The following is a 71,336-nucleotide window of genomic DNA, read 5'->3' on the forward strand; positions in this document are numbered from 1 at the left end:
GTTTTAAAACATCTTATTGTCAAGGAATGGGAATGTGACATAAAGACAAGGAATACAAAATTTTCATAAATTTACTTGCCTAATTCTGCCTTGTATTCAGAGTCGGAAGCAATAAAACTTAAGACCTTTTTTAGAATAAGTGTAGAGTAGGAAGTGTTTCAACTGTAAAGAGCTCAAAGCTAGTGATGATCAGGCTGAGTGCATATTGGTAAAAATTAGGGGTAAGGCAGACATCTTGATGGAAGTCTGTCACAGACTACCCAACCAGGATGAAGAGGCAGATGAAGTATTCTGTAGAAAGCTTGCTGATGTTTCATGATCCCTAGACCTTGTTCTTGACGAACTTGCCAAATATCTGTTGGAAACTCAGCACAGAGAAGGCTGTTGCAGGCCACCCGGCAATCCCTGAGGTGTCACAGCATTTCTCAGACAGAGGTGTCTTTATAAAGACAATTTGATCTGTCTGGGGTACAGGCACACCCTGGGTGGTGGTGATTACAGCTCTTTTAGAATGCTGCCTAAGCAGCACAGTGCCACATTGATGAAGAGACCCCAAGGTCTCTGGAGAGGGTAATTTTATAGGGGCAGAAATGGATCAATGGGAAAAGGGATTGAGGAAAGGGCCAATCATGGGAAGGATCCAAAACTAACCAATCAGGAGGGGGAAGCTGTGAACTGGGCATACAGTCAGGGGGAGAACAGAGATTAACATACAACACTGGGTACAGAGGCTAAATGGCAGTTTACTTACTGCTGGCTCTCCAAGGGAGGGTGAGGTCATCTGGGGGTGGCCTAGGGGCCACCACAGAAGGCTTTCTAGGAGTCCCCTGGAGTGTGTGGACAAGAACTTTATGACACAGCTGGTAAGCAAGCCTGTCAGGGCCAGTGCCCTTCTTGACCTGCTGTTTACAAACAGAGAAGGGCTCATGGGAAATGTGGGGGTTGTAGGATGTCTTGGGCACAGTGACCACAAAATGAGATGAGTTTTCAATTCTTGTTGAAGTAATGAAGGGGTTAAGCAAAACCTGTACCTTGGAATTCCACAGGGCAGACATTAGCCTGGTAGGACACTGGTTCAGAGCCACCTAGGAAACAATCAAAGGGGTCCAGGGAGGCTGGTTACATTTTAAGAAGGAAATCTTAAAGGAGCAGGAGCAGGCTATCCCTTTATGCTAAAAGATGAGCTGGCGGGGAAAAAAATTGCCTGGCTGAACAGAGTTTTCACAGAACTCAGGAAAAAAAAGCTTATGACCTTTGGAAGAAAGGGCAGGCAACTCAGGAAGAGTGCAAGGATGTCATTAGATGTAGAGAGAAAACTAGAAAGGTGAAATCTCAGCTAGAAGTCTATTTGGCCACTGCTGTGAAAGATAATAAAAAGTGGTTTTTACAAATACATCAAAAACAAAAGGAAGGCCAAGGAAGATCTCCATCCTTTATTGAACATGAGGGCAAACATTGTAACCAAGAATGAGATAAAGGCTGAAGTACTTAAAGCATTCTTTGCTTCAATCTTCAACAATAAGACGAGTTATCCTCAAGGCAACCAGCCCCCTGAGCTGGTAGACAGAATAGCCCCACTGTAATCCAGAAGGAAGCAATTAGTGACTAGCCAAGCCACTTACACACTCATAAGTCTACGAGTTACAGCAGACTTCATGAGAGGGTACTGAAGGAGCTGGCAGAAAAGCTTGCCAAGCCACTCTCTATCATTTATAATCAGACCTGATTAACCAGGGAGGCCCCAGATGGCTGGAGGCTGGGCAATGGCCCATCCACAGGAAGTGTTGGAAGGAGGATCCAGAAAACTACAGGCCTGTCAGCCTGAGCTCAGTGTCCGAGGAGGTTATGAAACAGATCATCTTCAGTGTAATGACATGGCACATACAGGACAACCAAGAGCTCAGGCCCAGCCAGGATGGGTTTAGGAAAGGCAGGCCTTGCTTGACCAAACTCCTTTTATGACCAGATAGCCCACCTAGTGGATGGGGGAAAGGCTGTGGACGTGTCTACCTGGACTTCAGCAAAGCCTTTGATACTGTCCCCAACAAATTCTCCTGGACAAGCTGGCAGCTCACAACTTGGACAGGTGGACTGGCTGGATGGGTGGGCCAAGAGAGATGTGGTGAGTGGTGCTATGTGGATACTGACAGCCTGCTCAAAGAGAAATTTTTAGGTATCAGGCAGCAGCAGATCCTGTGGGAAAGCAAGTCAAATAACACTGAAGCTGAGAGGAAGGAATCCAAACAATCCAGCACCCCCTGTTTTTCCAACTTCTTTACTTGCAAAGATGTTTACAAAGAGGTGTTGGTTTGAATGGCCAATCATGTCTAGTTGTATATATACATCTAGTTGTATATATATATACACGGAATGGTGTATAAAAAGGGTGTGCTTTTTAATAAACCTTATATGGTTTATTAATAACGTTATAAACCTATATGCCCTCCAAGAAGATTTGGAGTCATATCATTATTTTAAAATGCATCCATATCATTGGCCAGTGAGCTGGGCAGAGTTAAGACCCTTAACCAAACTGTCTTGGTTTGGAAACACAGATAGATAGCTGTCAGGGAAAACTAGAGTTTCCCTTGGAATGGAAAATGTAAACTCCCCTCCCTCCAAGTTATTACAATTTTGCAATTAGGAGGTTTCAGGCAAAAATATGGGAATAGGAGCAATAGTTCTTTACTAGGAATATTAAAAATACAAATGCAGTAGTACAAAAAAACAAACAAGCAAACAAACAAAAGTCCTAGAAAACCCTGACAGAGTCAGAGATACCACCTGACCCTATTGTCAGGGTGTTGGAAGCAGTCCAAATAAGTCCTCCTGGAGTAACAGTTGTTGTTCTGTGAAGTCGAGATGATCCTGTAGTAAAAAAAGGGTCCAGTGCTGGTGAGATGGGTCCGGTCTTCCTCCAAGAATCCAGTGGAAAACAGGCTGTTTGGTGTTCCTACATCTCAGTTTTTATCATGGTAGAAATGGTTGGCTTCCTCCTCACTGGGTGGAGCATCTCGCAATGGGATGATGTAATGTGTCATGTTACTGGTGAGCCTTAATGGCCCACTAACAGAAGATATCCCCTCGGAGGGTGGACAGTGGTGAAAGAGGTAAGAAACTCTGCCCCACTTGGTTTTAACAGATGGCCTATTATCAGAAGGCATCCACCCCCCGCCCCCCGCCCCCCTGGAGTTACAAGAGATAAAGAGAAAAAAAAATCTCCCCAACTTGTTTCAACAGATGAAATAAAATACACAATTTTTTTGGGTTACATAACCCAAGACGCAATCACATTTTTAAGCATGGGAAATTTGAAGCCCCTATAAAAGGGGGAGGTCAACAATAAACCTCAGCTGTTGCTGCATACACTTGGTGTGTTCTTGTTGCATTCCTGTCTCCAGCATCAGCAACAACTAATGGGGTTTCCTGCGGCTCAGTATTGGGCCCAGCCCTGTTTAATATTTTTACTGATGATGTGGATGAGGGAATCAAGTGCACTGTCAGTTGTCCACTCACGGACAACACTAAGTTGTTGGGCAGGAGTGTATAATGTGCTGGAGAGTGGAAAAGCTCTGCAGAGGGATTTGGACAGGCTGGATTGATGGGCTGAGACCAACTGTATGAGGCTCAACAAGGCAAAATACCAGGTCCAGCATTTGAGTCACAGCAACCCCATGGAGCTCTGCAGGCTAGGAGCTGCCTAGGAGAAAAGGATTTGGGGGTGTAAGTCAACAGCTGTCTGTAAATGCATTTATCAAAGTGACCAGATGGCCAAGAAGGCTAATGGCATCCTGACCTGTATTAGCAATAGTGTGACCAGCAGGACTAGGGAAGTGATTGCCATCCTGTACTTGGCACTGTTGAGGCTGTACCCTGTGTACTGTGTCCAATTCTGAGCACTTCAATTCAAGAAAGACATTGAGGTACTGGAGTGTGTCAGAGAAGAGCAACAAAGATGGTGAAGAGTTTAGAGCATGAGTCCACAGCAGCTGAGGGATCTGAATTGTTTAGCATGAAGAAAAGGCTCAGAGGTACCTTTACTGCTCTCTACAACTGCCTGAAAGGAGGTTGTAGCAAGGTGGGGGTCAGCCTGTTTTGTCCCAGGCAACTCGTGACAGAACAAGAGGACATAGCCTTGAGCTGTGCCAGGGGAGGACTAGATGGGACATAGGAAGAATTTCTTCATGGAAGGGGTTGTTAAGGATTAGAATGGGCAGCCCAGAGAGGCATTAGTGTCACCAATCCCTGGAGGTATTCAAAAAGAGATTGGATGTGGCACTTAATGCCATGACCTAGTTGACAAGGTGGAGATTGGTAAAAACTGGACTTGATGATCTTGGAGGTCTTTTCTGACTTAAATGATTGTCTTGGTTTGAAAGACAGGTGTCTGCTAGACCCCCCTTGGAATGGAGAATTCAAGTCTCCTCTCTCCAAATTATTATAATTTAGAAAATTAAAGGGGCTTTCAGGCAGAGTTATGGGCATAAGAATAACAGTTCTTTCTTTACTAGTGTGTCTAACAAGGCAAATAAACAATAACAACTACAGCATTAATAATAAACAGAACCAAGAACCTCGAGGGGCTTTGGCTTCACAAAGCCCAGGGCAGTCTGACCTCTTGGGACTCCGAGAGCACAAAGCTGAAGCGGTGGAAAATCCCAGGCTGGTGGATGAGATGTATCAGAAGCTCTGTTGGTGGTTGCTGGAGTGGCAGGGATGTCCTGGCAGGGCAGGGCAGTGTGGGGATACAGAGTAGCAGAAAGGCTCAAAGCAGTGTGGAAGGTGGTGATGGGACAGGGCTGGCTCAGCAGGGCAGGAGGAGGCGAGCTCAGGTTCCGGCGCACACCCGCAAATGATGGTTGATTTTCCAAGACCGGACAGGGGGTAACAGTGAACTCCTGCAGTGAGCAGCAGCCTGGCCATTCTCTCTCCGATGCCCAGAGCAAGAGAGTGAAGCTGCCCCAACCCTGTCCTTCACCTCCCCCAAAACTGGTATTATCTCCCCCCTCTGAAGGAAACTCCCAGAGACCCAAAACCAATAGGTGTAGCCCGTGCTGTCATCTCCTTTGGCCACTTCTTTGTTTTAGTCAAGTAGTTAGTCTTCTAGCAACTTATGGGACAAAAAATCTGTACGTGAAAAAGAAACAAATCTAACCCCCAACAATGATTCTGTGATTCTGTGAAGCCTAAACAACTAGACAATTTGGACATCTTTAACGTCAAAACAAAATTTTGGTAACATTTTCACTTCAGGCATGAATAATTACAAGAAACATTGAATCCTTCTGAAAACATCTTATCTATTAATTTCTTTCAGTTGTTTCTTTCTGTCCTTAAGAAACTCACCTAATATAGTACCTTGTTACCTGACCTGACTACAGCCCCAAATTCTCAAATTTAAAACGTGTAATCAGCTCCATTCCCTTAGAGGGGCACTTCACATGCAAAACATACTCAGCCCGGAGAGCAAATTCATTCCAGTGACACTGACAATTAAACTCTTCTGCTATTCTAAAGGGTATTTTATTATACTTTATATTGTAAGGCTCTCAAAGTAGAAAGATTGAGAAAGCCTGAAACATTATGTTTCATCAGAGCACTTATACAAGTTTCAATGTATTCATCAAGGTCCAGGTGACTGTGCAACTGTATACATTACTGTTCATCAGAAGGAAGATTTAACATGGTCTGCAGAACTAGAAATGAATATCGATTCCCTTGAGGAATATGTACAAACTACAAGGAAGACAACAGTGAAAAAGCAACTGGATAAATTGTAAGCCAGAGAAAGTTTCAGGTAGACTAGAAGTGTGAGCAGCCGCATTCAGTGAATAAAGTCCAACACCATAAACTGAATAGAAAAAAAATCACAAACTAATTCACACTACGTGCAGCCATCTGTCCTGTCTGCTAAATACTGAATGATTGCTATGTACATGAAACAGTAATACAGGGTGGCTCAATACAGTAAGCAGTTGCTACTTTAACTTCTGTCTCTAAGTGATTGAAAGCATGGCCTGAATCACATAAGCAACCTGATCTAGCAGCACATGTCCCTGCCATGGCAGAGGCCTTGGAACTACGTGATTTTTAAGGTCCCCTTTAAGCCAAACCATCTGTAATTCTATAAAGTCTTTCCCTAGCTCATTCGCTATAGGAAGATGTAGTATAATGTAGGGTTGTATTTACAGGGAAATGGACGTGTATTAAACGAACCAGCCTAATCTTCGGGAACTAAAGAACAAGGTCATCTTTGTGAATAAAAAAGCTGATGTTGCAAGAAGAAAGAAGATGCAGGAAAGTTGCTGACAGAAGTAAGGGTGTCAACCCAAGTAAAATGACGCTTATAGTATCAACCAATTAGATTAATAAAAAGATATGTACTTGCTTTGTGGACAAGATAGAGCTACCCACCAAGAGATGCATGGACAAAGCAAAGCTACCAATGCAATAATGTGTGACTGTGTAAACCAAGATAAGAGGTAAATATAAACAATGTTTAGAAGCAAAATAAACGGCTTTTGCTAGATTCACACTGAATCATGCAGAGTCCTTTTTCTTCTCTCCTCAGTGTAAGTGGTAAATGCAGGCAGTCATGACAAGTGCCAAATAATAAACCTTACAAGTCTTTAAAAATGCTTGGACTAAATAAAAAGCTTGATCTCTTGCCATGTGTATTATGTTCCCACAAGATGCTGTCTGAGTAAGCTGAACTGGTATGCTCCCTTTTGAAAAACTGGGGGGGGGGGGGGGGGGGGTGGTGTCAGGGAACAGCATCAGCTATGCATGCCCTTGTCTGGGTGGCAGCTCTACCTTTCCAGCACAACAGCAGAGAGAAGGCGGCAAGGGTGATTTGCCTCTGAGAGATAACACAGAGAACAGAAATTTTCAGTTTCCCTGAAGTTCCTAGATAGAGTTTAAAAACTAATTAGCAAAAAAACCCATTAACAAACAAAACAAACAACAACAAAAAAACGTAAAATAATATAGAACTATGCGCAGAACAATAAACTTGACTGGAACCAGTAGATAAATAGAGGATGAGGAATATATTGGGATTTTTTGGCAAACTTATGTAAAAAGAAGCAACAGCGCATGCCCAAAAAATGTTTAAGGGAAGGTCATCTGTAATATTGGGATACACAGTGAGTACTGTGAAATGTGGGGTTGTGTTTCATGTCAGGTAGATAAAGATGGCCTGTGTAGTTGTAATTGTGAAATGTGTGGAATGCAGCCATGGGACAGTTATAAAAATGAGCTTTAATAAACAACCGGAAGAGACATGGAAGGAGGCTTTTGAACAAATATTTTTGCTTGCTTATAAGTGAATAATGTAAGCTTTAAAGTTTTCACAATTAAAGTTTTTGAGTTTTAGCTAATATGAGTTTTATAGGCCTTTAACATGTAAGATAGAAGAATGTGGAAGTATTATTATTTGCTTTTGAAAATAAAATTATTATAAGCTTTAAGCTGGTTTGTAATAAGAGGTTTTGAACTATAGCTTTAGAAAATATAGAAAGATTTGTAATCACCTTAACAAAGGAGGAAAGTACATTTATCTCAAGCTACAATCCTGGAAAGGGAAGCTAGACATCATCATCACTGATTTACGATCCTGGAAAAGGAAGCTGGACATCAACACCACACGTGTATGATTCTGAGAAAGGAAAATGAACGTGACCATCACTGATTCACAACCCCAGGGTATAGAAATTCGACGTCACAAATAGGAACTGATCACAATAGAGTATAGAAGTAAGACTTATTTTCAACCCTAAGGCATAGAAATCCAACTTCACAAATAGAAACTAAGAGGAAACCACAGGAAAAAAACCTGCTGAGAAATGCTTATGAACATGCTCCATAAATACCAGCAAGAATTAACAGTCGGTGTACCACTGGAGGGGAGACCCCACTCCACTGTACTCAGCACCACGCTGCTTTGATCACACGTTATCATTTGAACTAATGAATTAATAAATTGATTGTTGCTTGATATATTGGCTGAGTCAAGCTCCTCATTTATTTCAGTACAACCACCAGACACCCTTTTAAACAATCGTCTAGGACCATAAAAGGACTTCCAACAGGAGATAGACTAGTGATGTTTATATATTAGCTAGGAAATAAGTTGTAATATGTATAATCATGATGGAATAAATGCCCTGTTGTAGTTTCATGACACACATCCCATTAGAGGAGATATCCTCCCAAAGTGTCCAAGGCTGTAATAAAGAACGCCGGCTTTCTAATACTTCAAACTGTGTTAGTTTATTTTCCGGCCAATTTCGGTATCACCTCAGGCTCGTCGCGGGTCACCGAGGCGAATGTTCGATGACTGGGGCTGCACTGCAGCCCAGCTCTGCCCGACCTGGCTTCGCGGCCGCACTGACACTGCGCAGCTGCTCCCGTGCGCGCAGGCCCCGCCTTTCCCCGCACGCACCACCCCAGCGGCGGCTCCGTCCCGCCTCTCGAGCCAGGTGAAAGAGGCTGCCCTTTCCCGCGCCTGCGCTAGGACCATAATAGTACCAGTACCAGACGTGCCCACAGCATGCCCACAGGTGGTGGCTGAGCCCCTTTCAGTGGGCTAAGTCGCTGTTCACCAGTTCCTTTGAATGCTTAGTCGCTGCAGAGAGCACTTCTTGCTGTCTTTTCTGCTGTACTAGTCAGGCAGCAAAGCACATCATTCCTGAGGAGGCGACAGCGAGCAGGGTCCTTGCTAAGGCTGTGGCGCGGTGTGTGACGCATCTCGGGGCGGGACGGAGGCGTGGGCACCATGATGCCCGGGGAGACGCCGCCGGCGCCGGCCGGGACTGCGGCCGCCGGCGGGACGTGTGCCAACTGCGGTGTTCTCCAGCAGGTAGGAACGGACCGCCGTCCCTGTGGCGCTGGAGTGGGGTTTTTGCTCACGAACGAGGTAGTGGGTCAGCGCCGGGGCGCTGGCTGTGGGAAGTGCCGGGTTACCACAGTCACTGCTCCCTGTGCCGTCGGCAACGCGGACAGCGTGCGTGGTAAACAGGCGCTGTAAAAGTAGCAGTAGTGGCGAGCTTTAGCCAGACAAAGTGTGAAAAAGTGGCTCATGTCTCTGTGGTGTGCTTAGTGCCATCTGTCAGAGAATTTCTAGTGTCCTTTTCGCTTTGCTTCGGTGGAGTATAAGGACTAATGATTTACTTCCTTGAGGGCTCTGAAACGAGCGTGTTTATGGTCTTATGCTTTGGGTAATTCTTGTTTCTTCTTTAAATGAAGAGAAGGCCCTGTTGAGAGATCACAGGGCACACTTAAAATGGGTATGGATGAGAAACTGGAAAATCTGTAGACTCAAGTGAGCTAATGTCTATTGCTGATATTCTGCCAAAGGTCAATTGGATTTTGAGGGGAAAAGTTCTAGTGATTTAGTATAGAATCTATTGTAAAGTCAAAGATTGAAAAGTTTTTGTAGTAACGCTTCATTTAAAGATGCATACTTCCTTGTGGAGCCTGCATTCTCTGCATATATTTAAATGAATGTACTTGGGGTGATTCAGTAACTCGTTCACCAGGAGAACTGCAAAAAATAAGACAGTTCATTGTATTTTCTATAACATTAGCAGTCAGATTGGGGGTTATTTATGGTGCTAGTTTTTGGGGTGTAAGTTCTTTACTGACTTGAGACTCTTCCTTACAGAATATAAATGAATATGTAGCTGCATTAATTGCACTGAAGCAAAAAATGATTGATGGAGAGTAAGTACAATTGAACACATTTTCGTTTGTTGGGGTTTTATTGTTCTTAAGTACTTAAAACAATGTAGGAAATATGATTTGTGGAATGTGGATCTTCATTAATGCACTACACTAAATGCTCCTCAAAATGAAAGTAGTTCTTCACAAACATGTCCTAAATCTAGACTGTAAGACTAATTTATTCTTAAAACGTCTGTGTATAGTGACAGTAAACAGTGTGTACCTGTAATATTAGTAGAGGTGCAGGCAGAAGCAGCTCTTTGAAGAAATTTATTTAATTTATTTATTTAAGGCAGAAGTAGATCTTTGATATTTGTTTATATTTCCTTCATTTGACTGTGCTTGCTTATTTCATTTTTCTGTAGTGAAGAATGACAACTAAAAGTTGAGTACAGATTTATATGAACTTTTTCAGCAGAATTTAGTTTGATCATTAAATTTTGAAATTCTGTTGGAATTAAATTTCAGAATATGAAAAGTGAAGCTGAACATTGTTCAGAACAAGATGATTATGAAATCCTTCTTCCAGTTTGTTCTCTTTTCTGTGCTTGCTTCCAATTCTTCTCAAAACCCATCAACATATGATTGTATGGAATAATATATCAAGATTTGTTAAATATTCCTCCATACTATGGCCTAATGTCCATGCTGAGTCTCCTAATTGTAATGGTTTGTTTATTATGTACCCTTTCCTAGATATGTGTCAATCTAGCTTTAGTGAATCTAAATGCCAGTCCTGCTTTCTGAGGACTCTTTCCAGAGAGTACTTAAGCTAGCGCACACTGGGTCTCTTAACTAGTACCCTTTTTTCAAATCTCTGTTACTCTGATATGATTTTTTTTCTGACCTCTAAACTTTGTGTCCCTCTTCTTTCAGCCAGTGGACATATTTCTTGCGGAAATTGCCTCTTCTTTACCTACTTGCCATTCAGCCTTTCTCTTTTGCTTTACTGGATTACTCTTAACTATTGCAATAGAAAATAATGCAGCCCTCTTTGTATTGGGGTAAACCCCATGGTATTACTTACTTTTTCTTGTCATTTCTTCTTTCTGATCTTAAAAAAACATAATGTTTGAGGAAAGAAAAGAGTACCTTTCCTTGGTGCTGTCCCATGGCCCTCTTGCATCTGGTGAGTGTTACCCTTTATGGCTACTAGGAGAATAATACAAAGATTAAAGTCTATTAGGGTCTTTCAAACTATTTCTCTGAGATGTGTGTTCTTTTTTAGGAAAACATCCTTTCAAGTTTGGAAATACGCTTTATATATATATATGTTCATATCTATAGTATGTGATATATATATACTATATATAGTATATATATCATGTCCTTTATCAAAGCAATTTTTTTTTTAAAGCTGCAGTTAGTTAATGGCTACAACTTCGTGTAATTGCCAGCTGGGTTTTTTTCTAATTAAAGCAGTTTGATTTGAGGTTTGAATGGCTTAACAAAATAAAATGGTTATGTTGACTGCTATCAGAAAATGTAAACCAATCTTACACTTTCTCCATTTATCAATAAAGCAAAAGGAAAGATACCCTAACACATGATTGTCAAATTCAGGTGAGAAAATGAGTAATGTCTGGATTTTTTCTTTTCTTACAGTCGTTTGCTGACGGAATATCAACAGAAATGTAGTGATATCCTTTAGTTTTCTATTTGTGTTGTTACAGAATTAGTATACTTACACCATTTCTTATAAAAGGGCTTTAGTCTTTCTGTTTAAGTTATGAGATGACGTCTCTAATAAAGAACAAACTGGTTAGGTTTTGTAAAGAGAATAGGCCTTTGGAATTAAAATTATCCATTTAAAATCTGCTTATTGCTGGTATATGGTTTAAGGTGGTCTATTTGAAATCTGAGTTGCTGGGAATTAATCTTTTTCATGTAACAGAAGAAGCTCTTCTTATTCATTCTTCAATGAAATGCAAATATTAAACACTTAATTCTGCAAGTCTTAGGGAGGTTTTTTTTTTTTGTGAGAGGAGGTCTTTACTGGATGTTTCTTTGCCAGTGGATGTTGGATTGAAATATACTTGAGAACATTTGATAAACTGCTTTTAATTTCTACCTTAACAAGAGATTACAGCTTCAATTTGCTGAACGGTAAGTTTGATTTATATTGTTTACTAAAGATATGCTACTATATTCTCTGTGTTGTGGTTAGTTTTAGGGCTCTGATGTTATAGCAACAGCCATGGGTCTAAGCTGTGCTTTTAGTATGGTACTTTTACCATGCTTCCTAGGCCATAGTTAGCAACGATATGATGAAGAGAGAAATTTATCCTTCCTCTTCATGAAATACATGTGTGGGATTCTTTCCTGGCCCTGGGCTGGTGATAGTCTTAAGTGACCAAGTGGAGATATGAAGCTCATCTTTTGGAGGTGGTTAAATGTAAGCCAATTTGGGATGTCCATATTTTTGTGAAGCTTTTCGACTTAGAGAGCTGTTTCTGTGTGCCCTTGTTTACTCTGTGACTATAGAGGGAGAGGCAGCATATAATTTTTATAGACTCCAGCCTGCCTGCTGGAAACACTGCGGTTGGTCTCTTGCTCTTACTTTACCAGCACTGTGTATGTATGCAGAGACACTTATTACTGGCACTTTAGTGTAGGCAGCATACTTCTGTGGCACATGCCATCTGATGCATCTAGCTTTGGGTTCAGTATAGTGTTTTTAAATCAGATCTTGGATTTTCTTTACATGGGTGGAAAAATGAGAAAACAGAAACTCCTGAAGTTTTTGGGTATCTCTTAGAGCACTTTTTCCATAGGATATAAGCAAAATACTCAGATGCTTGATTGAAGAATCAGAATACTGAGTTTCAAGGCATCTGTGCTTTTGACAACTTTCTTTTTAATTGCACATTTCATTTCAGAGAGATCTCTGCTCTTCGTTGCCAAGTGGAGAAGATGTTACAGAAAATTCTGCCTCTGGAAAAGTGCCAGGAAGAGTTGGGTTCCTTGAAGGCAGAGTTGGAAGAAAAAAAGGTGTGCTTGTTAGGTTTAAGTAACTTTCACTTTTTCTGTTGAAGGAAATGTGTCTATCTAATGCTGGTCTTAATGAAGCTGACGTTAATGAGTGCTGTTCTTATTTCCAGCTTATTGGGGTAGGTCTGGTGAAATTAATTAAATTACTATAGGTTTCAGAAAGGCAGTAAGTTTAAGATGTTTTTACAATTTTTGATTGGATTCTTTGGTTATTTCCTTATGAAGGAAGGTAGGAACAAAGGAGAGAGAAAGGAACATTCAGACTCCTTTGATTTTCTGCTCTGATCTTTTCGGATTATTGAATATAACTTGTACTAGTGAAAAGGTGCCAAGAAAGAGGGTCTGTGCAGAATAGTGTTGTGCTTCTATTACCTTTTTGAACATATGTTTTTGTATCGTTAACTTCCTAAATTTATTCCTAATTTCTTGCCCATTGCTTAGCTGAGATTTAGTCTACAGGAAAGAAGGTTTAGATTGTTCAAATTATCTACATGTATGTATTTTCTAGACATTATTACAATTTCTGAAGAAAATATCCCACCTTCTTTCTTGTAGGTTTTTCATGATGTTACAAGACATTATACTAACATTTGTCTTGTTGCTGTACTTAGTTAGTGTTCTTGTTAGAATGGTTTTATAATCCCTCTTCCCTCAGCAAGCACTAGTAGCTGATGGCACTTTTTCAGAAAAACATAGGATTATATGTATGGTGTATAATAGTTAAGTTCTTCAGCTTCAATTTCCTATCCAGCTAGGTGTTGAGGGCATGTACTCAAAAGATAGACATATAGAGATTTATGTGTTTCATGTTATAACTTTTGCCTTTAAAGAAGGAGGATAACCTGATTTTCCAACTTGCTTCTTTTCTTGTTGAATGTACTTTTTTGGCCAGGCACTGTTTTCAGTAGAAGAGGTAAGGTATCTGCTATCTGGTTTTTTTTTTTTTCCCTCAATATGGACATATTTTAACTGTGCTTTTCTTCTTCAGAGTTCTCTCAAGATTTATCGTGAGAGTCAACTGGAATATATTAAAGTTAAAGAAGAAATATTAAACAGTGATGCTGTGTGAGTGACGCTTCCTTTTTTCCCAACCTTTCTTCACTTCTCTTACGCCTTCCAAACTTGATAGTGTTAAACCTTATCTGCTTATGCTTTCTGTTTCACAAAAATTTTTGTACTTATGGGTTCTTAGAACAAGGAGTTGATGGAAGAGTGATTTTAGTTTTATAGCAAACACTCGAGTGCAGTGTTAGTTTATTTATTGTCTTGTCATGAAGTAGCTTTATGCGATTGTTTAATGAAAGTTTTGAAGAAAGGGATGCAATTGAAAAAAAAAGCTGTAATTTCTCCAGTTTTAAATAGTTCTTAGTCTCAGCTTTTTGTTATTGCCATCCATTTTAGTTTTGCTGTTAAGTCTGAGGCCAGTTTAGGAATGATATTGCCAAAGTGGTCTGTACTAAAATCAGTCCTTAAAATAACTGTTTTAATGTAACAGCTCAGCAATTTATAGTGAACTGTCTGCTATGTTTGGAAATGAACAGGAGGAATTTGGCACCAAAAGTGCAGAAGTCACTTTTACTGCTGTAATACAGAATATTCTGAAGCTGTGCCTTGAAAATTTCCAAAGTTTATTTTTCCAGTAAGCAGTCACTCAAAGGTTTCCTTGCCTGGAGCATATGTGTGTGTTAACTCTTACAGCTCTTGATGGATACTCTAATGAACTTTTCTAATTGCTTTTTAATCCTTTAAATCACCTATATCAGGAAACTGTGACTTCTTAATATTGTGTGGGAAGGTACTCATACTCTCAGAAGAGAACCACCTAATAAATAGCAAAGTGTTGGTAGTTGTGGTTTTCTTTATGCGCATCACTTTGCATTTATGAAATGCAATGATTGCTCTCTTGGAATTCTAAGATCCTTCTGGTTTTGTAGTCAGCTTCTATTTCTGATGTGTTCTTGCACACATCCCACTGGGACTGCTGCCGGTGACTCCTTGCTTTCATGTAAACTGGTTATCATTTTTAACTTTGGTGTTTCTAAGCTGTTTTGGTGCTACCAGCGGGTCAAGGGAAGGGATTGGTTCCCTCTGCTCAGTACTAGTGAGGCCGTGCCTTGAAGTACCGTGCCCGATTCTGGCCTTCTCTGTACAAGCGATATGGGTATACTGGCAGAGAGTCTAATGAAGGTCCATGGAGATGACAAAGTGACTGAAGCATTTCTCAAAAGAAATACCTTGGTATCTTTATATGACTTGTGAAACATACAGTATTCACAAGCAGAGCAGCAAGCCATTATTACCCAAAAGACTGTATGAGGAGACTAGCATTTAATTTCTTCAGCCAGATTGCACTTACTTCATATACAGATGTTCTCAATGTACTGTGAGCTTAATGAAATATTCAGCACATTGTCCTATCTAAGAGCAGCAGAGAGCAGCAACCCCATTGCTAGCTGCATCTTAAGAGGGAACTGACCACTCTGAGGTGCTGGCAGTTTATTTTGTCATTATAATGTTTGTCCTTGTCTGTCATCCATAACTTCAAGAAGGAGGAGCCAGGGATCTACAGGCCAGTCAGCCTCACCTTGATCCCTGGGAAGGTGATGGAGCAGCTCATCCTTGAACTCATTTTCAGGCACATGAAGGACAAAAAGCTCAGGAGTAGACAGGAGGGCCTCACCAAGGGGAAGTTGTGCTTCCCTGACCATATAAATGAACATGTCTGCTAGATCAGGGGAGAGCAGTGGCTAGGGTCTGAAAGGCCATCAGTAAGATCTCTGACACCATCTCCCATAACAGCTTCATCATAGCCCGTTAGGTTGGCGCTGTAGGGGCTGGATGGACAGACAGTGGGTCAAAAACTGGGTGAATGGCTGGGCCTTGAGTGGTGATGAACACTGTGCAAAGTCTAGTTGGAGACCAGTTAGATAATATTACCCTGGGAGGGGACACTGAGGGCTACATAGTGCATTTAGTTCAGTTTAACATCTTGTTAGTGATCTGCATGATGGGGCAGAGCGTACTGTTGGCAAGCTTGCCAGTGACACAAATGTGCCTGATGGGCTGTCCAACACAAGCTTGAGAAGCTGAAGAAATGAGCTGACAGAAACCTTGGAAAGTTCAGCTAGGAGATGTGTGAAGCCTGGTACCTGATGAGGAACAATCACATGCACCAGTATGTGCTGAGAGACACTTAGTGGACAGCAGCTTGGGGTGCTCTCATGATGTGAGCCAATGACACACTTGTGTCAAAGAAGACTACCAATATCTTGGTTTTCACATAAGCAAAGTTTTGCCAGCAGGTGAGGGAGGTGCTACTTCTCTTCTGCTCAGCACTGCTGATGCCACCCCTGAAGTACTGTTTTAGTTCTGGACTCCTCAATACAAGAGAGACGTGGATATATGGGAGTGAGTTCAGTGAAGGCCCATGAAGATAATTAAGAATTGGAGCAGCTCTCCATTGACAGAAGGCTGAGAGGACTGGGACTGTTTAAGTCTGGAGAAAAAAAGACTTAGGGGTGGTATTATCAATGTCCATAAATACCTGAAGGGAGCATATAAAGAAGACAGAGCCAGGCTCACTTCCTTGTACCCCAGTGAGAGAACAAGAGATAATGGGCACAAGCTAACACAAAGAAGTTCATGTTTGCTGTGAACATCAGGAAACACTTGCTGTGAGAATGACTTGAGTACTTCCATAGATTGCCCTGGGAGATTGTGGCCTCATCATCCTTGGAAATATTCAGAAGCCATCTGGAGATGGTCCTAGGCAGTGAGCTGTAGGTGACCCTGCTTGAGCAGCATGGGTTAGACAAGATAACTTCCAGATGATTCTTGCAACCTCAGCCTCAATTCTGATGGAGCAGCCTGATGCTCAGCCTGATACTGTAGCTGTTTTGTGTACCTCTCATACTGAGGCCATTTTAAGCAGTAGGTCATATGAGTTAAGTAATTTGAAAGCTGGATTTTTTCAAAAGTAGAGTAATAGTGAATTGTTCATAAAATTACTGTTAATCTACAGTTACTGTTAAAAAACCTAGGTCAGAAATTATCACTCATGTCCTTTGGTCCAATTTGCCATTAGAACCAGTGTTTAAGTTAACTTGCTCAGGACTGTCTAGTTGAGATCTGAATATTCTACAAGGATGGCAATTCCCATGAAGTACAACTTCTGTTAGCATAGCATTCTGTCAAGCTGCAGTTGTGCATGTATCTTAAAGATCAGATAGGAACTGGAGTTGGGTAGCATAAGAGGAATTCTGCCCAAATGCCTCATCTGCAAATTGCTTTTTGTAAATTGCTAGATTTAACATCTATTTTCTTCATGTAGTTGTGTGTTGATGAAATTAGTATAGTACTACATATGTAAATGTAATTATTTAATTTGTAAATATTATTGCAATGATAATGTTGGCACGTAGTGTCTGTTTGTTTATTCAAATTCATAGTTATTTGTATCATAGGTTTTTTATCTCAAGTTGGAAAGTACCTATGAGGATTATTGAGTCCAATTCCCTTCTTCTCGCGGGAGACATAAGACTTAAAACTAAGCTGTAGGACTAAGACTGTCATTCAGGTGCTTCTGGAACTGTGACAGGCTTGGTGTCAATCATTGCTTCCCTGGGGAGCATGAAGAACCTTTTCCTAATGTCCCATCTGAACTTCCACCAATGCAGCTTCATTGTGTTTCCTTCTGTCCTATCACTGGTCACCAGAGGAGATCAGCACCTTCCTCTCCACTGTCCCCCACTGAGGAAGATGTAAACCGTGATGAGGTCACCCCTTAGCCTTCTCTTTCCTAAGCTAAACAAGCCAGTCATGGTTTTCCAGTACAGGTTTCTGGGAGTCCCAGGGTCTGTCACCTGACAGATGTGAGGAAGGCATTAAACATCTCTGCTTTGCATTCATATTTGTGATGTGACTAACCTCATCAAGCAATGGACTGATGTTATTTCTGATCTTCCATTTGCTGTTAAGATATTTTGAAAAGCCCTTTTTGTTGTCCTTCAGAGTACTGGTCAGCTTGAATTCTAATTGAGCTTTGACTGCATGAGTCTTCTCCCTCCAATGGTAAACAGCATCTCTGTGGTCTTTTGTGTCAACTGATCTTGCTTCCATGCATTTTAGACTTAGTACTTCTGTGTATTCACTTGAAGATAAATCTACAGAGAAACATAAGTTTCGTACCTCCTGTTTATTAAAGGACAACTTCCCCCTTCCATCCCCCAACTCCCCGATTTTTCTTTTCTGTAAAGATGTTTTGTGAGAAATTTTTCTGAAGTTCTCACCTATGGCTTGACTGTCAAAGCCATCAAATAGGAAAGTAAATATGAAATTCTTCAGGCTGAAAAGGCACGGAATCCTTGGTCTATTACTTAATACTATAAATACTTTGACTATTGAACATGCAAAAGGTGGTAAATCATACCATTTATGAGTGGGTTTTTGAATATATTCTGGTTAATGTCTGAAGTGGTAATGAAAGCCTGAACGCTCAGAAAGGCTTAGATGGTAAATCTCAATCTATTACACAGGTTTTAATATGGGGTATAGATGAACTGTGTTCTGCTTCATGAAAGTGATCATTGATCACTGGTAGAATCATCTACTTACAACAACAGTTTAAAAACAATTTCTGGGATACAGGAATTTAACAGAAGAAAGTAATAGAAATGTTTACTTTTCTATTTATTTATTTTCCAGTTCTATGTGTTTTACATATAAGGTAGGGTTGGAAATGCTGAAGTCAAAATTGTTCAGGATGGTTAATGTTTTTTCCTTTGGTTTGATCTTAAGTCTAAAAAAGCGTCTGGTGGGTGTTCTGAACAAAATGGTGTGGGAAGTAAGACATCCTGAAGGCTATTCCTGATTATCTCATGCTTAGATATTATTCATTGTAAGCAAAGCCTGATTGTTTTTAAGGAGTAAAACTAACCTATCTGCATTACACCATAGAAATGCAAGAAACAGAAGCCAGTTTTCTGGGGTTGTGTTTCTAATTCCTAGTTGTAGCTGAAGGTATATTTAGTGGATTGACTCTCTTAAAAGCAAACTTTGCCTCTGTAACAGATACAGCTGTTTGTGTCAGAATGTCAGCAACATGCCACAAATTTAATTTTTCAACTTCAGGGACTCACTGGTCTCACAGGTCCTGGGTATAGGAGGTGTGTTTTCTTTGAATGGCTAGATTTAATTTTTTCTGGGTTTTCATGCAATATAATTTTATTTTTAAAAAGTGACCTATTAATATGTTCTTTTTAACAGGAGAAAGAAACTGGAAACAAAAGTGAAAAAACTTGAAGGTAACTTTCTACATTGAGTAGGACAGCAGTACAGTAACATAATCTCTTTTTTCCTTTTCTGTCCAGAGGAATTGTGACTTTAACTTTGATGCCCAAGGAGCAAGGCAGGCCAGTACTATGTGGGGTGCTTAGTTTCTGATTTACATCAGCCCACCTACAGAATGTTTTCTGCTTCTTAGGCAAATGACATAGATGAAGTTGGAAGGGAACTTCTGGTCATGAAAACTTCAAAGGATGGACTCTTACCAGCCTCTCTAGGCAATTTGATTCATAGCAGATTTTTCTTTATAACTAGTTGGAAACTCCCATGTTTCAGTTTATACCTAATGTCTACCATACAGCAGTGAACAGTCTCATTCCATCTTCTTAATACCTCCTTGCACAGGAAAGCTGTTCTTGGATTCTTTTTATGATTTGTTATGTTTTTCCCTCCAGCTAATTAAATCTAGTTCAACAAGCCCATTTTCACAGGCATGGTGCACCATTGTTCTAATAATCCTGGCAGGATTCTTCATTTTTATGTTCATATTTAAGTATATGGTGTTCCTGATGCATGTTTTCTGATTTTTAAATATTCTGGCACGAGTATTTTGGTTAGTTTGTTTGCTTGCTTTGTTTTTACATGGAGAGAAAGCATTGTTTCATGGCATTGGTTTTTCTTGTTTTGTTGGTAGAGGATGGATATACGTAAGACTTTTTGAGACTTCATTTGCTGTATCATCAAGTGGCAAAGCAGATATTTGCATTCATATCACGCATGTTTTAGCTGTGCTTACCATAGTTTGAAGTACAGTGAACTGAGTGACATATCTTAGTGTTGGAAACCCCCTGAATCTTAGTGTAAAGTACAGGTACAAGGTGCTTATTTTGATGAGAATTTTGGGGTTCCGTGGCAGGACAGCCAGGTTTTTTACACACCGCCAAAATCTCAAATTCTGGCAGAACTAGAACAAAATATTGAGAGAGAGTATGTGTTAGGTCCAATTTCAGTGACTATTTTATCTGTTTTGGTTTTTCTATGTTCAATAAATATCTCAAACATTGTATCTTTTATCAGTATCAAATTTTGCCATGTTTATTTTTTGTTAGCCTACCACTCAAGGTTCCTTTTAAACACCTTTTATTTTAATAGGCTGTCTTCTGATGTGATCAGCAGGAAGATTCCAATTCTTTTCTTTCCTATCCATATATAAGTCATCAAGCTGAACTCTCAGGAGTTCTGTCAGCTGACTCTGTCACCTGAGAATTTTCCTAGGAACCTCACATTCAGTTCTCACCTACCCTACCCTCTATTTTCACCCATCTTCGCTCTTCCCAGGTGTCTGTTAGACATTAAGAGATAAGGTCCTCTTCTCTATTAGTCTTGAGTGCTGTCTGTATCTTTCTAATACAGCTGGCTATGGCATTTTCATCTTTGAACCAGAGCTCTTATTTAAATAAGAGAATAAAGTGTGTAAAAATACACTTGCACCACAATTTCATGTCCTTTTTTCACTTGGTGTATATTGTTCTACAGTACAATATCATTACACGATGACCCACTCTTCATTCTTGCATATAATTGAGAAAACTAATAAATATTGCAGTGGTTCAAAACAGTAATTATGCAGTAGAAGGCAACATACTTGTATGCATGAGTTGTTGTCTGAATGAAATACAATAGATTTGTATTTCACACTATCTGGTTTTTTTTCTGGTAATTTGATTTTCAAACTAGTGACCAGCACCACTTAATTTAGTGGCCTCTTACAGTGTAGTTTCTAAATTGAATTTTGGTTCTTTTTTGAAGAGGCTGCAACAAAGCATACACAGGACTTCAGACAACTGAAAACTGAAAAGAAAAGGCTTGAAAAGGAGCTTAAAAAAGCACAAGTAAGGCTTTCTTTGTCTTTAGGTGAAACATTTTTTAGTATATTTTGGGGGAAAGAAAGAAGCTATTAGTGTAATAGATGCTGAAACAGTAAAATTATATTTTGGGGATATTGAGTAAGTAAACATAGCAATTCACCGTAAGGGAGAAATTTTTCAGCTGAAGAAATGTTTTCAGACCTTTGAAATGTTGATATAGATTTCATGGTCTTTAGGAGTTGATACTCTAAAAATATGTATGACATAAAAATTCTTAATTTTAACAGGGAAAACTTGATGGTGTAATTAAAGAGAAGCACAGAAAATGTAAGTGTTTACTTTTGAATGCTTTCAAATTTGTGTGTGGTATTGTTCCATTTGAACATTTTTTTCCCACTTCTCTTTTTCATAGTTAAACATGCAGAAACTCAGAGTTCAAGAGAAGATCTTGCAACAGATATAGACAAAGGTAAGACTTCGCCAAGTCCATTCTCTGTGTGGAACCAATTGTTATGAATTTATTACAGCTCTCCTGGAGTTGCATTTTTTGAAACAGAGGATACGGCCAAAGTGCTATAAGAGCAGAGGTGATTGATACAAGTAGGTTACACTGGTGAAGGACCAATGTAATAGATTACTATTTTCAGTTTTTCAGTGAGGAAAACTCTTGATTCATAAAAATGACTAGTCTACCCTGTGCGTGTGTGAAGTCAGCTGATGTGCAATTATAAAACAGAATGCAAACACTGAAAAAAAAAACTAACAATCGCTGTGAAGCTTGCTGAAATCATAAAGCACCAAATAGGAGAGTAATCAGCTAGAATTTCTATATGAGACTTGGAAAATCAAGTGGAAATACAGGAGGTGTAGCTGTATCTTATCTTACTGACTTTTGTCCTCTAATGATCTAAAATACAGGCTACAAATTACCTGAATCTAATTGTAATGGAGCAAACTCCTTCAAAACTTCTCTAAAGTACCAAGGCCAAACTTCAGTCAAATTTAGTTTTTGTATTTGTTGCAGTCTTTTAAAGTGCTGGTACTGCTTTTGAGCTGTTAAGATATTCTGAAGGCTGTTTTGAGGCAAAAGAACTTCACTGTTCTATTTCTTGCTTTGCAATAAGTTTGTTTCAGAAATTAAATTTTGTGAAAAAGCTATACCTTATGAGTTTCTGTGTGTTTCGACATATTTTTTACTTCTGGATTGTACTGAATTGGTATACCCAATTTAATCCTTTGATTTTTAATTAATGGCAAAATAGGAAAATTAATATCTGAGTATTAATTCAAGCTTCAAATAGCAGCAAGGATTTATTAGTAATGAGTAAATGTTAGTGTTTTTACTAGCTGTTTAGCAAAATTTAGCAGGTTTTCCTCTTATATGCTGATTTTTTTTTAATATGCCTCTTCATAAAATAATAGCAGTTTGCTACGGTCGTTGATTTATGGAATTTGCACAAAAACAGTTCCTGATTGTTGGATTATTGGGTCTGGTGGTAGTTTTGGCATAAGTAGGTGAGACGTTTCTGTATTTTACTGAGGTTTTGGGTTGCTCTTCCCTCTCAACCTGCCCTTCCATCTCTGAAATTAGGTTGTTTGACATCACCTATTAATTGTGCTGTTAGGACTGTAGACATAGTCTCCTAGTGCTGTGGCCTGGCAATTAATTCAGACACATGGTGCTGTTACATGATAAAACTAAGATGAATTATTACTGAATGAGCATAAATGTGATACACATCTTCCTAGAAGACTTTCTCCCAAGTTCACATAACGTGATTTGTTTTACAGAGCTATTTAATTTCACTAATGCTACAATAAATTTTCACAGTACTCCCTATAAAAAGGAAAAGCTAAAGCATTCTCCAGCTTTTTCTTTAGTGTGCTATGTGGACGTGGCCAGTACAGGATCCGTTCCCTAAATGGCATCTAGCATTTCGCTTTCACTGAAGCTTGTGCCTTGTCTTAATGTTTTTGTGGGTATTGTGTATTTAGTTGTAGGCATGTCTGGGTTCTGGGTAAAATTAACATAATTTCTTAGTTCAATTTTAGCCATTTATTTTAAATAAATAAATATTTCTATTTATTTATTTTAACAGGAAGAGTGAAGCTCTTATTAAAAGAACTCTGGATGTGCATTGACAGTGGAACAGGAAAAAGAGAGAATGAGAAAAATGATCCTGTCCTAGGTACAATTGCATACAAAGTCTTGAAATTTTCTTGACACTCCCTCTTTTTCTGACCAAAAGGCAATATTGGTGTTTTCTTTCAGCTTCTATCTGGGATAAGGAATGGTCTGACAAAAGAAGACTAACTGTTCCAGAAGGTAAGTTCCAGTTGGGTAGTGACTGCATAACACTCTTTTGTAAGACGTAAATACTTTCCTTAGTGTTTGTCTGGTCAAGTACATGTGTGATTAGAATATCTGAAAATAATTCAAATAATTTGAATGGGTAAGTAAACTTGAACCATCTTCTGATAAAAAGCTATTGTAATTTGCTGTTGCAGTGAGAAATCCTTTTACTGTTTGTAAGTAATCAAAAGTCATCTCATGTTTAAAATGTAATTATTACATCATTATAAACTGCAGTATATAATGTGAGGGATGTTGCAGTTGGGTCCTTTTTAGTCTGAAACAAATATGTGGTAATATAGTTGAATTATACAGTTTACCTCCATTTTCTTTATTGTAATGTGATATTCAAATAATAATAGACAATAATCTGAGTAGTTATCCACTTACATATTCACAGCAAGCTTGAACTGCTTTAACTTTACATAGCAGATATTTTCTTTCTGCACTCAAGAGTAATAGGTGTCTTGAAACTGTATTAATTTCTATGTTGCATCTCTGGAATGTTTTTATTAAGCTTGATTGTTTTTTCAGTTTCTCTACTACTTTGATTTTTCTGTAACTAAAGGTGTAGAGATACTGCTTGGGATAGGTACCCAGGTACATTAAGAGCTTTGAAGATAAATTTTTTGAAGACCCTGTTAAGTCTGAAAACTTGCTACTAATGTAGATCCTAATGAGTCTGGCTTCAGATGTGTTCCAATGGAATCCACTTAAGAGGGGCCAAAATACAGGGACCAGCTCATAAACCTGTTAGTTAGCTTTACTTCCATGAGTTTCATGCAGCATATACATGGCTTCAGCTCCAAAACTGAGCTAGACACTTGTCCCCTGCAATTCTGAATGTAATGTCTTGATCAAGGGTCAATCAAATGACAAGAACAAGCACAAGAAACTGAAGAGTTTGAAATATAGTGACTTTAGGGGTATCAGGTTCCAGAGCAATCTCTGCCATCCACCAAAAGAGGAACTTTAGATTTCCGAAGTCCTGTCCCATCTTTCCTATTCATATCTTCTCAAAGAAGCAACAGTACTTTCATAAAAGGGAGCAATTATTTGTAATAGTCTCTTCTAGCTAGCCTTTCTTTCTGCCGGCTTCAGTGTGGAGAAAATTCTAAGCTTAGAACATGCTTTTGTTGGAATGGTTAGATTTCAAAGAAATACATCTTTTGTTCTATTGCTGGTTTGATTTTTTCCCTCTTCAAGCCTAGAACAGCTATCTTGTTTTTCAGCCTCTTATGGAAGTGGCCTTTACCTTGAATTCATAATAACAAAGTGCTTATGTTTACAGGTGCAGTCTTCTAGGAAAAAAAATCTTAATGAGTTTTCCCTGACTTCTTGTCCCATATTATAATAGTTTCAAATTAGAGAGCAGATGAGCTTGATGGTAGTATCTTCTCCAGAGAATGTCAGTTCATCTGCTGCCTGGATGTAGTCTTTCAGCCTTATGACAGTCATCTAGTCTTATGACACATGTTTTAGAATATTCAAATGTGCTGTAAAATACCCAAAGCTTTCCATTACAATCAGTGTCTTCTCTGTCCTTCTAAGGTTGGTACTACTTTGAATGGTTTTCTTGAAGAATGTGTTCATATATGAAAGTTGGAAGTCTCAGAGGCTTTCCAAATGTGCTGCTGTGAAAGCCTCGTAGGATAATGGAGGTTTGCCAAACTTAATTTAAAAGCATTTGGTAGTGTTGTTACAAATCTACCAGTAGTAAAGTTGACAATACCTGCATCTGATCATCAGACCAGTAATCTTAGGCCATAATCTAAGGTTAATAAGGTGTTGATGGTTTTTTAGTCTTTGGAAAACTTTATCTCATATAGTTGGGACATAAAATCACCTATATTGTGAATAAACATTTGGTGAAGCTTTTGGAGAATCTTGCAGCTGAGCACTGAATATTTTGGTAATTTGGGTTCTCTAGCATGCTCTGTTTGTATGTTACGGTGAGATGAATTGAAGGAACATGCTAAGACCTGTCGTGAGGAGCCAAGCCTCTTCAAGAGGTGTTCTGTAACTGGATTCTGAACTAAATTTGGCTTACTACTGAACTATACCTATCTTATCTGCTCATCTTTTTTGTTTGGGGATACAGGATAGGGGACAAGCTGCATGTAGATCTTAAATGCAGAGATGGTAAGGAGGACACTGGAGTTGTCTGCTTTCATATCAGATAAAAGGAGACAAACACAGTGGTATTATATGTAAAACACAAAGATGAGACTGAATCTCTAGCGATATGTGTGTTTTATGATCTTTAGATTAAAGTCCATAGCACATGAGTGCTTTGAGAAGCAGACCTCTTTTCTGTCTTGAAAAACATGAAAAATCTCAAGATAACACCTTGAGATACAATGTAGCATTGCATATTTAGTTTCGAGTATGCAGTGTTCACCATAGTTCTTTGTTTCATATCATGGAATATGCGGATTTACTATCTCAGAAAACAGAATACTGTCTATAGCTTCAAAGAATAGTTAGTGTATGAAGCATTCTGAAATTCACATAATTGGAAGCAGGTTGAAAAATTCTGCCTTATTATCAGGAGATTAAAATATTTCTGCGGAGGAATTTTTTTCTCAGAGGAGCACCACTGGTATTGAGAAGTATGCAGTTGCTACTGCCAAGCATCTGCAGTCACTGTGCTGATGAGGTTTTGCTGTAAATCAGATGAAATTCTATGGTTACATTATTTGTTTTATAAAATATCACATCTTTATCTGGTCCTTCTTGAGAGGAAAAAAACACAAAACTTGTTTCAAAAAGTTGCTTTGTTGTTGGAGTGAGGAGAGGACAACTTGTAACAGTGAATTGCCTTCCAATGTGCCCAATTAAGAGTTTTACAACTTAAAACTTGTAAAATTCAGTTTATTTAGTACCAAAGCAACCAATGTTAGCATTGGATTACTTATTTCATCTCTATTTCTTTCTTCACTTGGTGTCAAGAAGGCATTTGAAATAGTACATGATAGATTTTGATGGTATTTTCAGATCAGAGTAATCTTAATCTTCTCTCAGAAGTGAGAGAAGGTAGCAGTTTAAGGGCTTGAAGTTGCATGAATTGGATTCCAGGTTGTAGATTTCAGGAGAAAACTTAATCCTTTCACTGAGTCACATGATGAACAAGAGTGCAGTTTCTCAGATAAATAAAATTTGTTTGCGAAATACGATCTGTGAGACGATCCTTCCGATGAGATGGGTTCAATATTAGTAGGGCTTTTCCTGGACCTGAGGTTCAGGCTGAGGTGCCAGAGAGTTGACACTTTGAGTGAGGAAACTTACTTATGCTGAAACTTTAAATGTTGCTATGACAACTCTTCCTACAGATAAATGAGTTAACTGTGAGAAAAGTTTCTCATTCCTAAAGAAATGTGGTTATCAGAAACTGGATTGGAAAGGGATGAGTACAGAAGTTTGGAGAATCTCTTAGTCATTCAGAAATTATATCTTTGATCTGTTTTTCAGGGGAGACTTTTAAATGGGTGATATGTATCAGTATTCTTGGACTTGATGTAGGTGCATATCTGATTTTGAGAGTCTAGATAGGATGTAAAGTTCCTAATAATTCAGTACTATTGTGTAGTTCACTGTGAAAAATTTCAAAATTGTCTGTTTGGAGTTCTTATAGGGGCAAATTATGTAAATGTGTTGCTGCCTGCTTCAGTGCGGGGAAAACGATGAGCTTTGAAATGATTGGCACAAAACAACATGGAAAAAATCTAAGAGACAACTAACTTCTGTATTTTCCTTATTTTCTTTGTTTCTTGTCAATGATCTCCTTTTCCCTTGGATCATCTAATGGAACTCAAATCGTAAAAAGAATGTAGGTTTGTCCTGAGAACATTTAGAACATCCTGGAAGCTCTATGTGATTGTGGCCAGTAAATGGTTTTATAAAGCAGTGTATTATCATAATACTTTCAGGATGTAAAGGAGATGGCAGAGCTTACTTATCTTTGGTGAAAATGATGTGCTAGGGCCCTTCAGGCTGATCAGTTTCTCCCTCCTGGTGTCCAGTGCAGCAGTTGAGATTTTTACATGGAGTTGCTATGTGAAGTGACTGAAGTGAATCTTTCAAACAAGGGTATTGATCAATTTTTCTAATTTACTCCTTTAGTGGTGCTGACATATCAGAATGTAATTAAAAGTTTTTGATTCCTGAGGAGTTTATTTTGACATATCAAGTTAAATTAATATTTTTGAATATGATACTACCATTGATGTTGCTTTGGGAATATCTGTGCAAGTTCTAGTAGTGGATTAACAAAGAGAGCGGTAATGAAGCACACTTTTTTTTTTTTCCCCCAACAGAATGCAAGTTATGCCAATTAAATCAATACATTTTCTACTCAAAACCATTTTATGCATGTGTTGTTCTTTCTACTGTGGGATGGTGTTGTAAGTTGTCTCTGAGGCAGGGCAACCAGGTGAGGCAGGGCAACCAGGCTTGTTGCTAAAGGATCCCTTGGGGTGGATTAAAGTAGAAAATTGCTAAATAATTGATATAACAACAAATTTTATTAGAACTGCTTTGAAACCATAAGTGGAAAACACTGTAATGGATTGGAAATGAGTGTATAGCTGTTCTGCAGTGTGTGATCACCATAAGAGAGGAAACCTGGAAAGAAAAAAGATAGAGGAGAAAAGACAAAGATAACCACCATCTGTGACTCCAGTGATGTGTGGGTGATCATGATCTGTGGTTGTGACATGCTGTGGGAGTCCATCAGAGGTGGAGCCTGCATAAGCATCAAAATTTGGGGTTTTTATAACCCTCATTCTTCCAGTAAACACCCCAATACCCCTTCCAGGAGGAGTTCTGGGCATGTATGATCTTCTTTCTTGAAGATCCTGGAAGTCCGGCAGTGTCAAGCAGGAGTGTGAGTGTGTGTTCAGGGGCTGGACAAAGTTTTTGAACAAAGGTTCTAAGTAAACTTCAAGAGTTTTGTAGCTTATGGTGTGTGAGAGAAACTTGCATTTAAAAAAACCTTACCCTGCCTCTGCAGTTAGATTGCTTAGCAGCAGTTTCTCCTTTAAATCTAAACTAGCTTGTTGAAGGCAAAATTTATTCACAAAATCCAAGTGGTTCACTGTAGACGATACTCATGTGTATACAGAATAGGCTTGATATCTTGCTTGAATACTGCTGATTTTGTGTTCAGTAGTGTTTGTGAACACTATAAACGAGGTCACACATACAGTGTCATATAAGAATTGCAAATACAAAAGAGTAGATTTTTATTCCATGTGACACACTGGGGTTTGGGAGTTGTTGATTTTTACTATCATATTGGAGGTAATATTTTCATTTTATAAAATCATAGAATTTAAATTTCAGGAAACTGAGCCATCTTTTCCTTTTTTGAAGCATTTAGCACAATTATAATAAATTTAAATTATTTGTCCTTAGACTTTACTGTATGAATGTGTTTTATCCGAATAATAAATGACTTAATGTGTAATAGTTAAAACTGTGTTTTGAAAAGTAACAAAATAAAAGTACAGTGCAACGTACAGAGCATTTGGACATGCTTTCTTGTTAGAATAACTGTAAAGCTGTATAGTTGACATCTTGGAAGGGTTGTCAACTGCTCAGTATCTTTATCTTAGTTGTTCAGACTCCTTTGTGCATAGGATACATTGTGGTGCTTTTTTATTAAGGGTTCGGATCTGACTAAATAATATCATTAAAGACAAAATCTTGTGTAATTAGACTGTAAATTTAAAGAACAAACAATTTAAAAGCATATGCATATTAAATCATAAAGTAGAAATATAGCTAAGAGCTCCCTTGTTGTATTTATGGCAGGGTATAATTGTAACTTGCTTGGAAGTACAGCTGCTGGCTCAAACCTGCAGGTTGCTTTAAGCTGAGAATTACAGCCAGAGTGGGGAATGTCTGTGCATGATTGTCCTGCTTTTACTGACTGTGAGTTACTGGACGAAGACTGAAATAAAACATATGGACCTTCAATCCTACCAAGAATGACCCTGCCTGATAGGAAAAATTGGGAATGTTTTAATGATTCAAGTCAGAAAGTGTTTGGGGAGAAGCTCTTTGCACACACATATTTTTTCATGAAAAAAATAATGGTGAATAACAACATCACATCTCTATAAAGAAAGCATTTCTGAAAGTGACTAAGATCTTCTTTGGAAACATCACTTGAAAATATGGTATTACATTTTTATTACTTATTATGTATTATCTCTGTAAACTAAAATGGGAGGAGAAAAATTATTAACGATATTTTTCTGTCTTAGACACTGTACAAATCCACCAAAAGATCAGGAAGTGTGATGGCAAAACGCCACCTTGGTGTTCTTCAGTGGAAAGTGCTGTAAAGCAGAATTCTGTAACAAATCCTGTATTCTGTATTCAAACAAGTACTGAGCCTTTTGGAGATGATTGTGCTGAGAACAGGACTACTGAAGAACATCTGCACAGTGATGAGGATAAAACTGTAGATGTGATAATACAGACAGGCAGGGAGCACAGCACTTCAGTCTTCTCTGATCAGGAGCAGAGAGACCCAGGTGGAAATCTGATGGATATACTGAATTGGGCCAGACCTCTCCCTGCTCTGCTTTCTCCACTACAGTTTTCACCACCGACTACACGGGTGAGTTTCAGTGCCTGACTTGGCACTTAACTTGTTATTGAATAATAACAAGAAATTAAGAAATAATGATTTTATATTCCTGGGCTTTTTTTTTTTTTTTTTTTTTTTTTTTTTTGGTATCAGTATTAGTTACTCATGCACTGAAAGGGTCTCTGTATGTTTAGATCCATATGGATACTTTAATCTTGTAGCATACTGTGTGTGGGAGGGAGCAAAAACATGATCTTCAGAAGTAGATGTGTCATGGTTTAACCCCAGTTAACAACTAAGTACCACACAGCTGCTTGCTGACTTCCCCAGCAGCAGGATACTGGGGAGAATCGGAAGAGTAAAAGTGAGAAAAGATGTGGGTTGAAATAAAGGCAGTTTAGGTAAGAAAAGCTGTGCACATGAGCAAGCAGAATAAGGAATTCATTCACTCTTTCACTTGAGCAGGCAAGTCAACAGGGCTCCATCATGCATAACAGTGATTTGGGAAGATAAATGTCATCACTCCAGATGTCCCACCCTTCCTTCTTTCCCTCTCTTTAAATGCTCAGCATGATGCCATAACAGTATGGGATGTCTCTTTGGTCTGTTGGGGTCAGCTGTCCCAACTGTGTCTCCTCCCAGCTTCCCATGCACCCCCAGTGCCCTCACCAGTGTGGCAGTAGGAGAAGCAGAAAAGCCCTTGATGCTGTGCAAGCACCACTCAGCAATAATGAAAACATCTCTATATTATTAACACCATTTTCAGCACAAATCCAAAATACGCCTCCACAATAGCTACTGTGAAGAAAATTAACTAGCCAAAATCAGTACTCAGTCACCTATGTCTCAACTTGCTGTCATAATTTCCCAGTGGTGCCTTAAACTCCCAATTTATTTTCAATATAAGCATGGCTTTCATAGCAAAATTCCAGAGAGTGAAAGTTAAATGCTACTCAAATACTCTTTCCCAGTAATTTTAGAATGCAAGTAGATAGATAAAGAAGTCTCCTACTTTTTACAGAGGTACTTTCATTTACTATGAACAGCATTAATGGAGAAGGTAGTAATTTTATTGACCAGCCTTAATCTCTCAAAACCACTGCATGTCATGGCCTTAAGCCTACTTGTTTAGAAAAGCAAGTCTTAAAACTGATACTTTGTTCTTTTAATTGAAGGATATGTTGTTGGGAGGTTCCAGTGATGAAGATGATTGCAGTACTTCTGCACTGGAGGGTATTTCACAAGAGCAAGTTCAGCCTCCGAGTTATAATGTAATCAGCCGTGGTGATGAGTGCAACAGACAGTGCAAATCATGTGAGCATGGTTTTGATGCAGAAATCTCACTTAATCTGAGTTGGAGTGAAAAGAATGTTCATATGAGTCCAAAGATGTCAAGCAAGGAGGAGCAAGATGCTGAAAGAAAGCAAGCTGAAGATGCTCCTCTAATTACAAACATAGAAACTAACAAAGATTGTGTGGAGGAGAATTCTGAGGATTTGGAAATTGAGAACAGAGAACTAATTGGAGCAACAGCACACAAATTAGAAGACATGGAAGAACAGAAAGGAGATGGTGAGAACATGGACAGTGAAGAGGGAGATTCTTCAGCAGATTTTATGTTACAAAGTTTCAACCCTCAGAATCAGATAGAGAAATGTAATGTGGTACAGCAAACAGAGGAGAATGTAACCTTAATTAGAGCTGTTGATAATGAGAGTACACATGAAAAATGTGGTGAATTAGTAAATGCAAAGAGAGAGAAATTAGTAGCACAAAGAGAAACTCCCAGAGAAGCATCTGTTCTGCAAAGTGTTACTCATTTGCTACCTGAGCAATGCATTGTGTTTCAAAGAGAAGATGCTGAGGAAAAATCTGATGTGTTGATAGAAAAGGAAGCAGTTGAAAATAAATCAAAAAATGTAGTCAAATTAATTAATACAGCTGGAGTTGTTGAGATCTCTGCACAGTCTCAGTGCTCTGAAATTAAATATGACAGTGAAGAGATTCTGGAGAAACAACGTATGCAAACAAAAGACAAAATGAACAGAGAATGTGAAGCAGAGACTGGTAAAGTCTCTAGACATTGCTTACCTGTATCTGCTGCTGAAGGTATCAGAACTTTATTGTCAGTTTTTCCAAAGGATGAACAGCTCAAAATTGAAGATGTTAATATAACCAGAGCTCCAAGTGTTGAACTAGCTATGACATTCAACAGAGAAAGTGTTCTAGAAGTAGCTGAATTGTCAGAGCTACTTCATAGTGAAGAAAATATAAAATTGGAGGATATAAATGAGGGGGTGTATTTACAAAGCAAACCACATCACAAGGAAGATGATAGTTATTTATCTCAAAGGAAGTCAAACTTGGAAAATACACTTGCCCTACCAAAGACAGCATGCGTTATTGGTGCAGAGAGCAGTGTAGCTAAGTGTGAATCCTCTGTGTTAGATTTTACAGAAGTGAAAGGTGAAATAAAACAATCTGAAAAGTTATGTAATACATTAGAATGTGGGCAGTCCAAATCTCTAGGGACTGAAGTCAAAGTTAAACCAGAAGATTGCGGAGGGGAAAGCAGTGAATTGTTAGCAAGAGGGGGTACTATTGAATCTATCTTAGTAGAAAGTAATCTTACCTCTATGGAACAGTTTGTAAAACCTCTGACTCAGCTCTTGATAAGTGAAAATGTTAAATGTGATGAAATAGAAGGGAAACTAAATAATCAAAGCAAGGAATTAGTGACTGAGACATGTTCCAGTTCACTGAAGTGGGAAAAGAATGTTATGAAGAAAAATAATATTTCAGAGATCATTTGCCAGCCTATTTCAGAAATGGATTATGGAAGTGGCTGGGCTTTTTCTACTCAAAAGGGCTTGGAGAAATGCTGTATAAATAATGAGGAAACAAATTCTCCTGTGCAAGTGGGAATTGGCTTGGAATCCACAAGACCTCCTGACCTAAATTTCAGTCTTCAGAAAGTTGTTGGTTTCCTCGAAACAAATTTCAAAGGAAAGTCTGCTTTTTCCTGTACTTGGGAAAATAAGGGACATACAGATGCTGTTATGAATAGTACATTTAAGTGTTCTTCAGAAAACTTAGAAGAGGGTGCTGAGATTCTGTCTGCTGAAAAAGTCAACATGGGCAGAGAACTGAGCTGCCCTGAGGGAGAATATGTGCACAAAAATGAAGTGAAAACTTCGGATAAAGAGCAGCCAGTAGATGAAGGACTTCAAGCATCTGTTAAATCACAGATCATGTATGCAAACTCTTACGAGAAGAACGCATTTCTCTTCCAAAAGTTTGATTGTCAAGAATCAGGATGCAGGACTTCTACATGGGAGGTTAGAACAGATCTTTCTAGAACTAGTTCACTGACAGGTGGGGGAGAAAGTAAAGAACTGAATAGTTCTGAGGGTTCTGGGAAAAATGCCATAAGGTGTAAAAGTGATTTTGATATGCCAGAGCAGAGCAATGACTGTGAAGAGAAAAACTGTTCTATACAAAAAGTTAAGTATGTGAAGTGTTCTGAATGTGTTCCAATGTTCAGAAACAAACTGAGAGCTTCCAGGAGAATTGCAGTGGATGCTCTGGAAACTGGTGCAATTGTTGATGCTGATTACCAAGTATGTGAGCTTCATTCAATGATGCACCCAGGAAATACTTTCACAGTTAGTCACCTAAAAGCAGGCACTGTAGTAGATATGAATACACACTGTGAACCAAACAACTCTGGAGATGTTGCAAATGAGTGGTCAAGTATGCCCGGGGAGGGTTATTCTGAAGACTCAGCCTCTTGGAAAAAGGAATTTATATTAGTAACATCTGAAAATAGTGAGAGTGCTAATGAACTCATGGTGAAGTCTAACATCGCTGGATGCATCAGTCACCATGAGAAAAGTCTGTTAAAATCTGGAACATCAAAAGAAAGCCCTATGATGCCAAATGCTTCAAAAAATAGCTTACCACTATGCAAGATGTTAAATAGACTCTCAGAAAATTGCAGGGTCACTGTAAAAACTAGTAAATTAAATACAAGAATGTTATCACTTGGCAGTTCCTTAGAAGAAAATGGTTCTGCAAAACTTCAGTCAAATGGGGAACAAAGTCTGTTGCACAGTGTTGATATGGAGGTCTCAGGGTTTGAAGAATATAATAATAATCAAACTTACACTGCTTGCAACACAGGAGAAAGCAGCACTGATGTTATCATAGATAGTGGTAGAAAAAAAATTTTACTCAAGTATCATCCAATCCTCTCTGATGGAAGGTGCAGTTGTCAAACAGTTGGGCACCTTTCTGAACCACAAAAGACAGTATTTGAGAAGTTACATATGGTGGAATCAGAGTCCTGTGCTCTCAAAAAGAGCAATAAGTTGAAGTGTAAAGAGCAAGAACCATCTGAAATCTTGACTCTTTCTACCAAGACAGCTACCCAAGTAATGCATACCAAGTTATCAAAGAGACTGTTTCAGGGTAAAAGAAAAACAAAGAGGGTTGAAGTTACTCAGCCAGTTCTTGCAAGTGCTAATACTTCTGTGGCAACAAAATGCTCATCTGAGATGATAAATAAAATCAGGGAAGAGATAGGTCCTCCTCTGCCCCCCTTGCTACTACCTCTGATTGCTACTCCTCCAAAAACTGCCTGTACTGTGTCCCCAGTAATGTCTTCTACAAATCAATCCTCTTTGCTTTCCCCTCTTGATGACCTCATATCCCCATTATGCAAAACTCCTATTCTTCCTCTCATGTCTCCATTAACAGATACTCCAACAGTAAAATCTGCTCTTTTATTTTCTCCTCCCTCACCCTCAGAAATGGCAGTAGGTAGAAGGATTCGCTCTTCACCCTTGAAATTTTGTACTTCCATTCCAAAGCATGCACTTCCTGTTCCAGGAAGATTTCCTCTCTTTGCAGCAGTTAGTGCTGGTCCAGGTGCTCCTCAGGAGAACTCTGTGAAAATATTGGACACTATGTATCCAGAGCTGTCTGCAAGGGCAAGGACACTAAACATTTTGAAAGGCAATATTCAGCTTAACCGATGTGCTTTTCCAGACAGCCAGAGTTTGCCAGGACCTGTGTCTCAAACAGGTGGATTCAAAGCAATTGCATCTACATCAACTGCTTTTGTTAAAGCTGGGAGCAATTTGAAATCTGATAGTAGCAAAGATGAAGACAAAGATGTGCAAAATCAGCAATTGTTTTCAAGATCATCAAGTCATCTTGAAAAAAGGACACTATTACAGGTATCTATGCCAAGAAGTGCCAAAAGACTGAGGCTAGACAGTGAATCGCCAAGGATGGAGCCAAGTGATATTACTGCTGTCAGAAATACTAAAAATACCATATCTGAAATGCAGGAGGCTTTCCATAGTAAAAGCTATGAAATCAGTGATTCATCACAGAGTTCCAGTTTAGAAGAATCACTACCAGTAAAGAAGGATCCTGACAGCCAGGAAGTTTCTTTGGCATTAAAGAAAGTTGCTGAATCCTGTTTTGACTTGTTACCAGTTATTAAAGGTCATGTGTTTGTTGATAATATCTCAAAGATTCCAGTAATGAGAGATGAAGAGAGAGAAGTTGTCTATGAATTTGGTATAAAAAACAAGGTAAGTAGCATAATTTTAAATTTCAGGTTTAATAAGCACTTCTGTGCAGATGGAAGGAGTATAAGCTTGTAGTATTTGAATTCTCAATTGTTCTGGCAGTCTCCTGTGCCAAAGTGTAGTCTTGAAAGTTTATTAGAAATCTAAATGTATATAACATAAGAAAATACAGAACTGCACAAGAAATTACTGTTCAAGGGTGTCCAAGATGGAATCCTGCATTTAGCACTTTTTGAAGTGGATAATATTAATAGCTGTAAGAGTTCCTCCAAAATTACTCTATTTTTTAATTAAAAAGATAAACTTCATTGTATATTCTGATATATAATTTTGTTCTATGTTTACCTTTTCTATTTTACATCAGGTTATTAAATTTAATTTTATTGGAAAAGTCTTCCCTTATTTTATTTCTCAGAACTTCCTTAGCATCAGTGTTCAAAAATTTCGCTTCAGTTGCCATCTTTCTCATAATTTGTAGTCTACAGCAGAGCAATTCACCAACTGATACCTGGCAGCATTTTGTCCTGTTATAGTCCTTGAACACAATTAAGTTCTCCTGAGAAGTTGCTACCAAGATCTCATGTCATCTTTGTTAGGAGTTGTCACGTCTGGTAACTTCATAGAAGCAAGGCTTGTAGCTTTATGTTTTCAGATCCAGCCAGTAGCAAGGCCAAATATGTACTCTTAGTAGAGAGACATGCATACAGTACACACCTATTCCTATTCCCTTGTCTGGCTAATCAGATTGACATCCTGGTAGAGGAAAATACATTCATATATGTATAGACAATATGGATTCCTCCAGCAGCTAACATTAGGCACTCAGTACATCCAGTAGGTGACTGATATTCTTCCTACCTGTCTCACATGCACTGACACACTTAGAGACACAGAAGTGTACACACATTCCTCCAGCAGCTGGTCCAGACTTGTCTGGCACTCAGACTCATGGTGTTTCAGGTAGCTGGCTTAGACCTTCTGATTCCTCCCAAAGCTAACACTTGGAATCCCTGTTGTCCACAGGTACCCAGTCTGAAAAATGTACACTCCAGCACCTGGCTCCTAAACCTGCCATTCTACTCACTACCTTTAGGTCTCCCTCTAAGCATCCCCTAGTAAGTCATGCACAATCTGCACAATCCCAATATTCTTTTTCCTTGCATTTCATATTGAGTCCCATGTTACTATAGGCAGCAACAACTCCCCATCTCCTGCAGTGTGTACAGTGATCTGGAGAAAGAAAGACTGCTGTTCACTTACCTAGTGAATCTCACTCCTGGACAATGGGCTGTTTGTCCTTCTGTGACATCTTTGGAAGTAGCTAAGTCAGGATGCTTACATTTGCTGTGATTAGGTTATTTGGGTTACTCTACCTGTCATTATTCCTCTCCTCATTCCTTATACTTGTCATTATTCTCCTTGTTCTTTGAGAAAGATCGTTGTTAATAACTAAATTATTTGTATTGAAACAGTAGTAGCCCTATTCTTCATTTATGTATGGCATGTTTATTCTGGGAAGTTGCCTGCTCCTCTTTTTGCTTTCACTGGTTTCTTTTGATTTACTTTCTTGCATTTTTAAATGTGTGCAGACAGTATTCTTGCAAATAAGATAGCAGTTATTTTTACTTGTTGTACTACTGCACTATATATAACTAACGTTATCAGGTATTCATAAATATGTAACAGTCTAACAATATATTTTGTGTCTTACAGCATTTAGCAGAGTCCTTGCTGCATGTTATTCTCAATCAGCTGAAGGCTCAGAAGAATGCCACAAATTACAATTTCAGTCAGGCTCTGTGTCGAGTCTATGCAGGAATTTGTCGACAGTTGGGAGATTTGGAAAGAGCCCGCCTTTTCTGCTATAGCCTACTTAAAGAAGGTATAGTGTGGCTTAGAGGCTTTATATCTTAAATACGCTGTGTGTCTTTTTGCTGTAGTGTGTCAGAATTATTATGTTTGTAAAAACAAACAAATCCTGTTAGAGTTGTTTTCCTCAGAACTTTCTTCAGTAATGCTGAAGTATAGACTGTTCTAGAAGAAATTCCCCTTCTCATAGTTCTGCCACATACATGCTGTAGTTTTGTGGTGACCTGGGCTCTTAGTCTACGTATTTTTCCAAGGAAATATTTTATTTAGGATACTCTATGCTTTCATTTCCCTGCCATCTCCAAAATAATAATGTGATTTCTGGGAATTTCGTCCTTTTAGCCTATTAGAATTTTCTTATTTAAATTTAATTTTTCTTATTTTAATTTTCTTATTTTAATTAATTTAAATTCTTAATTTTAATTTTAATTAATATTTTCTTATTTTAAATTTAATTTTAATTAATTTAATTAATTAATTATGAATCTGCATCTGAGTAGGTGCAGATTCATAAAGTAAGTGTGATTTAAAACCAGGTATTTCAAATAGTGTCAGGAGCTGGACGATACCTTGATCAAAACCAGTATATTTTTATATGTCCTTGAAATCTTTTTATTTCCTGTTATCCAAATTCTCTCTTGGTTGAGAAGTTTTTTCCATTTTGGTTCCCTTCCTTTATCCCCCTGCCTTTTGGTCACAGGAACAAAGGTAACACATACATACTATAGCTAAGTTAAGAATTTTAGTTTTGGAAGATTAAAATTCACTGAGTTTGAAAATAGTATACTGGTATCTGTGTTTCACGTTAAAATAAAATAAAATAAAATTCAAGAGCACTGACAAGCAAAGTGCTACAGAATGAAATTCTTTCAATTACTTACTAGCTTTCATTTAACATTCCTGTCTTTTTTTTTTCTTTATAATCTTAAAAAGGTTTGTGATTTCATTTTGTTCTTAATTACCATTTTTGAGGGGGTGTCATATTTTTGTTTCTTTTTGGAATTGCTGTTGTCCCCTCTGTTTTTCTGTCCTGCAGTCCATTATAACTCTACTTTTACTTCTTTCATGTTGATAGTTTTAATACTGCACCATGTTAGAAACTATTACTTGTCAGATATATTTTCTTAATCTAAAATAATAATAAGCCTTTTGTCTTACTGCTTTTTCTTTTTTTTTGTGGCCTCTTGCAAATATTAAACATTCTCCCTTTTTTCCCTTCTTTTTCTGTCTAAGGTCCAAACTTTAATAGCTAAATGCATACTTTTATTAGTGTCTTAGTTTGAAAGACAGATACTGGCTAGGAAGGGGGCAGGACCTCCCTAGAGACGGAGAATTCGAATCCCCTCCCTCCAAATTATTCTAATTTAAAAAATTAAAGGAGCTTTCAGACAGAGGTATGGGGATAGGAATAACAGTTCTTTACTAGTATATATGACAAACAAACAAGAACTACAGCATTAATAATAAACAGAACCAGGAACCTTGAGGGCTTTCTTTTACAAAAACGCCCGGGGCAGTTTGATCTCGGCGCCCCTGCAGGACTCCGAGAGGCCAAGCTGGAAGGGAAGAAAGTCCCAGGCTGGTGGATGAGATGAGGAACTCTGCGCTGGTAGCTGGAGCGGCTGGAGTGTCGCGGCAGGGCTTGGCAGTGCAGGGCTACATAGTAGCAGGAGAACCTCAAAGCTCTGAAGAAGCAGCGGTAGTGGGGGGAGGGGAGTGGGTGGAGAAAGCGAGCTCAGGATTCCTGGATACACGAGCAGATGACGGTAGATTTCCCAGGAAGAGGCAGAGGCAGAATGATGGCCACAAACTCTTCCTGCAACAGGGGGCAGCTCGACTGTCCTCCTCGAGGCTGAGACCAAGCAAGAGTGCGTTCCCCTCCCCCAGCTCTGTCTTCTTGCCTTTCCCAAAGTGTGCCATCTCTCCCCTCTGAGGGACACTCCCAGGGACTCATAAACAATAGGTGTAGTCTTGTGCTGCCATGTCCCTCAAGTACTCCCTTTTGTTCTGACTAAGTAGTCATCAAGGCCTCTTGGAAACTTGTAAGAAAAAAATTCTGTAAGTGAAAAAAAACCCCAAAAAAACCAAATCTAACCCCCAACAATTAGATGATTTTCTCTTCTATACATTGAATTGTGTAAGTTTCTGATGTCATTGTTCTGGGATTTATAGTTATTTTTCAAATGGGAACAGCTGTAAACACATCTTAAGTGCTGTTTAGGCTTCTTAAAATTTTGTTTTATTTGATTAGTATGCATTTATTTTAGGCTTTCCTCTTTCATGTAGTTTCACATATTCCCATCAGAATTATGACAACACAAGCTACACAATTACCAAATTCACTATAAACAGTCAGCATTACTACTTTAGACTAACATCACCTATTGTCTTGATGACTTTTCCATTGTTTTTGTTCTCTTCTCCATTCAAGTATTCTGCTTTAAGTGACTACAAGTAAAATGTTACCTTTTTGGTTGATTTTCCTTTTATGTCTCCTGTGTTCGCTCCCTTTTTTCTTTCTTTTTTTTTAGTTTTGTTTTTTTGATGCCCCTTGAACTCTTACTCATCACAGAGTGAATTTTATAAGTGTTTCAAATTCCTGTGTAGGCAATTCAAGTCAGTAATTGTGGTTCAATAGTCCTGATAGAAAAAAATTCTGAGAGGAAAAAGTTAATTCTTCACATGATGAGCTGCTTCAGAGTAGAAGGTCCATCCAAGTTGCTTCATTGAAGTCTAAATTCTTTATGCTCATTAAAGCTTTTTGCTTTGATGTATTTTGATATGCTTTTTTCGTTCTTAAGATCTTTCAAAAAATGTAGAAGTTGTGCTGAAGTGAAGAGGGAAAGTACATTTAGCTTTTAGATTTCATTGGGTTTTGTATAGTGTTCCAGGCATATGTATTACAGTATAGCATTTCGTGCATCAAAGTAATATCTACTTTTTTACCTATTTCAGTGTATTTGTTATTGCTTACAGACTACATGCTCATGTTTTATCTTAGTATTTTCCCTTGAAGCTCTCAGCTTTGGTATTCAAAAGGGTCTTTTGGCTTCCCATTGATGGCCTGGAACTCTGTCCTCTCTAACTGATAGTTGTCAGATACTTGCTCTGAATTACTTTAACGAATGAAGATTCTTCAGTCATATGGAGTAGCACAGATTTTTACATCTATGGAAGTACAAATAGTAGCATGCAACATTCATATATGCTCACATACAACTTGCATAATATGTCATTTCTTTGATAAAGTCTGGTAAAACTGCTGAGCAATATCAGATTTGAATTGTGTGAAAGATCTTTGCTGGTTTTATAGATATATGTATTTCACAGGTGTATGGGTGCGAGGTATTAGCAAGTACTGTAGATTATTTTTTTGTTTGGACTAATTCTACTTTGGTCCAGTGATCAGAGTGCTTATTTGTGACTGAAATGTATTAGGTAGGTTTTTGGAGTGCATCTTCCAGTCTAATTTAATCCTACAAGAATCCAGTTTTAATGCTTTAAGACCACTCCCCTTAGTGAACTAAAGTGCAGTGAGAAAGATGAAGGGGTAGGAAGTGTAATTACAATAGGTGAGGTGGCTTAAGGTTTGTTGGGGTTCTACATGGTGTTTCTTGTTTGGTTTTTCTCTTGGATCTTTTCTTCTTATTTAGTCTTAGGACTGAGATCTGCTAGTATGACTCGGTTTCCTTAGGCTGCAGTTGTGATGTGACTTCTGTGCCTTTTTTCCTAGTTACCCTGCTGAATGTACTAGCTTTTAATGCCTGAAGATATATTTTTGTGTTTTAAAATGTTAAAATTTTACTTTGTTATTTCTTTTTCCCTTAGACTTTCCAGACTCAGAAAAACTGATTTTGTTTATCACCAATATATGGTCTGACATATTTGTCTTCCAAGGTGCAATTAACAAAGCTATGCAATTAGTTATCAGGCAAAGTGCAAGCAATGAGATACTGGCCTGTTTAAGTGCTTATCTCAACTGGGAACAGGTAATATCTGATTTCATTGTGACTATCAGCTTTTGTCTGCATTGGTTGCTTGGCTGGCTGAATCAAATCAAACAACTTACTTTTCTAGTGAAGGGTGTGAATATCCCTTGGAGGCTGCACAATTGTGCAACTAATGCCACTTCAGGCCTTTTCCCCCTAGTTGTCTAGACCCTACTAGAATACAATACTTTTCTTGTTTTCTTTTAAATACTAATCCATCTACTGAACATTAAAAGTAAAGGTTGTTTTTAAACTTCTCACCAGAGTGTTGTAGGACTAGGGAATTCTTTTCATCTATGGAACTGTTCTTTGAGATGTTTTTTTTCTTTTGCTTTGTATTGTTGCTTTTTAAAATGTGTTTGCTTTATCTTTTGTAGTTCTCTGTGTAACAGGTAATGCATTACTGCAGTTAAAATCAAGATGAGCCTGTCTCTTTTTACTCATGATCTTTTTGCAATGTAGACTGTAAATACTTGTTTATCACAAATAAAAAACCCCTTAAGTTATAGGCAGTTGGTGTGATCAATACAAAAACAGTGATACCAGAAGAAGGATGATCAGTGAGAGCTGACTTCAAGTCTTTGAGCTGTTCGGCAAATCATTTTGTTTCCATCTAAATTTTCAGCAGGCACATATTACCATCCTGAAAAGACCGTTGCGAGGAGAAAAATTGAAATCATTGGGAACAATTTTGTATCAGGCAGATGGAAAGCCAGAGGTGCTTTGCTTCTAAAGGAGTTTTTGTTACAGACTTTTGTCTGTTTAAAGGCTAGGACTCCATATTTTTGAAAACGCCATATTAATGCCAGGCTTGCTTCCTGGAAATAAAATAATTTTGTAAATATCAAGTGAACAAAATTATATTGATTCATAGCTGTCCTGCTTCTGGCCAGGACAGGGTTAATTTTTGCAGTAGCCAAAAGGGAGCATTTCTGGGACCTGGAGATTTACTCTGTACCACCTCACATCTTTCCAGGGATGTGGGGAAGGAAGTCTCTTCTAGGGAGAATGAGTCTCTTCTAGGTCAGCATAGTCTGGTGGAGGGAGAGGCTGGGTATTGTTCTTTTGGTGTGAATTGTAGGTCTCTCTTTTGTACCTTCCATAATTTGTTGCTATTACTGTTTATTTTCTTATCTCATTGCTGTTTCCAGTAAATTGTTCTTATCTCAACCTGAGATCATTACATTTCATGCCTCCAATTCTCTCCATCCCACCACAGAGATGAGGAAGGGAGAGAAGGGAGGAAGCAAGCAGTGCTTGGTTTCAGTGGGAGCACTGATTTGGAGAATACCATTCCTAAACCATGACAATAGCTCATCTATGCCCTATTCTAACATGGTGCTCTACAACTGCCCCTTGAGGAATGCAGTAGTCTTACTGCTGTCATCATAGCCTTTTGGTGTTGTATGATAATTTTTTTTTCTTTAACCTCTGAAGCCAGCTCTGAATTCAATATGGTATCACTGAAATTACAGCCCCCTAAAACTCCTGCTTTAGTGCAGGAGTGAGTTAAACTGGCATAGATTTGAATCTAGATTTTACTATTAAATCACAGTTGTGATGTAGCATTAAGGTCTAGTATTCAGTTATGCTTTTCTGCAGTCTCTGTTTAGTGAAGAATTTGTATTCTCCATTCTATTAGGTTACAGCTTTTAGTATCATGCCAGTAGAAATGCACATAAGAATGTCCTAGTAAATGTTCCTGGAAATATTAATTCTTTGCACTCACACTACCTACTTTTATTAATGGAGCTCTGAAATATGAGAGCTGCTGCAGCAGGGGAGAAAGACCTCAGAATTTTCTATAGTGAAGACAGGAGATGACATCATCCTGTCTGTAAGCTCTCTTTTACTTATATACTTGAAACTTATACCTGTAGATATACAGGTATAAGTTTCAAGTAGATTGTGATTAACAGTCTGTTATACCTATAATTTTAGGCGAAGATTATTCTACTTCCAAAAGTGAAACTCATTTGGAATGGGTATTTATTTCTTGGTCAAAGCATGTAATCTTAGTGACTTGCACCATGGCATAGCTTGCCAATTATATGAGGTTTTGTACTGGGAAGATCTGCCAAGCACCCATTCTTTTTATGTGATAAGCCTAGACTTTTTTCTTAATATGTCAGATATTTTAAAAATGTTTGTTTTTTAATTTCCTTTCTTCCTCTATCTATTTAATTAGCAGAATGGTTTCACAGGGCATGTTTATTTACCTCAACTATTGAAAGTATTTGGTTGCAAATTTGCCCCTAATGAAGAATAAAGAGTAACAAATTTTAAAATTATTTAGAAAGTAAACAATTATTAGACTAATCTTCTTGCACTGGGAAAAAACCACTCTTATTACCTAAATGCTGCATTGAGAGAAACAAAAATGCCCAAGTTGTAGAATGAGAGGGTGGGTGAGATCTGTGGTTTTTCTTGTTTGGGTATTTTTTCCCCAAGTTCTCCTTCTAGTAAAGGCGTCAGGAAAAATACCTAGTACTTGATGATTTTGGTTTATGTACTCTATTTGTTTGTGTTAATTCAGCCCAAAAGTTGGATTTATAGCATACACAGTCAGTATCAAATATTTGTAAAGAGTTTCGTTCTGAGCTGGTAACTTTTCATGCATTAAGATAATTACCTTCTAAAATTGCAGAGTTCGTCTTTAGATGCTGGTATTATGGTCTCAAACCTACTTTTAGAAATGCAGTCATGTACAAAAATAGAATTTCACTTGAGTGAGCAGTATGGAGAAGATCTGAGTGAAGATGCTTGGCAGTATATATTTGCTGTTGATCTACTCTGCTCTCACATGAAGTGGGATTGGACACATGATAATGTTATAAGGTATTGTGGCAATCACTTTTTTCAAATGTTTTCCTTTGTGATTTTTTTGCATTTTGTATTCGTGGTGTTTTTTTGTTTCCTAAATTCATTATGACTTAGCTTTTAATATAATAAAATATTGCCATAGGTATTTAGAAATGAGGATATTTCAACCTGATGAGACCTAGACTACTGTGTATGTGTGCATTATTTTAAGATAGAAGGAGTGATGAGGAAATGTAGGATTTTATGGTATTGTCCTAAGAAATGGACCCTGTTAGAACTGTTCTATTAAAGAATTGTTTTCAAAATAGCTATATAAGATTTTGAGATTGTCTGTCAGTAAAACAAAGTGATTGCTTTCTTCTGAACTTACTTGTTGAATTCCCCTCTCCCCACAGTGGAAAATGAGAGTGGAATTCCTTATAGGAAAATAACACTGCTTCATTGCTGAAAGTGAAATATATCCATATCATTAGTGTATTATCTTGATTTAAGTCTGATTTTAATTCTAAAATAATTATAATACATAGATTCAATGTCTTAAATTTTCTTTGAAGCTATAATCCTGGATATGGACTGCTACCATACCTAACATTGTTTGAAAGACTTCATTTTAATACCTACACTCATCTGACAGCCTTGATTTTCTGTATAGAGGTTACATGACTTAGTAGACATTTGTTTATCTTTGACATAACATATTAAGTGATACTTATAGTCATCATTGCCTTCTATACAAGTTCCATACTTTCAGATTTACTATCTGAAAGAAGTTATTTTTGGTGAAATATTTTTAAAGTTAATACATACTAGCTTCAGTGAAACGTATGTAGTTTTAATTAAAGCCATACCAAGGTGGTTGTGAGTTGTGCTGGTAATAGGTAAGTAGGTCTATTAGCATAATTTTAAGGATTAAGACAGTCTTACTTTGGGTCCTTTTAGGTTTTAAAACAACCATCACATCCTACTTGTAACATACAAACTGAATTTTCAGTCTTACAAGAAACTTACAGAATATATCAGCATGGCATTTGAAAGCAACACAATTTCATATACATCTGTGAAGTCAGTCTACCTAAAGTTAGTAATAAACAAAAGAGTTATTTGCCTTCATTATTGTATGAATACTCTAACCACCCCTTCATGCAGTATGAGGTTTTCAAATTAATTTTTCTTTCACAGCAAAGTGCTTTGGCCTTCTATGGATAACTGGATAAAGAAGAGAAAGGGGCATGAAACTGCTCAATCTGTTCGTGACAGTGTTATAGCATTGACACTCAGACTAATTGGTAAGTAATCAAAATTCTTGGTTGAATTTCTACTTTGCGTAAATACGTCCTTATGAAAGTGTCAGGCCGGTCTGGAAAGGAAGTTGAAGTATTTTTGAATTTTATTGGATCTTTATGCAGATATTTTCTGTTTATCAGCCTGTGGAAAGCAGGTACTTCAGTTTTGAGAGATGTTCTATTGATTCATGATAACAAATACCACATGTTTTATTTAGTTAAAATGAAATCATCTGTAGCCACTTACAGAATCATAGAAATCCTGAGTTGGAAAGGACCCACTAGGATCGTTGAAGTCCAACTTCTACCCTGCACAGGCCAGCCCCAGGAATCATACCATGTGCCTAATGCATCTTGAACTCAGACAGGACTGGTGGTGTGACCAGATCCTTGAGGAGCCTGTTCCAGTGCCTAACCACCCTCTGCACAAAGAATCTTTTCCTAATACCTGACCTAAACCTCCCATGACATAGCTTCATGTCATGTGGTTTCCAGCAGTATAAAATATGGGGGTTTATGCAACTTAATACCATAATAAATTTAGGTTAGATTATTTTGGGGGGGATCTAGGTGGCATTTGATGTAAATATATATAGTTTGAGTTTCAATAAATATTTTCAGTATGTAGGCTATATTATATTGTTTATTAAACAAAAAATGCACTCCTTCTGAGTTTTACACTTAAAATTGTAAACCTATTGGAGGTTGAATCAATCTGATGAAAAATACCTTGAGTCTTTAGCTCTTTAGCTACACAAAGAATGGGACAGCTATTCTTCCCAAGACAACGTGGTAACACAAATCACGTTTTTTGTAGGTAAAATTTGTATTTTCTGTTGATACTTGAGCAGACAGTTGGGAAATATAAAAGCTGGGAAGTTGACTCTCTAAACAGTCAGATATGTAGTAACTCTTTTTTTCTTTCAGGTCGATTAGGACAAATAGGTTTGAAGGAAGGCTATCTTGCTGCCGTGAAGAATATTAGTTCAGTAATTGGACTGTTTGTGCAGCATGCAAAAGAGGAAGGTAATGTTTTTTTTATAGAAACTTAAGTGTAGCATCCACAATGTGAAGTTTTGCAATGCCAGAATATAAATTAAGGCACATGTAGCAAAACAGCCTGCTTTTGCAGTTTACGTTAGCACATAACAGGTCAAACAGTTTTCGGTTTGAGTCCCTTTCTTTTACAAAGTTAATGAGTTATTAACAGTATTACCTTCAGTTTGAGACAGAGAATAATTCTGAGATGGTTTCAGACATCTTGGAATTGAGTGTTTAATGTAAGAGCCTATCAGCTGTATTAGCGATCACTTAAAGGGTGAACAAGTTAAGATTACTTGAAGGGTAATTGTAATTTGAGCAGTAACAGCTCATTTTTTACCTGAGCAATTTATGGTGAAGCTTACTACTAACAAAACCATTGTATTGGGAGAAAGACAGTTCAAGATATTGATGAGACAAAACAAGGCAGCAGCAGAGATCTATATTGCTAAATTACTCTGTATGTTAAGTACTTTTTGCAGTGAAGCATTTGTTAATGTTAGGGAGCTGTTTTGAACCACCTGTGTAACTTCTCTTCCTTGCAATCTCAAATTCTTCTAACTGGATGGTGTATGGTGTACAGTGTATGTCTGTGTTTCAAACTCAGTGTAAACCTTACTGTTTTCTTAAGTCTTATTATGCTTAACTAAAGTCACTAGATTGTCAACTCTTGTATGCCCTTTGAATACTGAAAAGTTACTAAATTGAGAAAATTGTGAAGTGCTATTATAAAATGAGATGTTACAGAATTTGTGTGCAGGTTGTCCTCTTTCTGTGTTACAGTGTTAGGCATCACAACTGTTGATGTGTTTTATTTTCAGTTCTTGAATAATAGTTTCTATAGATTCAAGATTCCCCAAAGCATTCTTGCTTATTAAAGTTTCTATAAGCTGATTTTCATTAACTTTTTGCAGGTGTTCCCTGGGGTGTGCAGCTGGCAGCTGTATATTCACTATGTGACTTGGGTTCAAGCAATCCAGAAGGTATTGTTGAGACCATCCATGCTTGGAGAGCAAAAGTTCTTAACAACATCCCTTATGCTGTCACAGATGGCATAGCTGAAATCACTTCTCTGTGTGAAATGGAGCTAAACTAAAATGTAAGGAAGTGGACTGATATAAAGAAAGAAGTGCCTTACCAATTAAGCTGTGGTGGCTTCCAGTTAAAAACCATACAAAGTGGTGTGTCATCTTTGTATTTCATGTTGTTAATCAGAATGTCTGATCATGCAAAGCAAGGTCAAGTATTTTATTTGGCTTTTCTGTTTGAAGGAAGGATTTCTTAAAAATAAACAAAAGTACTTGCTTTTCCTAGTAGCTGATTAGTGATCTGAAAACAAGTGCATCTTGAACTCCTGAGGTATTTCTGGTTTGATGACAAAAATCAGTAACTCTTTTCATTCTTTAACCTACATCCATTTGGAGTATGGACTATTTGACAGAATATTCAGCGTGACTTGAAAATCTGGCTCTATTATTTTGTACTATTTTTATAAAGTAACCATTCATATAGTAGAATATTCCCCAGATTCTGCTTTATTTTGCTTGGGTTGTCTCATAAATTTAATTCAAAATACTTGCGGAAAACAGGTAGGAATTGACTTTTTGTGTAGCCATCATGTATGGAGTAACAGAGATATTAAATCTCTGAACTTGTATATATTGTGTATTCTGATGTGTCTCACATTTGGTATTATTCCACTTGGGGAATTTTATATATGTAAATAGACAATTGGTTCAAAAAAAGTTCATGTTTCTAATGATAGCTTCACTACACTCTGTTTTTGTATCTTTCATAATAAAAGAGACAAACACCATTGTGTTCTTGTTGATCTTTTTAAATAACATAGTTAACTGTGTTTCTAGCTTATATAAATACTATTTTGGGGGCAGCAGGAAATTACCTGTTGAGGTAATTTTACTGAATGAATTGCCCTATTAAATTGAATGAATTGAATAACACTACAATTCTGGACATTTCTCCAAAAGTTTCTGGTATGCTTTGGGGGCTTGGGAAGTAGCTTTAAAAAGCAATTGAAACTTTCTATTTTCACTGCATTGTTGTGCTCATATTGAAGGGGTGAGCTTTGCTAATGCAGATTCTTACTGCAACTTCTGACAGAGTTTTGTGGTGCTGAAATGCATTGTGATTTTTGTGCCTCTTCCAAGTGTGACTGCCAGTGCAGTCCCCTAGCCTTCTGAGAGTTTATTTCCTCTGAGCTGAAACTATGTAGAGCAAAGTGGCCATTGATTTCAACTGTAGCTGCTAGCACTCTGGACAGCAAATGGACCTCAGTGAGTTTACCACAGACAACTCAGTAAATGAAAAATAATCTAGTAGTATTGGTGATACCTGTGCACAACAGGCACTGCTACAGATGTCTATCAGGAAGGCTTCCAGTAGGGATTCATATAAATTAATTTGCCTCAGGTTGAAGCTGTATGATATCTGGGACCCTGGGCATTTTGGTGATCGTGAAGGCTTTGGGGATTTTATGTGTAACCTTCATTCACCCTTCTTGCACTAAAATGAGCACAAAATATCTGAAGTGGAAGAAGGACGACAGAAAGCACAAGTTGACTATAAAAGTATTGATCATAAATCTGAAAACTAAAGGAAATGAGAAATAGAACAAATAAAGAAAGGAACAAAGTGAGTAGAGGATCATAGATGTTTCAGTGCAAAAGTATTGCAACCAAAAATCTTCACAGCAAATAGAAAAACCTATTTCCTTTAGAATTTTTATAAAACATTGGCATTTGAAGTAGATGAGACTTGCAGGGGAAATATCAGAATTTTCCAAGACAAAAAAATCTACAGCTATACTAATTTGGAACCAGATTAAAAAAAAAAAAAAAAAAAAATTCAACCTACCCTCAACCATTTTCATGAAAAATATTCTGCTTATGTAAGAAAATAATTTGTGTGTGCTGGAAACATGAAACTGATTTGAATTGTGTGTTTCTCACTACTGCCTAATCAAACTGCAATGGAATAAGTAAAATTAGAATAATTAATTGTCACTGTGCCACGTTTTGAGACCTCAGCGTCTCTATTCCAGCCAGCCCAGGCACTGTGAATATCGCTTGAAGGATCAGTTTGTATGCTGTGTGAACGATACTGATTCCTACGGGGTTCTTGTTCCTGAGAGATCCTCTCAGCAGCGGTGGTAAAATGACTCGGACAGAGGCAAGAGGAAGGAGGCAGTGAATAGCAGCGGTTTTATTGTAAGTATACACGCGTTCCGGCTGCGCCGCGACTGCGCGCGAAAGCAGTTTGTGCTGGATTTTATCCAGATAGGTGAGAGGGAGGGGTGAGGGTACAACAACCAATGAAGGGGATCCCTGGGACTGTTAAGCACACGGGAAATTTAACTTTACCAACCGGGGAAGCGGGGAGGAGTACAAAAAACCGTGGGCATCATGAATGACAGGTAACGGACTGTTACATAACGACAGGTGCACGCACGTGCGAGAGAGAACAAAGGAATAATATGATAAACCTAATAAACCTAATTTGCACACTGCCACAATTAATATCCTGAAGGTGTTTGCTTCTGTTAAATACTAATCACTCATCACTCATAAAAAAATACTTGTAACTCCCACACACAGTGTCAAATTTACCATATTTAAAAAGCTGTAAAATGTTAATATCCATAAAGGATAGTGATTTTCAGTATTTGGAATGCTTTATCCATCTTGATATCTGTTCCAAATACCAAAGTCCTATTTTGTGCAAAATAGCCCATTAAAACAGGGGTTTTCAGGTTTCTATCATCATTTGCAGATTTTTGGTTTTTGTTTTTTTTTTTTTTTCCTTACATGAATATGGAGCATGTGGCTTGTCCAAAGCTACGTGTATCAGGAAATGTTCAAATTTTCAATTCTGCATGCCTTCTCATATTCCTAAACTAAAACATGAAAAGCTCTCTCAACTGCTAAAACATTTATGTCAACAATCTAAGCCTAGACAAAGTGATAAGAGTTAAAATTCATGTCAGATTATTTTAATCAGTTGTCGCAGTTCCTGACTCAAATACAGGAGACAGTAAACATGTATAATAGTTTATGTATAACGGTAATTCTGACTATAGGCTTCTGACTTCATAACTTCATAACTGAAACGTCCCTGATATGTATTTACTCCAGAAAAAGAAACTTGTCATAAATATTGGAGAGCAGTATAACTTTGTCTGGGTGTAGATTAACAGGATGCTGGAATAAGTTGTTCTAAGAAAAATTTTATTTATCTGTTTTTCTTGTTTGGTTGCCATCACACTAAAAGTTATTTTTAGAGTGTCTGTATCTTAACGTTTTACTGGCAGAATTATTTGATTGTTTACTCAGTCATCCCTTGCTGGAATACAAATTTTGGACATACATACTTTTTGTTTCTACAAAAAGTAGCATCTTTGAGCTAGGCTACCTGCTAACACCACTAGGGTATTTTCCAGGATGATTTTGCCTCTCTAGGTATAGTAGCAAATCTTTTTCAGTGTGAATTATTTCTTTGTCTTCATAAAAGAAAAAGGTTGTACTCTAGACTGCTTAAAATTAAGCTCTAGTTATTTTATCAGGCCCTCTTAAACTTATGTATGGTCTTCAATAGCTTCTGCTTTCACCAGCCTGTTTTGAACAAAAAGGATTTTTGAACTGTATATTAGAATAAGAACAAAGCAGTTGCAAGTTTTCCAGTTTGAAATTTCTAACGAAATTACATGCTGTACTCTGTTTTAATTGATGAAACCACATGTATGAGTGGAAACCAGTCAAGAAAATCTGAAGATTTGTTATAAAGAAGCTGAAATTAGGCGGTGAAAACACTTTGGAGTATCATCATTTACCTTACATTCTTCCCACTATGCCTAATTTTTCACTTCAAGAAAAGTCAGAGACTACTCTTAAAAGACTGACAAATTAGTAAGAAGGATTTTTCCAAAGACAGGTTTTGTAATGACACTGATGACACTGTTATGGGCCTGAATAGGCTGAAGTCTTGATCTGCAAAATTCTGAACCACATTTAACTATTCAGGGGTTTATAAATCCATGAAATGTTAATGATTTTGGGTGTTCTGAGCCCATCTATTACACTCAATTTAACACAACCCACATTATGAAATGACATTTTTTACTATTTGAGTTGAAATTTTGAAAAAAACAACATTCTGAAGCTTAAGAAACAAGTAGGTAGGTAATGGAAGGTAGAAAGAAAATAAGGGAGATATTTATGCAAATGCCCTGGGGTTTGATTATTTTGAATTTTAGTCTCAGATGGCTCAAATTCCTTCAGCTGCCACATCATCCTAGAGATGTCTAAATGTTTGCTACTGAAAATGTCCTGTGTTTTCTAAATAAAACATGCATCTTGTTGACATGCTTTGACTAGAACAGAATGAATTCTGTCATGGATTAAGTACCAAGTAGGAGAAAGCCCAGTGCTTGGTGCAACTCATCTCCTTGAGCTTCACATACAGTCACAAGCCTGTCTCCAAAGAGCTTTTGGTGATCACAGAATCACAGAATGAACTAGGTTGGAGAAGACCTTTAAAATCATCTAGTCCAATCTATGACCTAACACCTCCTCATCAACCACTAAGTGCTATATCTAGTCTTTTTTTAAACATGTCCAGGGACAGTGACTCCACCATCTCCCTGGGCAGATGACTCCAGTGTGAACTCTTTCAGTGAGGAATTTTTTTTTGGCATCTAACCTAAACTTCCCTTGGTGCAGCTTAAGACTGTCTACTTGTTCTCCAGCTGTTGCCTGGGAGAAGAGACCAATCCCCCCTGACTACAACTATCTTTCAGGAAGTTGTAGAGAGTGATAAGGTCACCTCTGAGTCTCCTTTGCTCCAGGCTAAACCATCCCAGCTCCCTCAGTTCCTCACAGGGCTTGTGTTCCAAGCTGTTCACCAGCCTTATTGCTCTCCTCTGGGTGCATTCAAAAATCTCAGCATCTTTCCTAAACTGAGGAGCCCAGAACTGGACACAGTACTCAAGGTGCGGCCTCACCAGTGCCAAGTACAGGGGAAGAATGACTATAAATGCTGACAAATGGTCTGAATTTAGGCATCAGGCAGCAGCAGTCTCTGTGTGAAATCTTTCACATAATACCTTCACACAGACCTGAGAAAGTGGCCTGGTAAAAATAAAGAAGGAATCATAACAATCCTTGGGAAGTGAAAGGTATTTACAAAAGGGTGTAGACCCTAAAGACCGATCATATGAATTGTGCCAAACTACTCTATAAAAGACAATGTAGAAGAATAAGGATTGCTCTCATTTTATCATCATATTGAGAGACATGTCATTTTTTCCATGCTGTCCAAAAATCATAACGACAAATTACTTCCCTGGTCCTGCTGACCACAATATTCCTGATACAGGCCAAGATGCCATTGGTCTTCTTGGCCACATGGGCATACTGCTGCATCCTGTTCAGTCAGCTGTCGACCAGTATCCCCAGGTCCCTTTCCACCTGGGCACTGCCCAGCCTGTACCACTGCAGGGGGTTGCTGTGGCTAAAGTGCAGGACTCAGCATATGGACTTGTTAAACTTCATGTTATTGGACTCAGCCCATCTATCCAGCCTACCCAGGTCCCTTTGCAGAGTCCTCCTGTCCCCCAACAGACTGACACATGCTCCCAGCTTGGTGTCATCTGCAAAGTTACTGTTAGTGGACTAAATCCTCTCTTCCAGATCATCAGTGAAGATATTAAACAGGACTGGGCCCAGCACTGACCCCACTAGTTACTGGCTGCCAGCTGGATGCAGCACTGTTCACCACCAGTCTCTGGGCCTGGCCATCCAGTCTGTTCTTAACCCAGTGAAAGATACCCCTGCCTAAACCATGGTCTTCCACCTTTGCCAGGAGTATGCTATGGGAGATGGTGTGAAAGGCTTTGCTGAAGTCCAGGTAGACAATATCCACAACCTTACCTACATCCACAGGCAGTCATCTGGTCATAAAAGGAGATCAGGTTGGTCAAGCATGACCCACACTTCATAAACCCATGCTGGCTGGGTCTGATTCCCTGGCCATCCTGTAGTTGCCATGTGAGGGCACTCAAGATGATCTGCTCCATAACTTTGCCAGGTACTGAGGTCAGGCTGACTGGCCTGTAGTTTCCTGGATCCTCCTTTTGGCCCTTCTTGTGGATAGGTGTTACATTGGCCAGCTTTCAGTCATCTAGGACCTCCCCACTGAGCCAGGACTGATGGTAAATGATGGAGAGTGGCTTTGCAAGCTCATCTGCCCGCTCCCTCATCACCCTAGGATGGATTCCATCTGGTTCCATAGATTTGTGAGCATCTAAGTGGCTCAGCAGGTCTCTGACTGCTTCCTCCTGGATAATAGGGGGGCTATTCTGCTCCCTGACACCACCTACCAGCCCAGGAGGCCAGTTGTCCTGAGGACATCCTGTCTTTTTGTTGAAAACTGAGGCAAAGAAGGTGTTCAGTACCTCTGCCTTTACTTCATCTTTAGTTACAAAATTCCCTCACACATCTAATAGAGAATGGAGGTTGTCCTTGCCCTTCCTTCTGCCATTAATGTATTTATATAAATATTTTTTACTGTCCTTCACAGAAGTTGCCTGTTTGAGTTCTAACTGGGCTTTTGCCTCTCTAGCTTGGTAGATGATGACAGATTCATTATTGAATGCATAGGCAGTAATTTGTTTGGGATTTGTTTGGGGGTGTTTTTTTAATCACAGTATTTTAGGAACAAATTGCTCATTGTTTCTATGCTTCAACATTAGTAGTCAGCTTCATAACTGCTGGAATATTGGTCCAAAAGCAAGTATCAGCTGAAGACATGATCCCTACATATGTTTAAAAATTATGAGTCCTTTTTGCTCTCTATATACCCCTTTTTTCAATAAATAAGAGCAAATATAAAGACAGGCACTTCTCAGGCAATCAGCCTGTCGGTAGATCTAGCATATGATTTTCTCATTTGGTATGTATTGTCTGCAAGCTGACAGGATTTCCCACTAGAGGTTTTATGTGATTCGCTCACTTTAACATTAAACCCAAAAAGCAAAACAGCATGTAGGTAGAATATAAACAAGGTCCATTAACTGAAAAAGAACGTGAGTTACTTTGCCATGAAGGTACAAAGAGGGGCAAGCACTTCCTCCCTAATGTTACAAGTAAGAAAATGTTTCTGATGTTTCTGAAAAGTATAAGTTAAATATGTTAGAAGTAGACAAATGTTTCAAATTACGAGAGTTCAATGAATGTTTGAGTTCAGTGTAAATGTTTCCAAATGTATGAGTTCAAGTGTGTAATAAGCAAAATGTTTCTTTTCCAATTGTGTAAGTTTAGGTAGATGAAGGTTTCTGGGGGTTGTGGGCCGAATGTTACAAATATGTAAGTAATGATTCTAAAGCTTATATGCTTGGGGATGTAAGTTAATGTTTCTGCAAACGCTGGGAGTGTGAAGGTGGAAAACACCTCAACAGATGCAGGCAGCATCCAAACCACGAGCCTGGATTGGTGGAAACAACAGACCAATCACTCAACACCCTGGCAGAATGATTGGCTCAGGATGACTCTTGTTATGAACCAATCAACCCCTAGTAAACTAGCCAGAGAGAGGATCCTGAGCGCCCCAATCAGAGAAGAGCACGAACAGTTAAAAGGGGGCATTGGGACTCTGCCAGTGTTCTCCTGTGGACACAACATATGCAAAAGAGCACCCAGTGTACATAGTTGTTACACTGCAGATTTTTTCTGGCTTGTTGCGTGGAGTCTGGGCTCCCGTCTTTGGTGGTTGTTTTTAAATAAACGAGGAGGGTTTTTTTATCCATCTGAGTCCTGGCCTCGTTTGTAACACTAAGAATTCTGAAGAAAATTTTATTTTAATAAATTTTATTTTAATAAAACACAGCCAACTTGTTTTAGGTAAAATTATTTCATTTAAGTCAAAACAGTTTCTCATGATTGTCCCTAGAGTCAAAACAACTTCAATTCCAGTTTTGAGTAGATGATGATAGAAAATAATTCTTGAAATTCTCACTCCAGGTCATGTTTAATTCTTAATTTCATTTTTACTTTTTATCGTTTTTTCATATCTAAATTGCTATCTTTTTAATTTGTGATGCACCACAAAGGATCCATTAACCATATCATTACAGAATTGTGTTAGACTGTATTTTGAAACTGATCACTGTTTTGCGGCTTGTGTAGGCTTGTTGTACTATACTTTTCTTGCTCAAAGCATCATTTAACAAAGGAGTTTTCACTAACAACTTTGAAACAGTGTATGAGAAAGTTGTGTTTCATTAAGTGTAATTAAAAACACTGATTAATCTTAACATCTAGATATACATTATGGTCAGTTTCTATTCATTTATGTTATTTCCATAAAAGCCAAAAAACCGCCTTAATGCTATTTTACTACCTCTTCAGTCCAGTGATATAGACCTGTTCAGAGCTGAGTTTCAGCAGACAGGGATCAAATCACACAGATTTTTCAAGCCAAATGATTAGTTACAATAGTAGCCACTCATAGATCAAATTAATGTGGAAAGGACTTAATAGTACAGTTAAAACAGTTTTACAGAGAAACAACCCTTTCTAGTACCTATTCATTTTCTGTGGTGATATGTTCAGTGTCCCTCTGGTTCTCAGAGTTGACATTCTCAGATTTTTATTTCACTTTCTTTGTCTCTCCATAAGCAACCTAAGCAGTGTGAATGCCTTCTCCCCTAGATAATTATAAAGTTATTTAGATGGGCTTAAAAGCATAGAACTTGTGGTTTCAAATGCATGTATAATCTATTTATTATGTAAATAACTAATAGAAAATTTGGAAAAAATGCATCAACCAAGCAAACACAGCAGAAGAAATTGGCTTTGATCACAAAAAGTAATTGTGTGACAGCAGTACTCACTAGGTCTAAAAGCTGACAACAGATATAGCAGTGTCACAAGCAAGAGGGTGACAGAATGAGAAGTTCCAGAGACAGCACAGAGGTTCTGAGTTATCAGAAGAGGGGTACAACTGCTGTGACAGTTTCCTACTCTGTCAGTGCTGCTCTGCCATATCAAGGCTCCTTCACAAAGCTGTTTATATCTGCTGTCAATGTGATATACCCTAGCACTCCTGTTTTAAGCCAGTATGGATAGAGAACTGAACCAAAGCTCTGTCCATCTGCCTTCTCTCCTACAGCTATAGTAATAAATGGCTCCTGCCTAGCCTAAAGCCCCAAAGTAGAGCCTGACAGTCAACTGTGATGAAAGCACAGAGCAATATAAATAGATAAAGCCTTTTTTTTTTTTTTTCAGATTCCTTGGTGCATATGTGGTATATAATAATTTATTTCTGACACCCATCTTGGTTATTCTCTTTTCTTTATTATTTAGGGCAATTTCAGAAATTTTTTGTATACACAAAGACTGTCTTCTCATTGTGGCTTATCTTCAGAGGTTATAAAGCATTGCTAACAACCAACCATGTCTAGAGAACAAACTTCTGTCCAGATGGGTTGGTTTTGCACAGCCTGAGTTTTGGTAGCAGAGGGGCCACAGAGGTGGCTTCTGTGAAAAGCTGCTAGAAGCCTCCACTATGTCTGGCAGAGCCAATCCCTGTTGGCTCTGAAGATGGACATGCCACTGGTCAAGGCTGGGCCAATTAGAAATGATGGTAACGCCTCTGTGATAAGATATTTAAGAAAAAATCAAAGTAGTGGCGCAGTTTGCATTCCAGCTAGAGAAGAGGAGGAGGTGAGAACATGTGAAGGAAACAACATGGAGACACCAAGGTCAGTGAAGAAGGAGGGGAGGAGATGCTCCATGAAATGAACATGGCTAATGCCTTTATCAATATTCAGGTCTTTATTAAAGTGATCAGGTGGGATCACTTTTAATAGCTGGGAGGTAGATCTCGACAGAGCTTTTCACACTGCTGTAGTAATCCAGCGGAGCAGGAAATGTCCCAGTTCGTACGCAGTAGGCACCGAATCCTTGTTCCCATGGGAACAGCTAGATGCATTCTCTGGTCAACTTTGAGGAAGCAGAGCAGTGCAGGTCTGATTGCTGAAACGCAAAGTAGCAGAAAATATCAGCACTTTACTCCCATGAAAAACCTCAACAGTTTCTCTGTCTCTTTCACTCGAGCTGGCCCAGTCCCCAAGCCCATCAGACTCTTAATAGATCATGGCGAGTTCTCAAACCAGGTCAGGGGGTGCGTCCACCTCCTCCTCAGCGAGAGCATCGCCTGGCTCTTTCACCATGTCCAGACTTCTATCTTGGGGTGCCTTTCCTCTCCAAAGAACTCTCTCCCAGCGTGCTGTGTGTTTGTCTTATTTGCATATGCCTTCCTCGAGTAGGCAGCGTGGGGGGGGGCAGGGCTAGGTGAGCTCCGATTACAACCAGGACAATCAACTGGCTTTTAACATGCTGATTCAGAAATGCAGGATAACCATCCCAGCCCCCCAGGGACGGGGATTGCCTGTCTCTGAGTGCCCAGGCACCTCCCATTGCCCCCTCCAAAGCCCCGCAGAACCACGCTCAGCACTTCCCCCTGTCCAGCCACGGCTCCCGCCAACAGCAACAGGGCCGGCCCAACAGAGCCGGCCGGTGGGGCTGCCGCGTCCCGGGGGGCAGGGGAAGACACCAGCAGCTGCAGTGGCTCCGGGCAGCTGCCAAGGCAACCCCCCAGGGCAGGGCCCCGCCTATGGAGACAGGGGTCCAGCAGCGGATCCGTCAGGGCTGTGGCGGCAGCAGCAATCCCAGGAGTTCTGGAGACATAACCCCGCCACATCTTGGGCCACAGCAGCCACACGGGGGCAGCTTTTGGAACATCCACACTCACTGAGAATTCGTTCATAACACTCCGGGCATTGGATATGAGATTCCTCTGCAGGCCACGGGGGATGCAGAGATCCACTCGCAACCCGTGGGGGAGGTGCCCATGCCAGGGCAGGTGCATACCTGGAGGAGGCTGTGATCCAGTGGAATAGCCAGTGAATAGAGAGGGCCCCTACTTCCAAGCTGGAGCAGCCTGTCCTTGGAGGACTGCACTCCGTGGAAGAGCGACCCCTACCGCAGCAGTTTTGGGAGGAGTGTCTGCCCTTGGGCAGGATTCACATTGAAGCAGTTTTCGGAGGACTGCTGCTCGTGAGAGTGGACCCATGTTGGAGAAGTTCACAGAGAATTGTCTCCCGTGGAGGGACCCCACAGTCTCACAGGGGAAGGACTCTGAGTAGCAGCAGATCTCAGGTGATGAACTGACCAAAAACCCCCATGCTCTGTCTCCCTCCACTGTCGGTGGGAAGGAAAGAGGAACTTGGGGAAAGGTGTTTTTTAAGAGCTTGTTTTACTTCTCATAATCCTTCTCTGATTTTGTTAGTAATAAATCCACTTTGTACCTCTAAGTTGAGCCTGTTTTGCCTTTGGAGTGTCTTCTCCCAGTCCTTAACTCATGAACCCTTTGTTAATTTTTTCTCTCCTCTGCCCAGCTGTGGCAGGAGAGGGTGATTGAGTGACACTCATGGGTGCCTGGTGTTCAGCCAGAGTCAAACCAGGAAACCATAATCAAAGGCATAAAAGGCAAATCATGTGGATCTGTTAAACCTTATGCAATCCGCATGTATCAGGATGCCACAACTTGAAAGGGATTAGATCAACTTTCCTTCCACAAATCCTGCTTAACCTTCATGTAGCAATCATTTCACTAAAAGCAATCTGCAACTATATCTGTGAAAGATGGAAAGTGTGTTGAACTGCAAATTGTAAGGTCTGGGATTTCACACCATCGGAGCTTTATCTTTTGCAGTCACACTTTATAAAACAAAAGGCTAATGGAGCGGTATCTAATGAAAAAGTTGGAGATAATTCTGTTAGATATAAACTGTTGTCCAAGTCTGATGGTAAGACTGGACCTAGCTGCACCTAAGCTCTATCAAAAGTTTAGAAAGCAAGAGGGTATACTCTGAACTTTGTAATTCAACAGGATGTAATTCAACAGTGTCTTTCTCACACTTTTCTGTCTTTGGTTTCTGTGTAAATCATTCTAAAATTATTCTTAAAAGATTTTTCATTGTATGTTTCATCCATGATGGAGTGAAACTTGTCATTGAACTTAATATCACACTTTTATAAATGTATATTTAACCCCACTTTTGCTAATACCTTTGACGACGATTCTTTGAGTGACCCTAAACCACACATTTGTGACAAATTGGCATAGTTGGCAGAATCCTAGATGAGAATTTGTGACACTCTGCTGCACTGGTTTCTCCAGGAGAAGCGTCAGCTTATTTCTACAAAATTTACAAGGCCTAAGAGCAATATAAGCAGAGAATAACCTCTCCAGAAACTGCCTGTATCTGCCACTATGCAGACCCAAGTTCTTCATAATGACTGTATTGAAAGAGAGCATTAAGACATGTGAGCAGCATCCCAAGAATATTTCAAAATGAAATAAGAGAGAGGCAATTTAGCTGTTCTGGGGAACTTGCAGTGTGACAAAAGAACACCAGATAATCCTGACAGACCAAAAAAGAACAACATTAGAAAACTGTTTCTGCAAATGCTGTAGTTTTGAAGGACTGCAAGGAACCAGAACCATCAAGGTAAAGGACACTGTCTATAGGAAACAGGCATGCTGCACAATGACAAGTAAAGCAATTTTACTTCATTTTCTTTTTCTTTGAACTATTCCAACATTTGCATAAACCCTTGTGCACCATGCACTAAGCTGAGAGGCTGGCTACATGAGGTGGCCAGTCTGACAGAGAATATCTTTCTGAAAACACTTGTGGTTGCCCAGCCCCTTCTGGGTGGCCTGGCTAACAATGGGGCAATGGGAAAGGTCCTTCACAAAGCTCTGCTCGCTCCCCTTTCTAACACGACTGTTGCTTTCCTTCCTCACCACCGCGTCATGTGGGACAGTGTCGCGGCTTGGCCCCTGCCAGGGGCTGACAGTGTCTGCTGCAAGGGCCCGCTTGGATTTGAAAAAGAAATTTCTCGGGACATCGGGGCTCGGAGCCATACAGACGAATTTTCACATAGGTTCCAGAGGGTGCCAAGGCATTCTCGAGCCAAGCTTTTCCGCCCGAATTGCGACCTCCACCACAGCGGAAGGAAGTGTGGCCCGCCCGTGCCAGACCCTGCCCAATCCCGCCGCACATCCGGCGGGCGGCTGCAATGGCCGCTACCCGGGCCGAGCTCCGCCGTGAGTGGCCCCTCTCTCCCTGACCGCCTTCTGTAGCAGCGGGAGAGGGGCCGGCAGGGCCCGCGCCGCCATGCGATTTCGGGCTAAGATCGTGGATCTCGCCTGCCTCAACCACTTCAGCCGTGAGTATGCCGGGCCGGGCTGAAGGCGGCGGTGCCTCGCTGAGCGGCTGGGGCTGGCTTTCTCGGGCAAAAGAAAGAGGAATGGAGCTGAGAATCGCAGTCCTTTCCTGGGAGGAGGTGGCATGAGGCGCTTTCCTTCGCCCCGAGGTGTTAAAGAGTTTGCGCAGCAGCACGAGCTGCGTTTGTAAAAGCTGAAGGTTTTTCTGTCCCGCAGAGACCGGGGTGCATGGAGCCATCACCGCTGTAACGTCCTCCCTCCCTCTCTCTGGCAGGTATAATTAACACAATCGCCAAGTTAGCCAAGACCTGCATCCTGCGGCTTACTGTCTGCAAGCTGTATTTCATCCTCTCCGATAAAGTAGCAAATGGAGGTGCCAGTATGTGGTGTGAGCTGAGCCAGGTGAGCCCAGGGAAGTTCAGTAACATGTTGAAAACTGGAGTGTGCAATTGGGTTTGATGTACATGGCGTTTCTTGTAGCCCTCATCTTCGATGTGCCAGGTCTCCTAAGGTCTGTCTGGTTGCACAGGTGTTTCAGGTTGGATATTTCCTTTACCTTGATTATCACTTCAGTGTAAAGCTTCAGTATATGCTGGCCCACATGGACCTGCCCAATACTGGAAACAGGAAAGCATAACTCACTGTCTAATGGACTGATTAGGTGGTGGGGGAGGACATTAATTGGTTTAACCTGAAGCAATGAGTCTTCATGGTTGTGCAGCGCTGTTGTGATTCCTCAGGTGATGCCAGGCAGAGAGGGCTTTCTGCTGTACATACGCGGTTCTAAGCTTAAGGTCTGATAAATAAAACTTGCCCTTCTTGTTTGTTTTATTTCTCAACTTTCAAAAATTATAGGGGAACTTCTTCGATGAATTTCAGATGGAAGGAGTAGCTGCAGAGCACAATGAAATCTATTTGGAGTTGGTGCCTGAAAACCTGTCGAGAGCATTAAAAACTTCCCAGAGTGCTAAGGCAGTGAAGATCAAGTTGACTAATAAACACTGCCCTTGTCTCAGAGTTGCTGTGGAGCTAGTAAGTACAACCATGCTTTCATATTCATTCTTAAGAAAAAGTTCTTTTACTATTTAGTGCTTTTGCTAAGATCAAAGGGTAATATTTGGTGTAATTCTAGAACTCTAAAGAAACACTGTGTCATTTTCCATTTCACTAGCCTTTTTTGCCATCATGCTTGGTGGCATACAAAACCATATTTGTATTTTCCAAAAGGCAAGGAGGAGATATAGGAAGAAAGAAAGCTATGTTATTAAGCAGCTTTTTCAAATGTCTGCATTTGTCTATTCCTTTATCCTCTATATCTTCTGTGGATTATTGCCTTTTCATTGAAGCCAGTAGGTTTCAGTGTTTGGCTTCATGTTTTACCTTTGGTTTTCCTGATATTATATGCTGACTTCTGATTCACCTCTTCAGCTCTAAGGATAGCTTATAGATACACTTATGACTGATACATCACAAACTCTTCCACATTCAAAAGAGAAGCCCACTTCAAAGCATATTGATAGGAACCTAGGGAAAACTGGGACTGAGTGTCAGGCATGTAGTTATAGCATTTCCCAGAGTGGGTCTAAAAAATTTCAATTGAGAATTCCAGTCTTGTGTTTAACTAAAAGAGCATCCTCTTTTTTTCCTCAAGCCATCCTTATCAAGCAGCAGTAGAATTGTGACACATGACATTCCTGTGGGAGTTATTCCCAGAAGAATGTGGAATGACTTCAGAGAGCCCAGTGTGCCAGACTTTGATGTAAGCCTCTGTTTTTATATTCCCTACTGAAATGGGACTTTGCAAGTGGATATTGCTACAGAGTATACTACTGGTGGGGTTTGGAAAGGAGTTGAAAGAAAAGAGGGAGGACTGGAGACTACAGTTTTGGAGGGGTATGGAACGTGGCTTCTATCCTGACAAGAGAGCCCAGAGTATGGAAACAGTGGGTGATTACCAATTGCTTCTGTGATGTTCACAGCAAAGGAAGGGAGGAAAAAAGGACTTGCATGGTTTTAGTCTGGAGCACCACTAAACCAAACAAGTTTCAGCTGTTTGAAATGGCCCAAATAATCTGTTCTTTCTGAAATGTATGGCTTATCTGACAGAGTTGAAGATATATTTGTTTCCTCCTGCTTTTTATATATCCTCTCAATATACTTTTTGACTTTGTTGACAGAGTTGCAAGGAAAAGTCCTTGTACAAATGTGCACCTATTTGAGGTTATGGATGCGTGTTACCTCTATAGCTAAGAGTATTTAGATTCTGAAGACATACAAGAAGAAACTTGAAGTATTTTGTTATTTTATTTTATATTTACACTGCTGCAGTTCCAGAAATTACTGCAGTATCATGGGAATCTTGTTATTTCCTTTTTGAGTATTGTAATTGACTGTTTAATAACAGAGGTGTTCATAAGAGAGTCTGATATGCAAAAACATGTCTCTGTTTTGAACACAGACTTGGACTATTATGTCTGGAACAATTACTGGAATGATTGCCTTTTGGTATAATGGGAAAGAGTTCCTCTGTTCCTGAGACATTTGCTGATTTCAGATAGATATTGTGGATCCTGAAAGCCATAGATAACTCAGTCCATACTAAGATAGAATTGAAAGTAGAAATAAATGTCTCCCAATCACATCTGAAATACTTGTGTAAATGCAGTTCTTATGTATTCCTAGGTCAGTATTTACCTCCCGGTGTTGAAAACAATGAGGAGTGTTGTGGAAAGAATGAAGAATCTCAGCAACTTCATTGTAAGTTAAGGCACTTAAAGCACGTATGCTACAGATGTTATTTCATGAGGGACATAACATGTTGCTTAAACTGGTACTGCAAGTTTAATTATCTTATTTTGAGATGAGTTAGACATTAAAATCAAGGCACCTGAAGCCTGTGCAAAGATTGAAAAGAATGATGGGATTGATTTTTGGATTTATACTTAAGAGCTTTTCCTGAGCTTCTCAGTAAATGATGGTCTTTGTACTAAATCTGTGAAAGAACATGGCATTGTGTTGCTATAAGCCACTCTTTAAGTTGGTGGGAAATGACAGTCCTTCAGGAAGCTAGCTGGAGACTTTCCAGGTTATTTCATTAAGGAAATGCCTATTAAGTGGGTGTTGTGTTAGGTGACTGTGAATGAACTTAAGGTAAACTTGATGTGGGATTTAAATGAAATTTTGCTACTAGCCGTGGGATGTCACACTGTGCTTTAGACTGACATGTTGGGTTTGCAGTCTACCCTGTGTTTCTAGAGTGCCAGTGGGCCTTTTAATTGAAAGAAGCCCTCTGCAGTTGGACAGAAAAGGGCTTTGGTTTTTTATTTAGTTGTTTTTTGCTCACAGTCACCATAATTGACTGACATGGAAGTTAGTAAGTAAGTGTAGAGCTTTGGAATAATTTGGGTTTGATGCTGTTCATACCAGTACGTATAAATAGCAATTTTTCTGTTAACTAAGAATCCAGAAATTGGAACAGTCTCAGTTTTTCAAGACTTGGAAGAGTTGAGAGATTACCCTGGGTTACTGGCAATTTGGCAAATGGCAGTCATCCTGCAAATACACGTCAAGCTCTTTTCTTTTGTGAGATGTTTTGGGGGCTTAGTTTTTGCTTTCTTTCCTGCCTTCATGTCCTTGGTGGACATTGAGTACAGTGAGTGCAAAATTGAGCACAGTGCTTTTGTTTCTGGAGCTGAGGCTTTTTTCTCACACAGGATAGTTGTATGATGGGATAGAACTTACACTAAGTGCCTTGCTTTCATGCTGTTAGAGAACAAAAACATTAAGTGCGACAATTAATTATTTTTGCAAGATGCATCCTGGTAATAAAACTGGTCAAGATCAGTGCTTCAAAATGGGCTTAGAAGCAATTTCTGATAGTACTTGTCCATTGTTTGGGAGCTTGGCATTTCCATTTTATACAAGATTCTGGTTGCAGTGCACATCTTGTTTTTTTAAATTACTGAAAAATCATCTAATCACAGAAATGAAGTGCTTAGTTGTGCTTTAGGAATCCTCCGATCTGCTGGGGATTTGTGTAAGACCATGTATAGTCTCCTTCAAATTCCTCCTTCCAGCTTTCAGGATGGAACTGGAAAGCTTTTAGCACTTTTCCAAGATTTCTGTTAGTTCAAATTCCTTTTGGAGTTACTCATCTGATCTAGCTGTTGTCTATTTTAAATTCTTGAAAGCAGCACTGTCAGCTCCTGGTGCATCCCATTTTCTGTGTGTGTCATACAGACTGTGTTAGTGCCTTTCTATTTGTTGAATAACTGGATGGAAATTCAGGAATCATTGCATTTCTTCAGCTTCAGTCTCTTATTTCGGAAGCTTTTTCCTCAGAACATAGACTTCCCAAAGCTAATACTTATTCTAAAAGTACTGGAGAGCAATTAAATTTCTTTCTTTTCATAACTTCTAAAGTTTGGTCTGGAGTAATTCACATGGCAGTGATGGGAAATGCATTTTATAGCTGAACATTCAAATGTTTAAACTATTTTCAGGAAGTATGGTTGACTTGCACTGAAGTACTCCTGGAAGCTTGTATTTGAACAAAACCAAACTGTATTCTGTAATTCTGCAGTGTGAAAGTGGGTTGCCTAAAATTGAGATTGATTGCAGGTGATTGAAGCAAACTTGAGTGGTGAAATGAACTTGAAAATAGAAACTGACTTAGTATCTGTAACAACACATTTTAAAGACTTGGGAAATCCTCCCTGGGGTAAGTTTCCCTGTTACCTCTTGTGTCTGTCTGATCTCATTACTTAAGTGTGTTGCTAATAACAGTACTTACCTTTTAGTCTTTAGAAAATAGGATCAAGTACTTTGAAGTACATTGAAGTCTTCAAATGAAATCCTAAAAGAAAAGTGGCCAGTAGAGTGTCTGCTTCATGTTTGCGGGGGGTGGTGAGGAATCTCTTCCATTATTCCTGACAGTTTGGTAAGAAAACTGGGATTTCTTTTCCTTCCACTGTTCTTAAAAACAAGCCATTTGAGTTCCAGAGCTTCAGCAGTTTTCAGGTGTTTCTGTATGGGTGTTGAAACTGCTTTTTGTGTTTGGACTAAGTGTTGTATCCTTATGGTTTTAGCATCAGAGGATGGATATCAAAGTTCTGTTCAAGGCAGAGATCTGGAAAGTATGGCTGAAGCATGCATAGACATCAAGAAGCTACAGCAGCTGCTTGCTGGACAGCAGGTCAATCCTACAAAAGCATTGTGCAGTAAGTTCAACAGCTCTGCTTGTGAACTTCAGTTAAGTAGGGACGTTTGACATACTCAGTTTCAGCAGAATACCATATCTTCTGTTTTGTCTGAAAGCTATTTTACTGTACCCGAGGACTTCTAATATTTATATTTTTAGGCAGTAAGATTCAGGTGCTAGGCATTTGGGGAAGAAAAAATAAAATAAGTCAGGCCCTTTTAAAAGTCTCAAGCTGAATACTCAGACTCACTAATCATGTGTGTTGTCTTGTTGTCTTTGTTTTGAAGTTGTTATTAATTTTTATTATTATTTTGAGATATTCTTTTTGAAAGTCTTAAAGCCTCTAGCTTCTAGCAGAGAAATTGGAATTTACTGGCATGGGTTTTTTTTTTTATCCTTTGGATGCTGTCATATCCTGAGTCTAATACTAAAATGCTTTTTATACAGCTAGTGTTTCTAGCCATAGAAATAATACTTCCTTTCTAGCAGAAGTCTATGGAGGGCATTATATCCTATTGTTATAACTCTGTGTGATTTTCCTGAGAACATCTGTTTGTTGTGGTTTAGTGCAGATGCTAAGAATTGCCCAAGGAAGATTTAAATAATGGGTGTAGCATTATAATATATGTATATACTATACACTATATATTTATTTTTTGGTATCATCTTTCATAAACTATTAATGCTTCACAGACCCTCAAGGATTTAAATTGTCTAGTTACTCTTCTGTCAGAAGTGGTGGAAGTATTGTTCTTATGGTGGCATATTTAAAAGATGTAATTTTTAAGTATTTTTCCTGCTTTAAGGTGGATTTTTGTTTTAATTTCTTTCCCTCTTTACAGATATTGTACGTAAAAGAATTGTCCACTTCATCTTGCTCCATGAGGAGGTTTCACTTCAGTATTTTATTCCAGCAATTGCCTGAGTCTTTTGGAATCTTGGTCATTTTCCAACCTGAGGCCTCTTTCATGAAGTCTGAAATTTTTCATGACTTGCTGGAGTATTTGATGTGAGAGACTGTTAGACATAGCCACCAGATGGACTTAATTTCAATATTTATGAGAGTATTCAAAATACTTCCTCATCCAGACAGCAATTTTTGTGAAGAGTTATATGCTGTGAAGAACACAGCGCTGAGGAGTGTTGGTATATCTGAGTCTTAGGAGGAGCAAAACTAAAATTTGCCTTACCCACAGCTCAAAGAATCCCAAAAGCACATTCAATTAAATACTTCAGTCTCCTCAAAAAACTAAAGGTAGAATTCACCTCTGGAGTTGTTGCTGTATATATTCTGTATTGAGCAATGCAATCAAAGTTGAGGGATCTCTGAGCAAGCTATCATACCTCCATGAAACAGGAGAGCCTTCTGGAGGGTTGCCAGATAGGTGTTTGCCTGGACAAGTATGTGCAGCCCTTCTGAAGTGGTATAGAACTGAACTGTGTTCCAGTAGAAATCTTTTGAATAGACTTGCTGCAAGTGAGTATCTCAGTAGCTCTCTTTGTGCTTACTGTTTGTTTAACTCTTGGCCTGAGAGGACGAGCAAAACAGTCTGGATTACTTTGTTAATGTGGGCAGTGAAAATCCCTATGTACAGAACGAATATCATATGAGAACATGCATAAGCACAGAAGTTGATGTGAAATAAAGAACAAGTTGTCTGTGGATCACATTTTTTCCCTTTCCAGATAGAAAACATGTGACAGCCTGGGTCGTCATGGTATCAGACATGGTGAGATTGCATCTAGGCTCTTATGCCAAGCAGCCAAGAGCATGACTAAATTTCACTCATGGGAGTACTGCTCCTGCTTCTACCTCCTGGTTATTTTCTGAGGTCTTTTCCTCCTTATTGCGTGTCTGATTTATTTGTTATCCTGGCATATTCCATGTAGCTTTTGATTGTTATAGTGATTGAGTCTATGCTGCCAAACGAGACCAAAAGTTTCTTCTAGAATGTAACTTGTCATACTCAGAAGTGCTGGGGTTTTGATTGTTGTTTTTTTCGAGGGGCATTGATATTAGGGGAGCAATGAATCTCCTGTTCATGGAGATGCGAATGCTCAAGAGAAGGCTGAAGGAGAGGCAGTGACAAAATAGAGTAGACTTGCAGTGATGAGTGTGTTGACTGACTGTGTAGGCCTTTCTGCCTATTCCCTCTTTGTTCCTACATGCTCTCCTTTGCCCTACACATTGCCTCATCAGTTATCATATTTTCACCTACTGCGTGCAACATGCTGAGATTTGCATCTTTACCATTTGCAAAGTCCCATTTTGCCTATGTTATGAGTTGACCTTGGTAAGCAGCCAGTCACTTAGTCACACCTGGTGGGATGGGGGAGAGAATTGGAAGGGTAAAAGTGAAAAAATTCATGGGTTGAGATAAGGGCAACTTAATAGGCAAAGCAAAATACAGAATTCGTTCACTGCTTCCCATGAGGATAGGTGTTTAACCATTCCCAGGAAAGCAGGGCTCCATCGTGTGCAGCACACGTTTGGGAACACAGACTGCATAACTCGAAATGCCTTTTTCTTCCTTCTTCATTTCCCTGAGATGAACATGATGCTGTATGATACGAATATCCCTCTAGTCAGTTGGGGTCAGCTGTCCCAGCTGTGTCCCTACCAATTTCTTGTGCACTTCCAGCATATTTGCTAGTGGGGCAGTGTGAGAATAATGTCTTGGTGCTGTGTAAATGCTGCACAGCAATAACAAAAACATTGCTGTATTATTGACACTGTTTTGGTCATAAATCCTGAACATAGCACCATGAGCTACAATGAAGAAAACTGATTGTATCATATCTAGAGTCAGTGTAGCCTGCTGTTTCATGATAGCCCAACTATTAGTGCAAACAGATATTTTTTGTTCTTTTTTTTCTGGTTACTGTCTTTGTTAATACTAACCAATCAGGGTTTATATCTATGTTTGCCTCCTTAGTTTTGTTTTTATCATCCAGTATAGGATGTGATCAATCAGATAGCCATAGAATAAATATTCTAACACTCTCACACAGATGCCTTCTAAAATATTCACATCACTTTTGTGTCCCTTGGTGTCTGTTCATGTTTTTGGTTTCCTCCTCTTAACCTTTTTTTGTCATTGTATGGAAACTTGTAAACTTCTCTTGTTTTTCTTGCTTTTTGGTTACACACTGATGCTTATTTTTGTGCTGTATTGGAAAAAACCTTTGGATATAGTCTGATTTTCTTAATGTCACAGCAATTAAAAAAGAATGACATTTTGATTAGAAAAATAAAACAACAGATAAAGATCTGTGTGAAAATGTATTACTCTGCATTCCTAAGAAAAAGCTGTGAACAAGAAGTGGACTGCAATTAACCCTTGTGAGAGGATGTGATAATTGTTTTTCATAAATGACAGTTCTCAAATGGGCAGGTTGCCAGTGACTAAATGTAAGACTGAAATTATGTCACTGTATGCTATAGAAAAAATGCTGTTTCCAGAACAAGCATCCTGAATGACCCAGCTCAGATCATTCAGCTGGTATGTTGCACACAGATTAGGTGGCTAAATAGCCTGTGTGATCTGAACTTAAGTATCTCTGCTTCAGTTCTTCATATATAAAACAAGAACCTTTCTGCTATATGACTGTGTGCAATATGTGATGAATAAATGCATGAAGGATTTCCAGTGCACTTGGCTTTTCTGATAGAAGCTTAAATTAAAATCTAGCCTTCTTATTAATGCAGGGACATGTTTGCATGACAAGCAAACTATGTTAGTGTGTGGGGGCTAGTACCATCAAAGTTTGTCTCCTCTTTGTTTAGACTGGTAAGATGCATGTGTTCAACTGTTGGTTATGTAATAATTAATCTTCTACTTTGTCATGTACTATTCATGACAATCTGAAGCACAATTTATTGCAGTTTGCTAGAGGATTATTGGACTTCCCCATGTTTTGTACCAGATCATTGGCTAATTAATTGAATTTTCTTAACACTTAACAGATATTTTATGAACTTTAGTGGTTTACTGTCATGTCATAGCTATGGAATAAGCCAAATTGGAGATTATTGCCTTCTACAATGGGATAACTGGCTGGATAAATGAAAGGATAGCAGTGAATGTGGTCTCGTCTTGGGTTTCAGCTAGGCTTTTGACACTGTCTTCCATGACATTCTGATTGGCAAGCTCAGGAAGCGTGAGCGGGATGAGCAGATGGTGAGGTGGATTGAGAATGGGCTGTATGTGAGTTGCAGAGGGTTGTGATCAGTGGTACAAGGTCCAGTTGGAGGCCTGTGGTGTCCCCCAGGCATAAGTACTGGATCTATAAGTGGCCAATACTCCAGAATTTTGTGCTGCTATTCAGAAGAGTCTCGACAGGTTGGAGACTTGTTCAGAGAGGAACCTTCTGAAATTCACCAAAGGCAAGAGCCTTTGGGCTCCTGGGAGAAAGGGAGAAAGAACTTCATGCACCAGTACAGGCTGGGGGCTGACTTGCTCTGAAGCAGCTCTGGAGAAGCAGGTCATGGTGTGTCACAAGCTGTCCATAAGCCAGCAGTGTGCCCTTGTGGCAGAGAGCCACTGGTATCTTGGGGTGCCTTAGGGAGTGTGGCCAGAAGGTTGTGAGAGGTGATCCTGCTGCTCTACTCATCCCTGGTGAGTCTGTGACCAGTTCTGAGCTCCTCACTGCACTGGAGACATGGAGCCCCTGGAACAAGTCCAGAGGAAGGTAACAAAGATGAGGAGGGTACTGGAGCACCTCATTTACAGGGAGATCCTGAGGGAGCCGGGACTGTTTAGCCTGGAGGAAAGCAGACTGAAAGGGGCTTTTATCAGTGTCTGAAGTATTAGAAGAGAGGACATCAAGAGATAGGACCAACGCTGCTCTTGATGATGAGCAACAGGCAGAGATTGGAACATGGGAAGTTTCACCTGAACATGGGAAGGAACTTCTGAACACTGGAATAGGTTGTCCAGAGAGGTTGTGGAGATTCCTTCCCTGGGGATATTCAAAAGCCATCTGGACATACTCATGATTAACATGCTATAGGGAACCCAGTGTGAGCAGGGAGGTTGAGCTATGTGTCCCACTGTGGTCTCTTCCAACCTTACCCATTCTGCAAAGCTTGTCTCCCTCAGAGGTCATTTGGATTTGTGGAGTCAGACATTCAAGAGCATTTTGGACAGGAGGGATGCATTCAGTAGTGCAGAAGTAGAAGACTTGGAGCATGTGCAGCATATTCTTTGTTTCATTCTAGTCTGCAGATACCTTTTTTCCAATGATACTTGGAGAAATGTTTAAGAAAGTAGAGACTGTTGTGGTTCATTAAATCTCTACCATAGAGTGTCAGCCATGATGGCTCCAAGTCTTCTCAGAAATAATTCTCAGAATATTCTCTTCTTGGCCTGCTACTTGTAATGCATCTGAGGTTTAGCCCTCCAG

General features: G+C 39.1%; 2 protein-coding genes across 5 annotated transcripts; both read left to right on the top strand.

The window, feature by feature from the left end:
* The first annotated feature begins 8,729 nt into the window (after positions 1 to 8,729).
* ICE1 (interactor of little elongation complex ELL subunit 1) lies at positions 8,730 to 48,254 on the top strand. 3 transcript variants are annotated; one of them, XM_063404458.1, is made up of 20 exons: positions 8,730 to 8,860; positions 9,665 to 9,723; positions 11,329 to 11,363; positions 11,811 to 11,829; positions 12,603 to 12,714; positions 13,703 to 13,779; positions 18,979 to 19,016; positions 20,806 to 20,888; positions 21,152 to 21,191; positions 21,277 to 21,333; positions 22,964 to 23,053; positions 23,137 to 23,190; positions 29,487 to 29,845; positions 30,991 to 35,418; positions 37,129 to 37,297; positions 41,113 to 41,273; positions 43,921 to 44,111; positions 45,276 to 45,382; positions 46,307 to 46,405; positions 47,335 to 48,254. In XM_063404458.1, exons 1-20 carry the CDS (start codon positions 8,777 to 8,779, stop codon positions 47,514 to 47,516), a joined length of 6,444 nt encoding a protein of 2,147 aa, XP_063260528.1. In that variant the 5' UTR covers positions 8,730 to 8,776; the 3' UTR covers positions 47,517 to 48,254. The 3 variants fall into 3 exon arrangements, with proteins under 3 accessions (XP_063260528.1, XP_063260546.1, XP_063260537.1); XM_063404467.1 differs by lacking the exon at positions 11,329 to 11,363 and having other exon boundaries at positions 8,799 to 8,860; positions 11,804 to 11,829; XM_063404476.1 differs by lacking the exons at positions 41,113 to 41,273; positions 43,921 to 44,111; positions 45,276 to 45,382; positions 46,307 to 46,405; positions 47,335 to 48,254 and adding an exon at positions 36,439 to 36,530 and having other exon boundaries at positions 37,129 to 37,270.
* Positions 48,255 to 60,541: 12,287 nt separating this feature from the next.
* HUS1 (HUS1 checkpoint clamp component) lies at positions 60,542 to 69,200 on the top strand. Of its 2 annotated transcripts, XM_063404488.1 has the most exons (8): positions 60,542 to 60,732; positions 61,005 to 61,132; positions 61,586 to 61,762; positions 62,382 to 62,489; positions 63,413 to 63,487; positions 65,351 to 65,450; positions 65,818 to 65,949; positions 66,773 to 69,200. In XM_063404488.1, the coding sequence occupies exons 1-8, from the start codon at positions 60,681 to 60,683 to the stop codon at positions 66,853 to 66,855; spliced, it is 855 nt and encodes a 284-aa protein (XP_063260558.1). In that variant the 5' UTR covers positions 60,542 to 60,680; the 3' UTR covers positions 66,856 to 69,200. The 2 variants fall into 2 exon arrangements, 1 of the variants encoding a protein (XP_063260558.1); XR_010081200.1 differs by lacking the exon at positions 66,773 to 69,200 and having other exon boundaries at positions 65,351 to 65,669; positions 65,818 to 65,952.
* The last annotated feature ends 2,136 nt before the right edge of the window (positions 69,201 to 71,336 follow it).

Source organism: Prinia subflava, chromosome 1 (assembly GCF_021018805.1).
Source record: "Prinia subflava isolate CZ2003 ecotype Zambia chromosome 1, Cam_Psub_1.2, whole genome shotgun sequence".
Classification (NCBI taxonomy): Eukaryota; Metazoa; Chordata; class Aves; order Passeriformes; family Cisticolidae; genus Prinia; species Prinia subflava.

Excerpts from the sequence above, each read along its gene's own strand:
- HUS1 (XM_063404488.1), top strand. The coding sequence starts at position 60,681 with ATGCGATTTCGGGCTAAGATCGTGGATCTCGCCTGCCTCAACCACTTC. Across the intron at positions 61,133-61,585 it reads TGTGGTGTGAGCTGAGCCAG|GGGAACTTCTTCGATGAATT; the intron begins GTGAGCCCAGGG and ends CAAAAATTATAG. Across the intron at positions 63,488-65,350 it reads AGAATCTCAGCAACTTCATT|GTGATTGAAGCAAACTTGAG; the intron begins GTAAGTTAAGGC and ends GATTGATTGCAG.
- ICE1 (XM_063404458.1), top strand. The coding sequence starts at position 8,777 with ATGATGCCCGGGGAGACGCCGCCGGCGCCGGCCGGGACTGCGGCCGCC. Across the intron at positions 12,715-13,702 it reads CAGAGTTGGAAGAAAAAAAG|AGTTCTCTCAAGATTTATCG; the intron begins GTGTGCTTGTTA and ends TTTCTTCTTCAG. Across the intron at positions 29,846-30,990 it reads TTTCACCACCGACTACACGG|GATATGTTGTTGGGAGGTTC; the intron begins GTGAGTTTCAGT and ends TTTTAATTGAAG.